This window comes from Ipomoea nil, unplaced genomic scaffold, assembly GCF_001879475.1.
Source record: "Ipomoea nil cultivar Tokyo-kokei standard unplaced genomic scaffold, Asagao_1.1 scaffold3142, whole genome shotgun sequence".
Lineage (NCBI taxonomy): Eukaryota > Viridiplantae > Streptophyta > Magnoliopsida > Solanales > Convolvulaceae > Ipomoea > Ipomoea nil.
Genome location: NW_017619570.1, coordinates 552,781 through 624,869, shown reverse-complemented (window position 1 = coordinate 624,869; position 72,089 = coordinate 552,781). Strand labels below are relative to the sequence as shown.

Here is a 72,089-nt window from a genome sequence, read left to right as displayed (position 1 = left end):
GTAGGCACCAACATCCTCGCGAAGCGCGCCAGCTCTAGGAACTTCTTGTGGTACTCCACCACAGATAGGGGTCCTTGCTGCAGATGAAGGAACTCATCAAACATGGCGGCTCGCACATGCGCTGGGTAGAACCTTTCGCGCATCCTGTTCTTGAGCGCGGTCCAATCAAACCCAGGTTCTTCAAGAAAGGCCGGACTCTCGTGAACCCACCACAGATCAGCTTCTTGGCAGAAGTAGAACGTTGCCAGTTCTACTCTCCTCTCTTCGGGACAACCCACCACGGTAAAGATCTTATCAAACACCCGTAGCCACTCTTCAAGGACTACAGGGTCTTCTTCACCAGCAAAGGAAGGCGGCCGATGTCCAAACACAAAACGACCCACATCGCGGTGCCCAACAGGCGGCGCAGCTTGATTGTTGTTCAACAGAGCTTCACTGAGAGACTGCATCGTCTGCGTCAACTGATGGAGATTCTGGGCGAGCTGCTCGTTGGTCGGGGTCTCTGGGAGCGGGCGCGAAGACGAGGAGGCATCGCACTTCTGCTACAACAACAAGGTTACCACAAAAAGCAAGCAAGCAAGACAGAAAACAACACACATCTCACCGCGTAACCTAGAGTCCTAAGCCTAACACTTAACTCCTTAAGGCCGCTTAGAGGTCTCAAAACACACTTAAACACTTAGAATGTCTAGACTCAACTCTTCCTAGGCTCTAAACCTAGGCTCTGATACCAACTGTAACACTCCCCAAAAACACGACTTAAAAACAAGTCTTAACACATGCAGATTAACAACAAAACACTAGCACAGCGGAAGATAAAAAGATAACTAGATAAAAGGAATCCAAAACGGGGTGTTATGCCACGTATACCACACTTGGTATACGCTAAGGCGACAATCTGCAGTGTATCTACTATCCCAAAAACAACAAACTAGAACAATCTAAAGACATTGGCACACAGGCCTCAACAACACTGTCTAAAGATACAGGTGTTAAGCTACCGGCTCTAGACATCGCGCTCGACTACGCATCACCTGAAAGATACAAAGATAAACATCGGGGCGACGCCCGGTCAGCGAAAGATGCTGGTAACCCACCAATACCGTTAAGTATCATAAATAGGTATATATATAATATGAAAACCATTTTCGAAACGGAATACATATATATAAGTCAAAAGCCAAGATCAAAAGACAACACAAGACTCACCACTCACAAGGATAAAACCGGGAACACATCCCAACCACAAAGGCTAACCACACACAAGAATAAAGACTCACACAACGGCAACACATGCCAAAACACCACAAGCCTCCGTGACTACACGCGTCACGAGAGAAGAGAACTCACCACAACACCGGCTTCACAAGCCCTCGTGACATCACACATCACGAGTTGATATGCCTTCCTTACGCCCTGTTCCAACCTTATGGCTACCCCCAACCTTGTACCTTCGGTGCCAATCATTACCTCCAGAAAGCGCTGTACAGCCAAGTCCAACCTTATTCCGCCGGAACCGTCGTCCCCCACCTACAGACCACCAACGAAAACCCACCAATTCACGGCAACACATGCCCGGATAACACAATGTTATCCCCCAATCACGTGGACTCAGCCACAACTCCATAAAATCACGTCACGGCCACCACGAGGACCACTGCAATACCTTGGTGACTAGTGTCCCATACCACTAATCGTGCAATCCAGGTAGAGCCACGCACGCACGACCACTCACACGAAACGAACAACGGATTGCAAGAGAAGGTATGAAACACACTCAATCAAGAGACGGGTCACCACCCAACAACAACAACGACGCTAGCATTAAGATAATAACTAGCAAGCTCAACAACGGGGAAACTCAAGATAGTTCCGAGGAACACACAAGACACCACACGGTTCAACGAAACACAATGTTGAACACTTAGCACGACTCACAACACCAAAGATCTTACATGGATACCTACCAAAAAGCTCTAGTCCTACGAAACATCAAGAAGACGCTCAAATAGTTCCATAAAAGAACAACGGGAGGCCAAAAGATCAAAGACCGAGACAAACAAAACACGGGGAACAAATCCCACCACAACACCACCATGTTCCCCGCGGGTGGACCCACGGGTAGTGCCCCACCCGTGGTCCCGCCCGCGGGTACACAACCCGCAGGGCACACATTCCCCGCGGGTAGGCCGGCGGGTGGTGCCCCGCCCGCGGGTACGTCCCTGCACCACAACAAATCCCTTCGGGGATTTTCTCCTCCAAACACAACTTCAAGTCCAAAACATGCCAAATCTCACCAAACACAACAAAATGACTTTAACCAAGGAAAATGCCAAGCAATGGCACAAAGGAATCCTAAACACCAGCTCTAGATATGCAATATCACAAGATAAATGCATAAACTCTCACATTTCTTATCAAAGAACAAGTAGAAGCCAAGAAATCATAAATAGGTAAGCAAAATAGGTTTTGTAGAGCATGGCTTACCTCTTGAAGACCAAAAGACTCTTCTTACACCACAACAAGCTCTCCACTAAGCTCACTAGCCAAACCCACTTCAAGATCAAACCAAAAGATCATAAAGATCCAACCTTTAAGAAAAAGACAACCAAGATGGAACCAAAAAGACTAGACAAGCTTAGATCTTACCCTTCTAGATGCCAAAATAGAGGAAAGATTGAATCTTGGAAGCAAAACTTGGAATCTTGACAAAGGCTTCTTTTGGCTTGAAGAACAAGCTACTCTTGTTTTCTAGAGAGAAGGTAGAGATATTTTCTAGGAAATGTAAGGGAATGAGATGAGGAAGTCTTCTAGGTTTAGGTTACAAAACTAACTCTTGGTGAAAAGACAAGGATACCCTTACTAACTCTTAGAAAGTGTAAGGAACAAGGGAACTCCTCTCAAAGCACAAGGTACAACACAACTTAAAGATTGACTAGTCAAATACTAGTCCTTGAGTATCAAAAATTAGGATTTTAGGAATCAATTCCTCAAAAGAAATAGAATTAATTACTCAATTAATTCATGGTTTGGAGTATGGATTTTTGGGGTGTCACAGGAGGGGCCATCAAAACCTAAGCGGGTGGCGAGCCATCTTTCCGGAAGGGGTATATAGGGGAGGGGGAAAGCCGATCTTGGGCTCAGGCCCCCAGCTATAAATGGAGGTTCACGAGTGCCCCCGCCTTGGATACCTTCGCCCCCTTTAGCTAGTGCACCCTTGTTAACACCATTAACTCCTCTGACCGCCCCGCCCCCAAACTACATACTCACCTATGTCGAGGAATGTCAAATAGTAAGAACGCCTGGACCTCGCATGGACCCGCCTAGAGCCGATTGGTGTAAATGCTGCAGGTATCATCATCGTCATGGTCATGACACTGACGACTACCACATATGGAGAAAAGAAATTGTAGAGCTGATACAGGCGAGCCAATTGGGGAACTTTATAGATTGGGACAGGATAGAGAATAGGAGTGCCAAGGGGAGAGACACGATGGGGCACACCCTCCCACCTCCAAGCGCGAAGGAGAAACCAAATGAAGATATAGGGAACAAGGGTAAACGCCCAGTGATCAACGTGATCTTCGGAGGATAGACCCCAAGAGATAATTATGAAGGGTATGTGGGGGCAGTAGATGACAAGCCGGCCCTAAAGAAACCCTAGCATAAGCCGATTTAGTTATCTAACAATGACCTCCCAGCGAGAAGAACCACTCCTAAGGACGCCACTGTAATCTTGATCGCTATCAACGGAGTCCTGGTTATGAGGGTATTGGTGGACACAAGGAGTAGTGCCAACATAATGTAGCATGATGTGTTTGTAAAGTTGGGTCATTCTGAAGACCAACTCAAACCCGTGAAAACCCCCTTACCTAGATTCACTGGGGATACAATTGAAACTGACGAGTCGATCATGCTGCCTATCGAGATCGGCACGTATCCAAACATTAGGGAGATCCACATGGAATTTATAGTTGTCAGATTGGTGTGCGCCCATAACATCATATTGGGGAGGCCCAAATTGACTAGCTTGGGAGGACTTATCTCGATGACACACCTGTGTCTGAAGTTCCACACTCTTAGAGGGGTGGGGGTGGTGAAAGGAGACCAACACTTAGCCTGCAAATGCTATGAGATAGCATGTGGAGAAATGTTTGGACCAATCTAAAACAATCCCACAAGTAGGCAAAGAAAGATAAGAATGGGCTACCCTACAAGGTAACACATATAGCACCGAAAGACATTACCTTCATGAGTGCTCTAAAACCTAGTTTAATAAAGTTCAATTTATTTCCTAAATTATTTGCTCATATCTATTATGTATGTTTATACATGTGGGTTTGCGTTGCTCTAGAGGCAACCCACATGCGTGTACTGGACTTGTAGGGCAGGGAAGGGTGGTCCATGCACACCCAGGTTCTTAGGCATGTGGATTTGCGTTTCTCTAGAGGCAACCCACATGTGCGTACTAGACCTACAAGGCAGGGAAGGCGGTCCATGTGCACACAGGTTCTTAAGAATTTGGGTTTGCGTTGCGCTAGAGGCAACCCACATGCCGGTACTAGACCTGCAGGGCAGGGTAAGCAATCAAAGCGCACCTGATTACTTAGGCATGTGGGTTTGCGTTGCTCTAGAGGTAACCCACATGTGTGTATAGGACCTGCAATGTAGGGCAGGCAATCCAAGCGCACCTGGTTACTTAGGCATATGGGCTTGCGTTGCTCTGGAGGCAACCCACATGCACGTACTAGACTTGCATGGTAGGTTAGGCGGTCCATGCGCATCTAGTGGTTTGGGCATGTGGGCTTGCGTTGCTCTGGAGGTAACCCACATGTGCGTACTGGACCTGAATAGCAGGGTAGGCGGTCTAGGTGCATCTGGTGGTTTGGGCATGGGGGTTTGCGTCGCAACTTACATGCCCAGCTCGTATCCTTCTCACACACCAAAAAAAAAAAAAAGATATGTAGGTACAGGGGCAACTGGACCAGAGGCTGAGAAGAGCACATCAAAAGAGTCACAATTACGAAGAAATATCCAATAATGCAACGTATGTGAAAGAAAAAAACACTAAGTTGAATAGCTTCAGTAGTACCAAAGACAAAGAAAGACAAATAAAAGCAGGCTAAGAAACACTACAAAGGAAATGAAACTCTAGGAGAGGGGAGCTGCAGAAGCTACTGCTGAGCCCGAAAAGCCAAATCCTGAAGGTAAAGTGCAATCGAGGGTGTATGATAAATCCACACTTTCGACAGCACCTGAGCCTGCTACCTGATATGAGGGAACCGCAATGAAATATGTCACCCCAACACGGGCACACTCAGTACTCACAAGAAAATCATCTACAAGTGAAGTGATGGAAGCAAGCATGGCAGAGGAATGAGGGCGGCGAGGTAGAAGATAGTCTGGCAACATCCACTCCAGGATACTAAATGAGGTAAACTGACGACCTAGCTTCCCATACAACATGTCTTACATCTCCCACAGCCCCATATAGATGGCAGCCACACACTCTCGCACAATTCGCGCATGCGCCATATGGATGTGGAGAAAGAGCCTGCTTTGACTCACATGGAACACATGCAATAAACGTGATAATGAAGGAACCACCCTGACCTCTCTGCACCGGAGCTTGGCCAAGCATCCGACCCCGAGGTAGCCGACCTCGGAGGAGGCTGACCCCGAGTAGGCCCACCTTAAGGCGGCCGACCCTTCAACGGTCGGCTCGGCCACTAGCCTGGTCAAGTCGGGTCCGATGCTCCGGGCCTGATCCGCTTCGTATCACTCCACCCTGAACCAGGTCATAATTATTCCATCAGTTTAAAAACAATTTAAAAGATCAATTATGGCTCAGCTAAGAATGCTTTAGCTTTCATGTCAAGATAAGGAATGGGGGTAAATTGCTACTTGAGTTCTACTACCCAATGCAACATACCAACCCACAGGTTTTTTTTTTTTTTTTCAGACTATTGGTGGAAGCATCATCATAACCAAATAACGTGTAGCCTAGTACTTAGGAATCGGGATAGAGGCAGAGAGATAAATTATAAATAGATAAGAGATAGAGAGTGAGATATAGTATTACCAATTTTCCATCTGAGCTTAGGACTTAGGAGCCTTAAATCAAATTAAACATGTTGCAGTGTGGCATGTAGGACTGTGTGCTTGTGTATCATGGGCTCATGCCTCATGGCAATTGGCAAAGTGCAGAATGATAGCAACTAATAAAAGCTACCCAGCCACTTGCCCTTTTGCCAATTGGCAGCTGTCCAACCATTTCCTGTTTCAAACATTAGGTCAAAATGTCAAATGCTCAATTGCACGCGCACACACACACACAAAGAAAAAATCAATAAATTAAGAGAAGTAACAGTTACAACAATTGGGAGAAGTGAAAAACCAGGTCCACTGCCGCTCATCAGTTCTGCAAATACAAACAAATAGACAATTTGAATGAAGTATTAAAAAATTCTTTAAGTAAAATGAGTTACCTTTTTCTAATCTCTCTACCTCATCTAGACTTTCTTTCACTGTGATTGGTTGATTTGGCAACCTCATCAAGTCTTGTGCACAAACACGAGCTTCCACAATCTTAGCAAAAACATAAAAACTAGGCACATAGTCATCAAATAATTTTTTCAAATCATTCATAACATTGTCAAAACAAGATTTTCCCTTTACATCACCATACAATTGTGTGAACTGGTATGCCATGTATTCAATTTTATCCATTGAGTCCAATAGATTTTCATAAAAGATTATGAAATTTATCTTATCAGGATCACCCCAATATTTATCAAATTTTGATTTCCGATTGGAACACATCAACTTAACACACTACAAGAATAAAGACATTTAGTGACAAATCTTTTGTGACACTTCGCAATTTAGTCACAAATAATACACTTTTTCTGACCAAAAAAAAAAAGAATTCGACACTATTGTGTGGGATAATTGTGATAACTTTTTTTTTGGTCACGGATAATATGGTAATTGTGACAAGTAAGTATTTGTTACGAATAAGTTGTCACTATTACAGTATTACTAGAATAATAGTGTCGTAACATGCGTTGTCACTATTTGTTGTCACTAAATATTTGTTCATTTTGGCGGCATTATAATTATGGCGGGAACAAATGTAATTGTGACAAAATACAATGTTGACACAAATCTCTGTACTTTTTGTGACAAATAGTTGTTGGTCACTCTTGTTGATAATATTCGTGACAACTTCTTTTGTCAATAAAAATACAATTGGTTACTACCATTAGAGAAACAATATATTGTGAGAAAAAAATATTGTTGTCACTAATATTGTCATTTTTTGTGATGAAATTGTTACAAATATTTGTGACGCTATATAATTCTGTAACAAAAATTACTAAATTGTGACAATAATTATGCTGATTTCATGTCTTGTCACTAATTTATGATAATTTTGACGAGTAATTAGTTGTTAGAATGACTTTGTCACTATAATTAAATAGATAGACATTGTGTGAAATGAATGTAATTGTGAAAATACATTGTATAATCACTTATTTTTAAACGTTCTTATGTGACAGCTAAGTTCACTATCACTTATTTTACTAATTTTTCATATCAATTTTTTAAAAAAAAATAAATAAACATGTATATGTTTAGTACCAACAATATATTTTAAAAAGATTTATTAAAATTAACCATTCAAACTCAAAATATGAAAAGTAAAGAATTCAAAAGTTATAAATAAAAATTAATATAATACTCAATCATCATCATCATCATCACCACCACTTTCCTCATCTTCAGTTATTGGAATCTCATCATCATCATCATTAATAAAAGCATCTCCATCACTATCAATTTCATCTTCTTCGATACCCATGGTATGAACATTTGATGAGCTTACATCAACAGTTGCAGCATCCAAATCAGGCCTATGCAATACCATAACATTATTATTATCCTCCAAATTAAAACCTTGAATGGTAAAGCCAAAATTTTCATTTTCCTAATATGGTTCATCTCCTACATCATCATCAGTGAGATCATAAAAATCACAAGACGTTGTCTTGACAACAACCCAAAAAATTATTTTCCTAAATCCTATTTTATAAATATCTAAAATAATTATTTTTACTCCTCCGAAATTTTTTCTAAATCGATGTATGAATTAAATATTTTAAATCGTGATTTTATGAATTCAACACCAAGAAGTATCCTATTTCGAAAATCCTAAGTTTCGGGTATATTTATGTACCAAGTTTTGACCCAAAAAGTCAATCTGAGTGAAACCTGTGAAACCTGAACCAAATGATTTAATTAGAAACTATCTTATAGAAAATCTACTTTGACCTCAAAGTTGTGTAAAATTATTTTTATGCCTTAGCTTGATTTTGAAAGAGAAGCCTGATATTTTGAACAAGCCATTTTACTCTTTTTCCCTCCTCAGCCAATGATTTCTCACCTAGGGTTTTGCACCCATATAAATAGAACAATATCATCTTGTTTCTCCTGATCCCCTCCATTTTGCCTCTTCACTCCAAGCCTTAGGAATCTGCTAGTAGAAAGAAGAAGTTACAGTAAGTGTTTCTACCATTCATCTCCTCCATTCATCTTTCCCAGACGTTCCATCTTCCATCTCTGCTTTTTCCTCTCTTATGTTAAGTGTATATTATGTTTGTGTCTGTGTATGTTGTTGTTGTTGTTGTTGTTTTGGTGGCCTTGGAGCCCTAGATGGTGAAGATGGAGACTAAGCTTGAGGTCATAGAAGAGAAGTTAATGGTCTGTAAGGCTAGAGCTCAAAGGTATAAACCATGGATTCCCAAATCTATTTTTTTAGCCTGATAATGTTAGATTTCTTGAGATTAAATGCTTAGAAATGTTTGTGAATGCTTGTTGATGAGTTTATTGTGTGTTGATGATGTTATATGATTTATTCATGGTTGTCTATAAGTGTTTGTTTGAGCTCTGAGTTGAGATTTTTGGAGAAGAAAACATTTGGTGCACAAGAAGTGCACACTGTCTGTGGACCAAGTTGGCCTTGCGGCCCTAACCAACGGATCCAGGGGAGATCTGTTGGCTAGAACCGTTGCTCAACGGACCTGAGTGACGGATCTAGGCAAGAACCGTCACTCTAGGCCGTTGCTTGGCGGAGCCAAGTGATGGGGCTTCTCAAGGCCCGTCACCAAGCCCTGCCAGGCCAAGTTCGAGAAGGCCGGGCCCTCTGAGGCTCAGCCATGTGTTGTTTCGGACCGGGATTCGTAGGCCCTTAAGGCTCGGACGCTTGGGCTTGTAACGACGCGCTAGTATGAGTTGTTTCGTTTAATTTCAAGTAGAAGCATGTTTAGCAGAAGCATGAAATTTGAAATTTGTGTTATGTTGGCTGTGAATATGAGTCAAGGGGAAATTCTTAACATCCGTTTATATAAATGTTTGAGTAGTTGTGATAGGTTGCCCTGTGTAAACCTTGCAATCGTTATACCCTGCACCATGATGCACAGTTCACTGTGCGTCCCGCGCTACCCAAAATGACGTCGTTTTGGGAGGCGCGGTAGGAAGTTGACATGATTATGTATATTTGTTTATACAATTATGTATATTTTTTATTATGTACATTTTTTATACCATTATGTACATTTTTTTTATACAATTATGTACATCCGAATCAGGAAATTTTTGTGTATTATGTTAAGAGTTGATGTGTATTATGTTAAAAGTTTATGTTTATTATGTATTATGTTAGATTATGTGTATTATATTTTTAAAAAGAGTGTGTATTTTGTTATATAATTATTTACATTCATGTATACAATTATGTGTATTCTAGTATAACATTATGTACATTTTTTAACATGAGATTTTTTTAAGGAAAATTAACTGCCAGGGTAGCGAAATTTCAAAAAAAAATAAATAAATAAAAATTTAAACGACGTCGTTTTGCATCTGGGCGCACAATGCAACGCGCGCCGTGGTGCAGGATATAAATTGTCGTAAACCTTCGTTAGATGAATTGTTGAGTTTATTGATTGCACTTGCTTGAGGCAGTGTATTTCCATCTTACAGTAAAAGAGCATTTTTAGCATGTTTTAAAGTTTTAAGTACAATAAAGGCTCTAATTAAGGCCTAAGTCATATTTCAAAACCTTATATCTATTTTGGAAAATCTCTATCTTTTTGCATTGAGAAGTTTGCATGATAAATTGATTTCCAAAACGTGAAAGAGAATTTATAAGAGTTGTATTTGTGCATTGAGAAGCTTGCATGACATCTAGTTTATTCGCATGAGAAAAGAAATTGCATGAGATTATATATATTTACTATTTATTTGGTGAGGAAAACCCCTTGTTTTGGAGGTCCCCTTTAGGACTATGTCCTTTCGGAAGAAAAGAGAAAAGATCGGTATAGAAACTGACAAAATAGTGAAAAGATCCGACAAGATTCCCGGCAAGATGAAACAGTCACAGAGGACCGACAGTTGTTTTAGAAGTAACTTGGTCGATATTCCCAACTTACTAGGTTGGATACTACCCGCTGGGCATGGAATCCCAGTTAGGGGGTGTGTACACTGAAAGTACGATACCTGATTCCATAGAGAAAGAATGAAAGAAAGAAAGATTAAGAACCACGAGTACCGATTCCGTGGGCGAGATGAGTATTAGACCGGCTAGATTGTCGAGCCCGGATAGGTCCATTTACGAATCGTGAAGGTCCTACCTCCCCCACGAGTTTGAGGTTCCGTTGATACGGATGTGGCGGTTGCAAGAGATGCACCATTTGCTAGGGCTTCGCTGCGGCGGAGTACCTGCCTCGCATACCCAGAATGAAAGAAATAAGAGAAAAGAGAATCATGAGACAGATTGAGAAAGAAGAAAGAAAACAAGAAAGAAAGAAGAGAAAAACGAGTCAAGTGACTCAACAAAGATCCTTCACAGAAAAAGTATTTCTTTTAATAAGAGCGAAAGTATAAGTATACATATCTATCTATATATCTATAGCATCATATCCTTACTTGTATCAGGACTTTGCATATGTTTCATTTAGAGCATTTAAGAAGTACAGTTTCATCATTATATAAGTGTTAGCATGAAAGCATGATTTTACTTGTTAAACTTCAGTTATTGCCTTATCTATCAGTATGATTGTGAATAGTACACAATAGACTATAGTTGGTTTATATCTGTGTATAGCATGTGAATGTGTTCAAGTATGAGTTATGAGTTAAAGCATGTTTATATGAGTTATAGGTTGTGAGCATATAGAAGTGTTTATGTATATCTGTTGAGATCTTTGACTAAGTGTATTGACTGCTTATATTCATACATGAGACTGTGTTTGAATGTCAACCATTTTCCAAATCTATATCTAGAGTACTTTACAGGGTTGAGTGGCTTTATACTTAGCATTAATTTGCTAACGGGTTTATTTTCCTACTTGTTTTATAACCCCTTCCAGGTGGGCCCAGTACTTGAGAGCGCACGATGATAGTTTAGTGCGTAGCTTAGTTATGGTAGTTGCTAGATTAGTGTCCCTACCCTTAGTAGTAATTTTGACACTTGTAGTTCAAACTACCTTTTGTTAGTGCGTAGACAGCAGGGTTTGTTCCCCATGTTATGATATTTTGTAGAGCTTTTGACTCTAGTTTTCGTAATTCTTTTTGTAGCATGTGCAGTTACCGTGAGTGGTGACTGTGGCAGTAACATCCCCTTAGCTTATCGTTTTGGATGGTTACTTTAGTTATCTAAGTTATCCCTGTTTTATCTTAATTAATTTTGATTTATATCGGGATTTAGATTTTAGAAAAAGGGGGTGTTACAATTACGTTCCTTAATATCGCGTACATAGTAAACATGCTCAGCTTGAGACGCTAAAACATATGATTCATTAGTTTGCAACTTTCGTGTAATATTGACAAGAGGAAACCCAAATTTGTCAACTTTGAATCTAGTTTAATGATAAACATCCCACCAATCAGCCTTAAATAAAATAACATTATTTCCTCCATGGTAATTTAACTGTATGATATCTGTTAATACACCAAAATAAGAACATATCAGACAACAAGTAAGACAATCAGAAATTTCAAAGAAGAAACTATTAGCAGTCACATACAGGGAACCAGAAATCCTCACTGTCATTTAATAAAATAAGGGACAAATTCACCTAAATCAGAGCTAAATGAACTATCATTTTCTTCATAGGCTTCACAAACTTTTTGATATGTAAGTGAATGTTTTAGCATCAATTAGGCTGAATTCCATCTGGTTGGCACATCTAGAGTTAAAATAAAAAAAATAATAAAAATAATAAAAAAAATAATAAAAAAAACACTTGGCTTCCACCCCTATCAAATCAGAACGGTCCTTGAATTTCTTAAGCCTAGCAGGAGAATTTCTCACATATCTAACTGTCTCCCTCACCTTCCTCACAGAAATGTCAACCTCCATTAACCCATCTTGCACAACTAAATTTAAAATATGTGCAATGCATCTCATGTGCACATAATTGCATTTCATAGGAGAGACCCCCAAGATATCAACTTCTTTTTTAAGAAACCCATAGTAGTGTCATTACTTGAAGCATTGTCAACAGTGACAATGAATACATTTTTTACCCCCACTCAAGCAAGCAACTTTCTAAGGTTTTAGCAATATATTCTCTCCTATGTGAGGTAACAAAGACAATGGAAATAATATTTTTGTGTAGCTTCCACTAATAATCAATAAAATGTGCAATTATACATATATAATTTATCCTTTGGACAGAAGTCCAAGTATCAGTTGTAGTACTATCTCTTTGACATCATGTCCTATACATTTTCAATATATTTAACCTCTAATAAGTGAATATTTGATAAATGTCCCTACTTATAGTCCATCTAGATGGGACTTTAAATCTAAGTAACAATAATAAAGATTCTAAACCCCTGCCCATCTACAAATCTGAAAGGGAGCTCATCAATGATTATCATTTCTGCTAGGGCCCTCCTAATTACTTCTTGATTGAACACCCAAGTACTTAAGACCCCTTCATTACAATTTGGATTGTTAGTTGCACTAGGACCTAGGATTAGCCACATGATGAAATGAAAGGAGTGACTATCTTACATCTTTGGAGTGGGGATTCTGTAGGCAGTTAAGCATATGGTGTCTTAAGGAAGATGTGCCATGTTTTTTTGACACACAAGTAAATATTTTGGCACACTAAATACACTTTTGCTTTAATAACCATACCATTATTGTCTTTGATCTTTTCAAAATGATCCCATGTTTTGGATCTGGTTTCAAACTCCTTTCTTTTCTTTGCGAGAACAGATTAAGGAGGAGACATATTTTGTGGCTGAGATTGATTTCTCTCCATAGCTTCAGCTTCCACCCAAGTAGGTTCCTCACTATATACTATAAGAGGTTAACCAGGCAAACTAATACTTTCTATCTTTACAGATGGGTATTAGAATTCAGTAAGAAAAATAAGATCAAATATGTGTCAGTGTAGTTAGACTCATAACACACAGTCACACACAATTAAGTATTTAAGAACATTCTAGAATTTTGGGTTTCTACACATGCCAAATCACCAAGTTAGACGTTTAACACATTGGGCTTCAACGCATCCTAGATTGACAGAAACATTGGTTGATTTGGTTCATAAGTCCGAATGTATATTCATATTTTTTTGTCCAAATCACCAAATTAAGAGTCCATAATTGATAATTCCATCAACAACATTTTTTAAAGGTCCATAATTCCATAAATAACATTAGTTTCCTTTTTCATAATTCATTATTAGAACTTTCACTTCAAAGTTCATTATTTTGGCTCATGTACGGAAATTTAGGGCTTCCACAGTAACATTTAACATAATATATTCAATTAAGGGCTTCCTTAAATTTTATTAAATTAGGGCAAACCCTAATTACGGAAAACCCTAATCTCATAACAGAATAAAATTCCTATCACAGATTCACAGAATATCGCAAACATAGATTAACACTAACCAGATATAAAATTAGGATAGAATCTCAATCACAAAAATAAAATCCGCATCATAGATTTTAGATCAGGGCAAAGTGGCAAACCCTAATCCCATAATAAATTCGACTTCACATAGTCATATATGATATCACATATGTCAGATTTTTCATAATATTTAAATTTTCACATACGCCTTAAGCATATCTCAATTAAAAGAAAATATAATAAACACAAACTAGGGTTACGACATACAACAAATGCTCAAATTCTCTAATGAGTCTAATCAATAATCTCAACAAAAATAAGCCTCACCGGAGTTTTGGGCTTCCACCAGCAACCACAAAGTCACAAACAGCAAGACAAATTCGAAATCTAGACTTTCAGTGTATAAGGGCCGAGATTATGAGAAGATAAGAGTATAAAACTCATGACTCAAGAGATACTGAGAGCTCAGAGAGAATGTGAGAACAGAGAAGGAGAGGTCGCGACTGAGCAAATTAAAGGGAAATCGAAATATGGTCTAGGGTTTGAGAACTGAACAACGCACGTGTGTGTGTGTGTGTGTGTGTGTGTGTGTGTGTGTGTGTGTGTGTGTGTGTGTATATATATATATATATATATATATATATCATGTCATATATATCATATCAATGCACAAACATCTGCTAAGAATATCAGATACTGTTCAAATTTTTTCTTCGGTTTTGGATACCCGCACTAGCCCCAACTTCGGATTTTGGACCGGTCAATTTATTCGGATAGGTCAGAATTTGCATTGCCCTACAAAAGAGTAGGATTTTATTTAATGAATACTCTTGAATAGTGGCTCCAAAATTTCCCCGTCACACTAAATAAATCGAAAAGTTTAATTTTCTTTAAACAAAATTTTGAATTGAAATTTTATGAATAAAGTTATATTATTGGAAGAGTTTTCTATATGGAGTTTACCTTAATGTATAATATGAATTCCAAAGGAACTATGTTATGTAAAAAGAAAAATGTTATTTGTTTATACTGAAATCACTATTATATAATGTTTTTGTGCATTGACATGATATATATATATATATATATATATATATATATATATGTGTGTGTGTGTGTGTGTGTGTGTGTGTGTGTGTGTATGTGTATATATATATATATATATATATATATATATATATATATATATATATATATATATATATATATATATATATATATATATATATATATATATATATATATATATATATATGTGGCCCTCTCTCTTAGCGTGGCCTAGGAGAGTTTCTCCCTAGTAATCTAGGGTCTTGGATTTCTTTTGTGGTATTTATTCATGGCATATCAGTCCAGATATCGATATGCTCACCGTATTATTGCGTTGGAATTTTCATTATTTACGTGGATCATATTCTGTATCATCATCGACATGGAGGCAAGATCTTCCCTGATGGTTAACCAAATCGAGGAGAGATGGGCAGACCTGTCATTGGCGGAGGAGGAGTGCGGTGGTCTGGCAGCGCCGGAGATTCAGGTTACGAATCAGGACGATCCGCAGTGGGAGTTGGTCGGACGGTTCCTCACCGACAAACCGATCAAATTCGACCATATGCAACAGGTCATGGCGTCCGGTTATGGGAATGCACGTGACTCTGATCGAGGAAAATCTCTTCTCGTTCCATTTTCCCCATCCTAAGGACATGAATCGGGTTCTCGACGATGGACCATGGTCCTTCGAAAACAATTTGCTGGTGTGCGCTCAGGTTCAACCGGGAGTGAGGCCGGAGGAGGTTGATCTTACCAAAGTTCCGGTTTGGATCCAAATCCATGGATTACCTACGATTTTCGCCTCGACGGAATTTATCACCCGCATCGGCGACTACGTTGGAACATTCGCAGCTACCGATCCACACAATTTTGGAGGAGGCTGGAGAAGTTACTATCGGATGCGTGTTCTGCTGAATGTAAACGTGCCACTGAAACGCCGAATGAAGATCATCCGGAAAGACGGATCAACGCTGTGGATCACCTTTAGGTACGAAAGGCTCAACATTTTTTGTTTCTGTTGTGGCATTCTGGGGCATATAGATAAGCATTGTAAGAAGGCGTATGAGGAGGGTGTGGAGCCAGATGAATACCCGTTCGGCGCTTGGATGAAAGCAGGGCCACGCCGGCAGGTCAAACCGATTGGTGCCAAATGGCTCTTACCATCAAGGGCAAAAACAATGGTGGCTGTCCCCGGGGAGGTGTCGCCATCAGTGGCACTGGCGGTCGTAGAGGAGAACGGTGGCCTACATGGCGATCTTAAGAGAAGACGGGAAGGCAGTGAGGAGGTGGATGATGTGACGGGCAAGGATGTTGTGATGGAGGAACACTCAAAAAATTTTGATATAGCGGGGCTGGCGAACCAGTCCTGCCCGACACAATGAGTGTGTTGAGTTGGAACTGTCGGGGTATGGGTGGCTCCCAGACAGTTCGAGAATTGACGGGCATTGTGGCTCGTCTGCGACCCAACTTTGTCTTCTTAATAGAGACAAAGTCTGTCACTAGTCAGGTGGAACGTTTGAGGGTGAGATTGGGTTTTGAGGGAATGTTATGCATGGATCGGGAGGGAAGAGGTGGGGGTTTGGCACTGTTATGGAGGGACTCTACTATGGCTAGTCTTCTTAGCCTATCTAAGAACCATATAGATATTGTTGTCACGCCATCAGAATTGCCGCAGTGGCGTCTTACGGGATTTTATGGAAATTTCGATCGTGGGCAGCATCAAGAAACATGGGATTTGCTACGACAGCTTAGGGGCCGTTCTGATCTTCCCTGGACTGTCCTTGGGGATTTTAATGATGTTGCTAGCCAGGCGGAAAAACGAGGTGGCAATCCACAACCTACTGCCCTGATCGATGGCTTCACTCAGGCTCTGGATGACTGTGAGCTTGTTGATTTAGGGATGATTGGCCCTCGATTTACCTGGGAGCGGGGACGAGGCACTGAGATGTGGGTGGAAGAACGGCTTGATCGTGCTGTAGCCACAACTGAGTGGATGGACTTGTATGAAGCAGCTGTGGTTCGCCATGTATGGACATCTTCATCTGACCATCATGCTATTTTTTTAGACATAGACCCGCAACCAGTTCGACAGGCCCGGAAAGCTTTCCGGTTTGAATCCGGATGGTTACTGGAAGAGGGCTGTAAAAATGTTGTAGAGGTGGCCTGGAGGCAATCTGCCGACCTTGATTTTCAGCAGCGCATAGCTGTTTGTGCGGAGCAGCTGGGACGATGGGGCGGAGAATATAGGCAGCGATTCGGGCGGAGAATAGGGATGTTGTGTCGTCGATTAGAACAATTACAAGAAGACCGTTCTCTGGAAGCTGTTCGGCAGTATCTTGCAGCTCAGGAGGAATTGAAATTACTTCTAAATCAGGAGGAATTATTTTGGAGGCAGCGGTCCAAACAATTATGGCTTAAACAGGGTGACTCGAATACAAAGTATTTCCACAAAATGGCATCGTTTCGGAAGCGATGTAACTCGTTGGCAAAACTGAAGGATCCGCAGGGTATATGACAGGAGGGAACGCTAATGCATGCGGAGGTGTTAAGGTACTATAATAATATTTTCCAAGCGTAGAACACATCTTCTAATATTTTCCATCGGGTTCAAAATAAAATTAGTGCCGAGATGAATGCTTGGTTACGACAACCGTTCTCAATGACGGATGTCAAGACTGCACTCTTCTCCATGGCCCGGAAAAAGCCCCAGGTCCGGATGGAATGACACCGGCTTTCTACCAACATTTTTGGCTGGTGTTGGGCCATGATCTTTCCAATTTTGTGTTACAGTGCGTTAATACAAAATCTTTTCCTTCGGGCCTTAACGATTCAAACATCGTTTTGATACCCAAGAAAAAAGTCCCGGAAAGAGTTGCTGATTTGCGCCCAATTGCATTATGCAATGTGGCCTATAAGGTTATTGCCAAAATGTTGGCCAATAGAATGAAGGGTATTTTGGAGTCAGTGGTGTCGCCGTCACAAAGTGCCTTTGTTCCCGACAGATTACTCACCGACAATATCATTGTTGCCGGGGAAGTTGGACATTTTCTGTGGCGGAAAACCAGTGGTGCAATGGGTTGGGCGGCCCTCAAGCTTGATATGGCCAAGGCATACGATCGGATGGAGTGGAACTATTTGGAAGGTATGTTGGGAGCCCTTGGTTTTGATCAAAGTTGGATTGATTTAATGATGTTATGCGTCTCGACGGTCCGGTACACTATTCAGGTAAATGGCGATGGTGTGGGAACTGTTTGTCCTTCTCGAGGGATCCGCCAAGGGGACCCGCTATCTCCTTACCTCTTCATTTTATGTGCAGAGGGTTTATCTCTTTTGCTACAACGGGCGGAGGGATGTGGCGCCATTCATGGGGTGCGTGTTGCACGGGGAGCCCCGGCAGTGACTCATCTTCTCTTTGCGGACGATAGTCTGCTGTTTTTCCGGGCTACTTTAGCGGAGGCCCAGACTGTGAAAAGCTGTTTGGACACATACAGCGCAGCATCGGGGCAATTAATCAACTTTGACAAGTCCAGTGCTATGTTCAGTGCTAATACGGAAACAGAAGTGAGAGGCGTGATCAATGCGTGTTTAGGAGTTCGGGAAACTCGGGATCTGGGTCGTTACTTGGGACTGCCATCGGTCCTGGGTCGGAATAAATCTGCCACTTTCAGCTTTATTGAGGATAAGGTACGGGAAAGACTGAGTTCTTGGCAGCATAAATTTCTCTCTAAAGCAGGTAAAGAAGTTTTAATTAAGAGTGTTGCTCAGGCTCTGCCAATATTTACGATGTCTATTTTCTTATTACCGGCTCGGGTGTGCGACAGGATTGAGAAACTGTTTAATCGGTACTGGTGGGGCGGTGGGGCCGCGAATACTGGTGGGGTGCACTGGTTGAGTTGGGCAAGACTGAGTGTACCAAAGAGTCAGGGTGGCCTTGGGTTCAAAAGTCTCCGGGCTTTTAATACTGCGCTTCTTGCCAAACAGGGGTGGCGCCTTTTGACCACACCAACTTCTTTGGTTGGCCAGATCTTGAAGGCGAAATATTATCCGAGGTGCGACTTTATGGAGGCAAAATTGGGTAACAACCCGAGCTATATATGGCGTAGTATTATAGCAGGACAGAATGTTTTGAGGGAGGGCCTTGCACGGCGGATTGGTGACGGGCGGACCACAAAGTTTTGGGATTGGCCATGGGTGGCTGATCAATCCATATGTCAATTGGATACTGAACGTGTGGAAGAATTAAAGGAGGCTACAGTCAACGGATTGATGCATGCAAATGGGCAGTGGGATGAACAAATTCTTCGGGACCTTTTTAGCGAAACGGATGTGAGACGAATTCTTGCAACCCCCATATCAATACATCTACCCGATACCTGGCGTTGGAGGGGGGACATCCGCGGAGAGTACAATGTTCGCCACGGGTACAGAAGCCTTACGTCGATCACCAACCAGACAGGTAATGCGAATTCGTTCCGTGCTTGGAAGCTACTTTGGGATCTTCGAGTCCCACCTAAGGTACGTAATCTGTTATGGCGATGTGTACGGGGGATTCTACCGGTCCGTGAAAATCTGAAATTAAAGCACATTTGGATAGGTGGTGGGTGCCCACTGTGTCGACAATTTGATGAGACAACTGAACATCTGTTGGGAGAATGCTGGATTGCGAAGCAGGTTTGGGAAAGGGACGACGTGCTGCATGGGGAATCCATTCCGGCATTTATTGAAGCAAAGCTTACCAGCGCGACGGAGGATGATGCTATACGGTTGGCTGCCATTGTTTGGTCATTATGGATGGCAAGGAATGATTGTGTGTGGCGCGGCAAGGAGTGGCCTATGGAGGCCTTACGTAATCACATAAATCTTTTGATTTCTTCATGGACTGTAACTTATGCGCCAGTGCTCCCTAGGGAACATGCAGCTGCGCCTTGTACACTCTGGGAACCCCCAATGAGAGGTTGGTTAAAGTGCAATGTTGATGCGGCAATATTGGCTGATGATGTATTTTATGGAGCAGCAATCCGTGATCATGATGGTGGCTTCGTGGCGGCAAAAAATGGTAGACTAGTTTGTGATCGGGATCCACTTATGGCCGAAGCCTGTGCGGTTAAAGAGGCGCTCTCGTGGCTACGCGGTATGGGCCACGAGAGGCTAATCATAGAGTCTGATTGTTTAGTTTTTTGTAATGCTTTTAATTCTTGCAATTTGGGTTTTTCGTACGTAGATTTAGTTGTGAAGCAATGTCTTTTGATTGCTAGAGACATCGGGAACGTTGTTGTTCGCCATGTCAAGAGATCAGCGAATCAAGTGGCTCATGTCCTTGCACGGGCAACTGATTCATCGACTGGCTCGGGGTCTTGGTCTGCTATACCCCCTGCGTGTATTTCAGGCTTTCTACATTAATGATATATTCACTTTGGTTTCAAAAAAAAAAAAAATATATATATATATATATACACATATATATATATATGTATGTATGTATGTATGTATGTATGTATGTATGTATGTTCATAACATTTTTTAGTGATCAGAAATACATAAATTTTCAGCAGTGTTAATTTTACTTGTTACTGAGCGTTTGGTTGGAGGAATTACAATTTCATTCTCATCTAATTCCCATATATATAATTATAAAGGTTCATTTGGTTGGAGATTTCCTCATTTTCATGGAATTATAATCCCATGCCCCCCTTGGTATTTCAATTTCATGAATTGTAGGAAGAAAAAAAATAACTTTGAGGCAAAATTACCCTCGTCTTTTTTTTTTTTTAACCTAAAATTGATGTTTGACATATCTCTTTTGATTATTATGTGTCTTTTCTTCTACTCTCAACACAGAACGTCAATTAGTAGTCCAACCTCAATCAAATTTTTTTTTTCTCAAAACTCCCTTATCTATTTTATTTCTTTTGTTATGCAATTCTAGGATTTATATTTACAACGTGTTACATAAAATTTCAAAAAAAAATATGAATTTGGTGATTTAGGATTTATAATAATAATAATAATAATAATAATAATAATAATAATAATAATAATAATAATAATAATAATAATAATAATAATAATAATAATAATAATAATAATAGTAATAATAATAGTAATAATATAATAATAATAATAGTAATAATAATAATAATAATAATAATAATAATAATAATAATAATAATAATAATATTATTATTATTATTATTATTATTATTATTATTATTATTATTATTATTATTATTATTATTAATATTATTGTTGTTGTTGTTGTTGTTGTTGTTAATTATTAATATTAATAAGTATGGACATTTTGAACATTATACTACTTATTCCCCTTCAATTCCCATGTATACCAAATATTGAAATTGAAATTTTCAGTAATTATATTCCTGCAAACCAAACACTTCAATTTAAAATACCACTTTATTTCCACATTATTCTTCCCCCATCGAATTACAATTCTTTTTACACCTAACTAGTATTTTCACCCGTGCGATACATGAAATATAATGGATTTATTTGTTATAATATATTAAGAATATTTGGATCGGTATACAAATATTTAAATCATAACATCAAATACGGAGTATTATATAGGGCAATTGAAGATATGGTTTGGATCGTTTATGTTTGTTGATGTTATCATTGCTTGAATTCGAGCAAGTAATTGCTCAAATTAATAGTTAATGTGTAGATGTACGCATGCGGTGTTGTACCTTTAGAGATTTCTATATATTATTGTGTAGGATTTTTATAAAATGGACAAATGTGCTCATTCTCTAGCAACTTAGTTATAGTAATTAATTGCTATCATAATTCATTTGTATAAAGGTTATACTTTTGTCTATATATATATATATATATATATATATATATATATATATATATATAGCAATTTTGTTATTTTGAAAAAAAAAAAAAAAAAAAAACTTAATATCATTGATTGTGTTTACACATTATTGAAAATCTCTTTGTAGACGACATTGGTAGTCGCAACACAGTCGTGTCCATCCTTGTCTAGAGCTAACACCTTCAGGCCATTAGAATGGGTGACTTGGGAGAAAGCCACGTACAATTGTCCATGATTAAAAGCCAATTTTTTGAGCAATAATCCAACGTGAGTTAGTGTTTGACCTTGGTTTTTGTTGATAGTCATGGCATATGCAAGCATCAACGGGAATGGTTTACGCTGGAACTTGAAGGGCAACCTCATATCAAAAGGAGTGATAGACATTCGGGGGATAAGAACTTTGATTCCTTCATGTGTCCCATTAACTATTCTTTCTTCGACAATGTGATATGCCAATCTTGTGACAAGGCTATTTTAATATGTTGTTTACCAACGTTTTTCAATAAAGATGGGAGGTTAATGTTACACTATCAAATTGTTTCAAGAATGATGAAAATTGTAACCTAGGTAGTAATGTCAATAAAATCATTAAATTAAAAAATAAAAATTAAAGCTATATGACTTAACTCTAGAGTAGCTCAGTTGATTAGTGTGTATGGCTATTAACCATAACGTTGAAGGTTCAAGCCCTTCTTCTACCGTTTCTAATTCCAAATTGAGTTGTTGGTTTTCTATTAAAATTTAAAAAAAAAAATACTAAGACTAAAAATGTACATTTTTTCCTTTTTAAAATGTGTATATAAAGAAACCAAAGTACAATTGATATATGGTTGGAGTAGCTTAGTTGGTTAGAGTGTGTGACTGTTAACTATAATGTCAAAGGTTCAAGCCCGTTTTATAATGATTCTAACTCCAAATTGAGTTGTCTAAGTGGGCTTTCAATTAAAATTTTTTAAAAAAATTAGTAAGTCTAAAAATATAATGTACATTTTTCCCCTTTTAAAATGTGTATATAAAGAAAACAAAGTACAATTGATATACAGCTAGAATAGCTTAGTTCGTTAGAACGTGTGGTTGTTAATCATAAGGTCAAAAGTTTAAGCTTTTCCCTTAGCGATTCTAACTCTAAATTGAGTTGTCTAAGTGGTTTTTTTTTTATTACAAAAAAAAATAAAATAGTAAGACTAAAAATGAGCATTTTTCCCTTTTTAAAATGTGTGTATAAAGAAACCAAAGTATGATTGATATATAGCTGGAGTAGCTCAGTTGATTAGAGTGTGTGGCTGTTAACCACAAGGTCGAAGGTTCAAGCCCTTCCTTTAGCAATTCTAACTCCAAATTAAGAATGTGAAAAATGTCGCTCTTAATTGCAAGGTCGATAATTCAAGCCTTGTCTTTAGTTGTAAGACAAAATGTGCATTTTTTCCTTCTTAAAATGTGTATAGTGTTACGACTAAAAATGTGCATTTTTTCCTTTTTAAAATGTGTGTATAATTTACTCAATAGTTGCAGCACCGCATGCGTACATCTAAACATGTGTATAGTTTAGATGTAATCGCAAGGTCGATAATTCAAGCACTGTCTTTAGTTGTAAGACAAAATGTGCATTTTTTCCTTCTTAAAATGTGTATAGTGTTAAGACTAAAAATGTGCATTTTTTCCTTTTTAAAATGTGTGTATAATTTACTCAATAGTTGCAGCACCGCATGCGTACATCTAAACATGTGTATAGTGGTAAGACTAAAAATGTGCATTTTCCCTTTTTAAAATGTGTGTATAATTTACTCAATAGTTGCAGCACCACATGCGTACATCTACACATTAACTATTAATTTGAGCAATTACTTGCTCAAATTCAAGCAATGATAACACCAACAAACATAAACGATCCAAACCATATCTTCAAAATGACAAAATTGCTATACCTTGCAATTTGTCCACAAGTATGAAGAATTAATATTTTCTCCAACAACTACTAGTCCTGTTGCTTTCGGAATAACAGGTAGGATCTATTTAAAATCGCCACCCAAAAATATTGTCTTTCCACTAAAAGTCTTTTCAGCACTACCCGGTTTGGTGAATCTCAATGGATCCCTTATGGTTTTGTTCAAAGCCTCAAAATAGTGCTTGTGCGTTATCAGTGCTTCATCCCATATTATTAATTTGCTCCTTATTATAAGCTTAGCAATGTCACTAGTTACCTTGCAATATATTGCATGTCGGATGGAATCTTCATTCAAGGAGAGTGGTATAGCAAATCTAGAATGCGTCGTTCTGCCTCCCGTCAAGAGCAAAGATGTTATTCCACTGGAAACAATATTAAGAACAATATCACAGTGGCTCCTTATCTTTGACGATAATGTTCTCCACACGAACGTCTTGCCTGTTCTTCCGTAACCATTCACATACAACAATCCACCTCCATTGGATTCAATATCATTCATCACAGAGTCGTAAACATTCTTTTGCTCGTCGGTCAATAATTGTGTTACCAATGTTTCATGTTTTGTCTTCAACGATTCCTTGTCATACACCAACTATTCATCTATCAATAAGTTTTCACTCAAACCTATTTTAGTTTCGTTTGGAATTGGCATTTCTAAAAAGTCCTTCAGGCTCTTCCCCACGAAGAAAGCAACTTCTCCAACTCCACCAAAGCAAACTGTTTTTTTATCTGAATCTGATAACATCAACTCTTAAAAGGAAAAAAAAAAAAAAAACAAATTAGTTTATTTATAAATAATGAAAACTAAATAACAAAGTCAAATAAATATATTGGAGTAAAGTAAATATCATTGATTCAATATTGAGTAGTGACAGAAAAAGGGGAATAGAAATTTTAATATTGTTGTATTTTTAATATTAAATAGATTGCACAATATAATATTTGTTGTTATAATTTATATAATTGTATGTCGATTCAAATATTCTTAAAAATCTAGTATTTTCACCCTTGCGTTGCATGAAATTGATTTGTTATAATATTTAAGAATATTTGAATTGATATATAATTATATAAATTATAATAACAAATATTATATTGCGCAATTGATTAAATGGGTTGGATCGATTATGCTTTTTGATGTTATCCTTGCTTGAATTCAAGCAAATAATTGCCCAATTACCCATGCAATGCACGGGTAAAATTTTTATTATATATTTAGATAATAAAATTAAAGATGAAATTATAAAGAATTCTAATATTTGAAAATGTACATTTATTTGACTATAAGATTAGTGTAAAAGTATCACTCAATTAATTGAATAATATATGACTCGTTTGTGTGCAATTATCTTAAAAAATCGATATGTAATATGATTTATGTAATTATATTATTACTAAAATAAATAGGAGAAAAAAGAATAAATAATTTAATTTTAATTATTATAAAAATAAATCCAACGATCCATGTTTAGCATAATTACCATAATAATAATTAGTCAATTATATTATCTGTGCAATTATACTTTTATACGTTAAGTATATTCCTTTTCACCATATCGTCTTTACTTTTTATTTTTCTCTTCCTCTATATATGAATGCATTAATTGTAATTATTATATATAAAAAAATCCAATGACCCATGTTTAATTGTAATTATACTACTATCTTTGTAATTATTAGCTTAATTAGCATAATAATTATTAATCAAGTATACTAATATTTGTGAAATTAATCTTTTATTTACCATAATAATTATTAGGTAATTACACTATTATTGTGCAATTATACTTTCATACCTTCATATTATATATATATATATATATATATATATATATATATATATATATATATAGAGAGAGAGAGAGAGAGAGAGAGAGAGAGAGAGAGAGATCATCATAAAATTAACTGTAATAATTAAAAAAAAAAATTAACTATCCATGTTTAATTGTAATTATACTATTATTAGAGTAATTATTAACTTAATTACCATAATAATTATTAGTCAATTATACTAATATATGTGTAATTAATTCCTTAGTTACCATAATAATTATTAGGTATATATTTTATGATAATTTATTTTGCTTGATATCACCAAGTTCTTTTGTCCATCAAACCGTTAATCTTAAAATGTATCATTCTGAACCACATTAAAGCTATGCTAAAGTTGAGAAAGTCACTACAAAATAGTAATAATAATAATTATTATAATTATTATCATGGGGAAATTGATAAAGTAAAAAAGGCTGTGAAATTGAAAATTGTGCATGTTATATAACTTATACATGATATATATGTATACATGTATGTTGAAGTGATGTTCACAACATATGCACACATTATTATATATGTTGCGAGATTGTTCACTCTCCACAATGAGTTGAATATATATATATATATATATATATATATATATATATATATATATATATATATGCGAGTTCAGGTGCGGCAGTGTTTTACGGTGCGGCGATTTCTTATGGTGCAGCAACACCAATAGTTCAACAAATATGCACCATCAACGTTAGAAAAATACACCACACAAAATAGAGTAAACAGAGCCCTGCATCACCAAACACACACCATTAGGTGTGAGTAAAAACACCATACACTGTTCAGAAATACACCATTGGGGTGGTGAGTTATATGGTGTATTTTTTTGAGTCTGTTGTGCATTTTGTGATGTTTTATTGCATTTCATTGTGGTGTGTTTTTATTACACAGTTGGTGCATATTGTTAACACTGTTGGTGTATTTTGGAATTCCGCCACACCGCCGCACGGGAAAACCGCCGCATTTGAACTTTATTATATATATATATATATATATATATATATATATATATATATATATATATATATATATATATATATTGGTTCAAATGAGAACAGGGCTTCCCGTACGGTCGGTGCGGTTTACACCATTAGGTATGCATAAATACACCATACAGTATTCGAAAATGCACCACAATGGAATGTCATAAAAAAGTTTTTTGCACTTTTAGTCCCACAACTATAGTGGCACTGGCAGAATTGATCCACGACTTTTGAGCCTTGCAATTTTAGTCCACGATTATTGATTTTTTTGCAAAAATGGTCCTTCCGGCCACTTTTCCGTCAAAATTTCACTGGGAAAAAAAAAATTCTCTATTTTTAGCCGGGTTAAAATTGACATTTTACTTATCTCAAAAAATTAAAAGAAAAAAATTGATATTTGACTACATACAATATTACTGGGATACATACTACTGCCCCAGGCGGCGGAGTACATGTACCACTCCAATGCTGTTGCCGGATAACCCAACTAGCCCAGGGAACGCCACGACCGCTCCGCCGCTTACTGACAGCCCTGCCTGCTCCAGGAACTCCGCCGCCTGGGGCAGTAGTATGTAGCCCAGTAATATTGTATGTAGTCAAATATTAATTTTTTTCTTTTAATTTTTTGAGATAAGTAAAATGTCAATTTTAACTCGACTAAAAATGGAGAATTTTTTTTTTCCGGTGAAATTTTGACGGAAAAGTGGCCGGAAGGACCATTTTTGCAAAAAAAAAAAATCAATAGTCGTGGACTAAAATTGCAAGGTTCAAAAGTCGTGAATCAATTCTGCCAGTGCCACTATAGTCGTGGGACTAAAAGTGCAAAAAACTCTGTCATAAAATGCACCACACACCAAAAAAAATGCACCACACATAATGGTGCATTTTCGAACCCTGTGTGGTACCTAATGGTGTAAACTGCACGGGAAGCTCTGTTATCACAGGAATCTGACCCTATATATATATATATATATATATATATATATATATATATATATATATATATATATATATATATATATATATATATATATATATATATATATATATATATATACACACACACACACACACACACGCACATGTATGTATGTATATATTTGTTGTGGGTAGTGCGCAATTAACCATGTGGTGAACATGCAACCATACAATCCATGCAGTAAGGATTTAATCCATTGAATCATCTGCTGTGAACATTCAGTTTTGCCTTTTCTCTTTCAATTTACGCAAATACAGTGAGAGTAGTGAAGCGATGGACAATCTCCGGCAACAATTGACGATATAAAGCTACCGCCAGTATGGTTCCTGAATGGAGCATTAACCTTTAGAAATGATTGATTTCCAGTGGACGATGAAAATACCACTCTAACGAACCGGGCAATTTTCCTTATTCGTTGCAGTTGTATTGTTATTTGCAAGTCTTTTTCTTACCCCGGCAGATAAAAAGCTTGTCTGATAAAGAAAAACGTGAGAATATAAATTTTACCTGATTGAAAAGTCAAGCTCCAAATTGCTTTTCATCAATCTTCTGTTTCAGTCTTGGTGATGGAGTGTTGGGTTTTGGGCTATATTTATAGGTGATTTAGGAGTGTTTGAGTACAACATGGAGTTGAGAGATTGAGTTTGATTTTAATTTGGTTTATTTATGAAATTAGGTTTCTTCTATGTGATTTCCGAAAGATACAAGCCGGGAAATAAAGCATGCATATTTTTAAGGATTTTTTATTTAAATCTTAATAATTTAGCTAGGCAGTTAAGTTTTAATAGGAGTTCGAAATTTAGTAAATTTAACAAGGAATTATAAAACTAATAATAGAGAATATAATTTTTAATGGGAAAAGGAATAATATAATATTGTTGAATAGAAATATGAATTTTAATATTGTCGTATTGTATTACAAATAGGAATTTTAATGTAGAATTGTAGTACAAATAGAAATTTTAATGTAGAATTGTAGTACGAATAGGAAAGTAGGAAACAATATATTCTATTAGAAATTGTAGTACACTATTTTATAATTTATAATATTAGAATAGGAATTTTAACGAGGAATTGTAGTAGGAATAGGAAAGTATGAAGCAATATATTTTAGTAGGAATTGTATTACACTATTTTACAATATTACACAAATCTTAATAATATAGGATTGTTTTGGGCGGGAATAGGAAAGTAGGAAGCAATATATTTATTAAGAATTGTATTACACTATTTTACAATATTACGCAAATCTTAATAGTATCGGACTGTTTTGGACGAAAAATTAAAATGAAGAATTTTATTTTTATATATAGAGTATAGATTCTCTCCCACCAACCAAACACACCATTTATACTTATCCCGTGCTTTGGTCAATTCTTCAAATATGAATCATCCCCACAATGTCTGTCGAGAAAAGTCACTACAAAGTTGTAAAGGATTATGAATAAAATGTATCAACAAGGACCTAAAAATACCTACATTCCTACGATATATAGGAGATAAGAAAGATTATTGTCTTTTCAATTACCGTTTTAAAGATTGTTTAATAAACTATGATAACATTCAAAAAGACAAAGCTAATTTACTTTAGGATTGCACTAACTCTTTTAATTAACCTTAATGAAGTAGGGATCGTGAACTAGGTTAGGTGTTTATATATAATTTTTCCCACATGTATTGGATTCATTGTATTAGTTCAGTATTGGGGTTATCATATCAAATACAATAAATATCAAAAATATTTAGTCAAAATATAATGCATAGAAATTCAATAAAAGAAAAATCTAAAATCTAACTTGAAAATGACATTCTACGTATATATTTTTTTTTTTTTTTGAAAATCACATTCTACGTATATATTTAAATACAAAATTATTCACCAAAATTTCTATATCAATTTTTTTTTAAAATTTTATTTTCACTTGTAATTAAAACTTATATGTGTTTGATTTTAACATAATTATTAAGGTTAAAAATAATAGATTATATATACAATATTTAAAAAAATTAGGGGTCATGTACCATTGCCTTGGCCTTGCACATGGCCAGGGCCAACTATGAGGGTCATTCGACACCATAAATTTTCTTAAATTTATATATTAAAAATTCAAACGTAATACTAAGTATGAATTTTTGAATTTAAAATTATAAAAAAATAACAACAAAAATAAGTCAAGGAAGAATATAATTTAATCAATAAATAAGTAAACAAGATCTATAAAATATAATGGATGAAGAATTATAAATTGTATATATATAGAGTTTTTTCAAATTCATGGATTCAATAAAAAAAAAAAAAAAAGTCATTTTCAAAGTATGTACAAAATGTTAATTTAAATAAATTTAAAAATATTAATGATTCATCTACATTCTTTTCAAAAAAAATAAAAATGTTGCTGGTGATAGATTATTATTCCACATATAATCTCAATAATTAATTAAATAAAATAAGATCATAGAAGTCTTTGTACATTTGACACTGCACCCATTCATAAATCTTAGTGGGATCTAATAATAATAAATAAATTGAGTTTGGGTGGCGGCTTTTTTCAGTTTGACCAAAGGCTTTTTCTTCGGGTGAAATAAATAAATTCAGTTTGGGTGGCGGCTTCTTTGAGTTTGACTAAAGGCTTTTTCTTCGGGTGATTTTAATTTGTTTATTTTCAAGGCTCGAGGTTTGGACTGACCCTAAATATAAACATTTGTGTAATTTAGTAGGCTTTAATATGCTAAGAATTACCCAAATTAAGAGCTTTTTCCATAAACAGGGACTATACACAAAATGCTGGAGCGTTATGCCCTGGACCATGGTAGACACGCTGTACATTCATAATTTCTATACTGTAAATTCATAATTTCTATACTGTAGATTCATAAAATTTATAATATAAATTCATAATTTCTATACTGCACATTTATAATTTCTGTACTGTAGATTTATAATTTGATAACTATATGTTCATAATTTGATAACTATACAGTTTAGAAATTATGAATCTATATTACAGAAATTATAAATTTACAGTACAGAAATTATGAATGTGTACTATAGAAATTATGAATCTACATTATAAATTTTATGAATCTACAATTTAAAAATTATGAATGTACAATACAGAAATTATGAATGTACAACGTGTCCACCATACATATAGTACACACGGCTCCATAGCATAATTTGCCCAAAATGCTAATGGGTAGTGTAGTATAGAGCTTTATAGAGCCACATACCAAACTAAAGCTGGTCAGACTTGGGACAGTAAGCAAACAATAAGACAAGAAAACTTTTACTTTGTTAAAATCTTTTTGTATTAAGTATTCATAGAATTATTGACAATAATTCTATTTGATTAATTTATAATGGAAATAATTAATTATAACAATAATTAATAAATATAAACGATATATATATATATATATATATATATATATATATATATATATATATATAGAAATCAGTTCTCGAGCGGGTGAGCGCTTCAGGTGCGGTTGTGCGGTTTAATTTGAGCCATCCATCTCTCTTTAATCAACGTTCAAGATTACCAAAATTTAAAAAAAAAAAAAAAAAAAAAAAAAAAAAAAAAAAAAAAAACGCGGTGGTAATTTTGTAATTTTTGTATCTAGGTCAAAATTAAGGTGAGTGGTTTTGTGATTAATGTGCGTGAGTTTTGTATATAAGGTGCGTGAGTGTTGTGCGTAATGTGCGTGAGTTTTGTGCTTAATGTGCGTGGGTTTGTGCTTAATGTGAATAGTTGTTAAAACATAAAGTGTGGGCTTTTGTGCTTAAGGTACGTGAGATTTGTTCTTAAGGTGAGTGAAGTTTGTGCTTAATGTGCGTGGGGTTTGTGCTTAAGGTGCGTGAGGTTAGTGATTAATGTTAGTAGTTGTTGAAACTTAAAGTCTGTGAGTTAATACTTAAAGTGCGTCAGTTTAATGCTTAATGTGCGTGAGGTTTGTGCTTAATGTGCGTGAGGTCTGTGCTTAATGTGCGTGGGTTTTGTACTTAATGTGCGTGTGTTTGTGCTTAATGTGAGACATTTTAAAATCTTAAGTGTGTGAGTTTTGTGCTCAATGTGCTTTGTTCTGTGCTTAATATGCGTGGTTTTTGTACTTAAGGTGAGTGATTTTTGTTCTTAAGGTGCTTTGTTTGTGGACTTAAGGTGCGTGGTGATTTATGTACTTAAGGTGCGGCATGTTAATGCTTAAGGTGCGTCCAACCGCACAACCGCACGGGAAGCATCAACCGCACCTGAACCCTTCCCTATATATATATATATATATATATATATATATATATATATATATATATATATATATATATATATATATATATATATATATATATATATATACACTAGTTTTTTTACGCGCTTTGCGCGAATGGGATAATGCCCAATGATTATTTTTAAATAAGTATTTCATAGTATATCAACGCAATATTATATCGAAGATGTTCATGCATATGCAAATAAATATTGAATTTGTTTATTTAAATCGGTAATTCAAAATATATAAATGCAAGATAATATTTATTGAATTTTCTAATTGATATTTGGTAGTGGTAGTATTTCCCTATATGTTTCATGCATTGTGAGATGTGTGTCGTAGGTTATCATGTGAAAGTATTGAACAAAATATTAATATTTATTATATTTGTATAAAATACTTGGTAAATATATATATATATATATATATATATATATATATATATATATATATATATATATATATATAATGTATTTTGTATTATAACTTTGATATTTAATTACAAGATAATGTAAAAAGAAGACAATGGACAATGCAGTAAATATAATGAATTAATAAATTTGAAGGTAATGAATCTTTGAATTGTAGAAAATAAAGATAATATAACTAATGAAATTATATCTATTTTTAATTTTTTTATAATGAATAATTTTTTTTTTTAAATAAAGGCATTATAGACATCTAATTCTAAATTTTTTTTTTTTGAAAATATCTAATTCTAAATTAATTAAATGCATATGTATTATTTTTTGTTGTAGCTACTACTTTATTTAGTTTAAGAGCAATAAAGTGGGCAAATTATGCTATGGAACTGTGTCCACCTTGCAAGGTGGACATGCATATCGGAGATGTTCATGCATATGTAAATAAATATTGAATTTGTTTATTTAAATCGGTAATTCAAAATATATAAATGCAAGATAATATTTATTGAATTTTCTAATCGATATTTGGTAGTGGTAGTTTTCCGCTACATGTTTCATGCATTGTGAAATGTGTGTCGTAGGTTATCATGTGAAAGTATTGAACAAAATATTAATATTTATTATATTTGTATAAAATACTTGGTAAATAAATATATATAATGTATTTTGTATTATAACTTTGATATTTAATTACAAGATAATGTAAAAAGAAGACAATGGACAATGCAGTGAATATAATAAATTGATAAATTTGAAGGTAATGAATCTTTGAATTGTAGAAAATAAAGATAATATAACTAATGAAATTATATCTACTTTTAAATTTTATAATGAATATTTTTTTTTTTTAAATAAAGGCATTATAGACATCTAATTCTAAATTAATTAAATGCATATGTATTATTTTTTTGTTGTAGCTACTACTTTATTTAGTTTAATAAGAGTAATAAAGTGGCGTATATACTTTTCATTAACAATAATGCAATCATTGATTTAAAAAAAAAAATACATACAAAAATATTAATGCAAAAGTATAATTGAAATATTAAGTTTTTTTCTGATCTAAATAATCAGAAGAATATTAAGTTTTTTTCTGATCAAATGATTTTTAAAGTTCTTGATTTATAATCTTTGATGCTTAACTTTGAATGTTATGTATTTAGGCAGACTAATTATTTGAACAAAGTTTATGTTAAATTTTATATTATATATATTTTAAATATATTTTAACATATTCGTAGTATATGTTTAACAATTATGCCAACTGTAATTGGGATGTGGTTCGAAACTAAGACTTTTTCTTATAGAAATTAATGTGTAAGTTAAAATAATAAATACTTAACGGAATATTCCGTTACTAAAGTTTATGCTAACGGAATTTAGGTTATTTAAGAGAAGAAAATAATATAATAGAGGGTAAATAAGGAAAATCAATAAAAAAATACTAAAATAAAAATAATATGAACCATTCATTTTAAGAAACAATAATATAATATGAACCATTCATTTTAAGAAACAATAGGACCGACATTTTTTTTTTGTTCCAGTTAAGGGTCTAACATTATTGGCTCTTATTAGAATTGTAGATATATATATATATATATATATATATATATATATATATATATATATATATATATATATATATATATATATATATATATATATATATATATATATATATATATATATAGAAAAACGCTCATATGTGGTCATGTCATTAGGTGTGGTCGTGTGGTCGTATCTGGGTCGTTGAATCAGTTTAATCTAACGGCAGTGGTAATTCTGAGAATTTTCGCGCGTTTTGGTAGGTGGGGGTGTTATGGTAATTACAGTGGCCATTTATAGCGGGCGGGTTCCAGAATACACCAACAGTGTTGACAACATACACCAATAGTGTAATAAAACACACCACAGTGAAACACACCAATGGTGTATTTCCGTGTTATGGTAATTACAATGACCATTTATAGCGGCCGACTTCCAGAATACACCAACAGTGTTGACAACATGCACCAATAGTGTAATAAAACACACAACAATGTGATTTCCCCTATTCCGGTGTTTTATGACGAGTTTACCCTTACAGTTCGCTGGGTAGGAGAATGTGCGCGAAAATACTGAAAAAATCTTGATTAATATGATTCATTGGATCTATCTAATCTAATGGCCTATAATTGACCATATGACCACACCTAACAACATGACCACATGTGATCACTCCTCTATATATATATATATATATATATATATATATATATATATATATATATATATATATATATATATATATATATATATATATAATTCAGTTCCCGTGAGGTTGTGCGGTTAAATCTGAGTCGTTGATCTTGCTTAAATCAATGTCCAGGATTTAAAAGATTTAAAAAAAAAATGTAGTGACAGTTTACAAATTTTTTCATCTATGTCAAATTTAAGGTGCGTGGTTTGTGTGCTTAAGGTGCATGGTTTTAGTTCTTAAGGTGTGTGGTTTGTGTGCTTAATATGAGTAGTTGTTGAAACTTAAGATGCGTAGTTTTTGTGCTTAAGGTGCGTGATTTTTGTGCTTAAGGTGCATGGTTTGTGTGCTTAATGTGAGTAGTTGTTGAAACTTAAGGTGAGTCAACCTGAACTTTAAGGTGCGTGATTTTCCTTCTTAGGGTGGATTGTTTTCCTTCTTAAAGTGTGTGATTTGTATGCTTAAGGTGCGTGAGTGGTGAAACTTAACGTGTGCCATTTTAAAACCTTAGGTGCGTGGTTTGTGTTCTTAAGGTGCGTGATTTGTGTAATTAGGGTGCGTCAGCCTAAAACTTTAAGTGCGCGTGGTTTGTGTGCTTAAGGTGCGTGATTTTTGTACTTAAAGTGCGCAATTTTAATGCTTAAGGTGCGTCAACCGCACGAACTATACCCGCACCTGGACCTCTCTCTCTCTCTCTCTCTCTCTCTCTATATATATATATATATATATATATATATATATATATATATATATATATATACCATAAAAAATTTTGCCACATTTTAGTCACACTTATTAGATGTTGGACATTTTCTCACTTGTTAAAACAATGGGCTTTTTAATCCTTTCAAGTGGCCTTCTCTCTCTCCAGTAGTGGCTTGCTTTTTGCAGAACCATTATTGTGTGGACCATGGTCCACGCAAGTTGTGTGGACCATGGTTCACGCAAGTTGTGTGAACCATATTTTGTCTACTACAAAAATAATGTACATTCAGTACAAAAATAATGTATATTGTATACAGGAGATATACATTATTTTTGTTCTAAGTGTACATTATGTTGTATAATGTATATTCAGTACAAAAATAATGTACATTTAGTATATTAAAAATTTACTTTTTGTTATGGTCCACATAACATTGTGTGGACCATGGTCCATACAATAATTTGCCTTTTTGCACTTAAACAATCTAGGCATCACAATCTTTCTCAATATCTTCAAACAACATATTACTGGATTTTCCTTGCATCAAGTATCATAGAATTAAAGCACTCCGAAATATTATTTACTAAGACATCATAGTGGGCATAATCATTGAAGTGAGATCTTGACCATTCACTTGGGTGTTTGTCTACCAACCATTCAAATGCCTTAATATCCTTGCCTTTCAAATGTCGCAAAGCTGCAGTAAAACCATTCACTGTTGAAGCTCTAGCTACAACACATAGTGCTTCCTTAATAGCTTTCCCATGGAACCCAGCAACCTTTAAGTTTGCATACAAATGTCTCACACAAAATCTATGGCTAACATTAGGTAAAACATTGTGAAAAGCTCGAATCGGTCCCTTTTGTTTATCTGAAATGAATGTTATATAGTGTTGTGACACCTCTGTAATTCCCAAATCATGTTTGAGTAATTGTAAGAACCATGTCCATGATTCTATGTTTTCCACCCTGCACAATTGCATAAGCAATTGGAAAAATACCATCATTAGGATCCATACAAGTCGTTGTGAATAGGTAACCTCCATAGTTTGCTTTAAGATGGCGACCATCCACACTAATAATTTGTCTACAATGCTTAAATCCATCCCCATCTCTACAAGCCTCCCAACAAATATGCCATCCGAATCTTTTTTCCCACTTTCATCTACCAAATCACTTAATTTAGCTTCACTATGGATGTTGTGTTTGGATTTGTTCTTTGAATTTCAAGGAAATAACTCCAAAACTTTTTAAAATAATTCTCAAGGTCCCCTTTGATTTCAGATCTAGCAAGTGATATAGCCCTATATGTTTGCCGGGCACTTACAGTAACATTTTCATTTGTGCAAACTTTTTCTCTAAACTCGCTTGTTTTCCAGTCAAAGTGACTTTTTTATTTCATTTTTCCACCTCTTAGCAAGCCTTCTAGAATTTATTATTTTGTTATCATTTGCCCAAGAACAACCATCATGTAAGTCTTTTAATTAAGTAATCCTCTAACAGTTCTCAGCTTGGATCCACCTAAGAGAAATTGACCAAGGACATCCACTCTCCCTACACTTAGCAAGACATCTTATTTTGTCATTCTTTTCAAACTTTAAATTTTTACCATGGTTGAAAGCATAATTGTAAATGGCTTCTTTAAAATCATGTTTAGTCCCAAATGTCATTCCAATGCAAAAGGTGGGGGAGTTCATATCAGTGTTTGGACAAAACTGTGGGAAAAGGTCAACTTCTACTTCTTCATCACTGCCACGAAAAGTCCCTCCATCCGAATAATTTACTTCTACATTGAAGCAAGGCCGATTTTTTTTATTTTGTGGCCCCATTCTTATAAATAAATGAGATCCTACAAAAAATATAAGCGCAATCTTTAAAACCAATATTGTAAAATATATGATTTTTATATTTCAAATAAGTATAAACGGTGTAGCACCAGCTGAATGCAAAAATCACAATTCTTACTGTAAAATATATGATTTTTATTTCAAATAAGTATGAACGGTGTAAATATTAAACCCTCTAAAAATTGAGGCCGTGTGCTGTTGCCCATCTTGCATGCCCCAGAATCCGGCACAATATTAATGCATTGAATTTATTATTGCGCCCTTCCCCCTCATGCACAATATCAATAAAATTAATACCAAAATACTCTACGTTTGGATCCGCATATTTATCAGAATCAATATTGTTGACATTAACAAGAACAAGAAAAATAATAATGGCATAAAAGATAAAGAAGACAAGATTTACGTGGTTCGGCAAAGTGCCTACATCCACAGGAGTGAAACAATACTCTTATTCATAGTGAGGTGACACAACCCCTTAGAGATACAACCAATATATTTATAAGCATCTAATCCCTGTACACTTGGTCCACCCGTTTCACTCCTACTCCTAGTATGAGACAAACTCATATTCCTAATCCATATGTGAGACAAACTCAACAATCTCCACCTTGGCGAATATGCTCTTTAGGAAAAAAGATAACTCAACAAATCTCCACCTTGACGAATATGCTCTTTAGGAAAAAAGACTTATCTCACCATCTCCACCTTCACATACATGCCCTTTAGGAGAAAAGACTATCTCCACATTGGCGAATATGCTCTTTAGGAGAAAAAGATAACTCAACAAATCTCCACCTTGGCAAATATGTCCTTTAGGAGAAAAGACTTATCTCACCATCTCCACCTTCACAAATATGTCCTTTAGGAGAAAAAGACTATCTCCACCTTGGCGAATATGCCCTTTAGGAGAAAAGACTTATCTCACCATCTCCACCTTCACATATATGCCCTTTGGGAGAAAAGACTATTCTCACCATCTCCACCTTCACATATATGCCCTTTAGGAGAAACAATTATCTCCACCTTAGCGAATAGAACATAACCCAATCCTTTGCGTGCATGCGGTTCCTGCTGATTTGACTAGCCTTTACCGCCGGCTTCTGGGATAAGCTTCCCCAACTTCTGCGGCTCCTTGGGATTGTAGCCAGCTTTAGCTAGAAGTTTAAAAGCATTGGGGTCAAAGCCATTAGTGCGCTTAACGGGCAACATTTCATCTATTCCATCCCGAACATCGTTATCTTTGGTTTCTTCTCCAAGCGGTTTGGCTGGGGGAGCTTTCAATGGTTCAATTCTTATAAGCGGGAAAACAAGTTCCTTATTGCAATGAGTTTGGTCTATGACTTGTTTGCCTTTCCACTTCGGATCGGGAGGTGTGTCAACATTGCTTTTGTCAGTCTCTTCAACAATAACATGTTTCTTCAAGTAAAATTTTGCGTCTGCAAAGTACAACTCCGCTTCGGTGAATGGACTTTCATCAGCGACCACCTCTTCTATCACACCGCCTTTTTCAAACATGAGGCATTGGTGCCATGATGATGGGACTACTCCGTTCTCATGTATCCAAGGCCGGCCCAACAACAAGTTGTAAGATGTCCTTACGTCTATCACACAACACAGGGTACTTGAATTCAACTTTCCAACCCTGAGATCGAGTCTGATGGTACCTAGTGCCCTTTGCCCACCTTGATTAAAACCTTGAATCATTAGGCGGCTTCGAGAGAGCTCATTGGTAGAGATGCCAAGTTCTTTCATCGGTCGGAGTAACAGAATGTTCACAGTCGATCCTTGATCAATCAAAATCCTGTTGATTTTTTGCTCGCGGGCATAGCCTTCTACAAACAATGGACGATTATGTGGTGTACCGCCGAGCAATAGATCTTCATCTTTGAAAATTATCTCTGTAGTGTAAGACGCGGCTTTGCGAGTGTAGATCTCGTTGCTTCCTTCAATCAAAGGGAATGAAGATTCTCCCACTTCAACATGTTCTTCATTGGTATTCAAGCAAGTTCCAAGAATGTATGTTCTACTCAGGCAAGGCTTGTTGGGAAGTCCTTTCTTCTTCGAGTCATGGACAGGGTCCCTTGCCGACTTCTTCTCAACCCATTGCTTTGTCATTTTCTTTAATGGTCTAATATGACTAGCAGGATCGACTTGTGATGGTTTTAAGTACTGCACGTCAGCATGCTTTACTCTAAATGGAAGTGTGCATTTATGTTGCTTACCCCCATTATTCTCATCGTCTTCTATAAGTAATGTAGCAAACCTTCCACATGAAATTTGGTTTGTGCTTGCGCTAGCATCCGCAAGTTCTATCTTCCAATTTCGAGCAAGCGCCATGACTCTATCTTTGAAAACGAAGCACTTTTCAATCGGGTGTCCGAGGAGACGATGATACTTGCAATAGTTGAGTTCATCCACCCTAGAAGCTTCTTCGGGGCGCTTCATCTCAGGCAACTCAATTAATTTGAGTTTCAGCAACTCGTCAAACATAGGTGAAACGTCAGAATCTAAGAATGGATATTGTTTCTCCTGCCACTCTTCAAAAAAAAAATTTCTAGCTCCCCTTGATGGGCCAGGGAATGATCTTTGTTTGGGCTTCTCAGCCACTTTGGTGAAAACCCGCATTGGTCGTGTCATCACGTTCATCGTCTCTTTTTTCTCTTGCTTTGGAAAGAACTTACTCCCTTTGTTGGCATCTTGGTTTGCAAGTGCCTTTGATGAGCTGGGCATACTTGACATGCTTAGTCCCTTATTAGCTTCAATACTCAATTCCATGTCATGAGCACGACTGGATAGTTCTTCAAATGTTCTATGCTTGATTCCTTGCAAGATGTAAGAGAGCTCGAAGTGCATGCCTTGGATACACATTTCAATTGCGGAGCTTTGGGATATCCTCTCTTTACAGTTGAGGCACAACTCCCTCCATCTCTCGATGAAAGCGCCTGCACGTTCACCCTTCCATTGGCGAGTGGTGGTGAGTTCCAAGAAGCTGACGATCCTTCTTGTGCTGTAGAAGCGGGTCAAGAACTCGCGCTCCATATCGTTCCAGCTGTCAACGCAACCATGCTCCAAGTCGGTGTACCAATTAGAGAGTGGATGAATTGCTTGACGAGGAGATCTCCGTATGTTCCAGCATCATTGCAGGTTTCAACAAAGTGGGCGATGTGTTGCCTTGGGTTGCCTTTTCCATCAAACTGTTGGAACTTGGGAGGTTGGTAGCCCAGCGGCATCTTCATTTCTTCAATTCTCTGAGTATACGGCTTAGTGTAAGTGTATGAAGATTGTCCTCCCTCGAGCTTCCCTTTAATTGCTCCCATGATGTAGTCGTTCAACTGCTCGACATGTATCATGCCCTCAGAAATTGGAATGCTTTTCTTAGTGGGTGGTGGTCGAGAGATTGTCTCTTCCATTCTTGGCCTACTTTGATGACACGGTGACTCGTCATCAATCTCATCTTCTTGGGTTTGAGGCTGCTTCTCGGAAGCTTGACTTGTTTCGTCGTTTCTTCCGCTTTCAACTTTTTCGCTGAGCACATTGATCCTCCTTTCTTGATCATGCATGAGCATGGTTATTCCCTCGAGAGATTCGGCGATGTTTGCTAGTTGTTCCTCCACCGAAGCTGCGTTCGTTGTCATAGCGGGCATGATTGTGTAGATGTGATTCCATTCCGGTGAGGTTCTCCGCAAAAGTGATAACTGTGATGAGCTTCCACTGCTTGGGGTTTTATTCGAGGGAGTAGGGTTCGCAGGACTCTTGTTGCTGGGAGCTCCTTCGCTTGTAGGATTCTTGTTGCTGGGAGCTCCTTCACTTGTAGGATTCTTGTTGCTGGGAGCTCCTTCGCTTGTAGGATTCTTGTTGCTGGGAGCTCCTTCGCTTGTAGGATTCTTGTTGCTGGGAGCTCCTTCGCTTGTAGGATTCTTGTTGCCAACAACCTCCAATGTAGCGGATGACCCCTTGTTACGTATAGCTCTTCGTGACATGGTGGAGCATCTGTCAATCTTTCGAACGATGTGACGAGCGATGTCTTGGGCCCCGTGCAGCTGCACTCCTAGGTTCCTCACTCGGCTCCGAGTCATTTCTCCTTCCACATTTTGGCTATCACCGGAACCAGCCACGGATGATGCCTTGGAGCGGGTAGCCTGAGCGTAGGTCATCTTGGAGGAGGGATTTCTTGATGCCATTTAGATTCCTTCCTTATAGAGCTCGCGAATCAACAGTGGAGAGATGAGAGGCAGAGTAGTCCCACTGGGCGTGCCAAAATCTGTAAACACAAAAAAGTAAGCTTTGTATATATTCACAAAATTCCGTGTACAGCGTGTGTATAATTCAATGTGCAGGTACAAAATCTCTGTGTAGTCCTCTGATTCTTCACTAACGTTATCTACTGAAGTTCCTCCGAGATTCAAATAGCGTAGCCTCCGGGATTCAAGTGGCGCGTGCCTCCGGGATTCAAACGGCGTAGCTTCTGGGATTCAAGTGGCGCGACTTTCAGCAATGAACGTCCAGAATTTAGAAACAAGTAACCCTGCAAAGTTTCAAAACACATGCAATGGATTCAAGTCGCCTTAAGATCCTCAAATGCCTTCAAAAGACTTCAAGATCTTCAAGACAATCAATTCTGCAAAGCTCCAAAGTACCTACAATGGATTCAAACGTCAAGAATTTAGAAACAATTAACCCTACAAAGTTTCAAAACACATGCAATGGATTCAAGTCGCCTTAAGATCCTCAAATGCCTTCAAAGACTTCAAGATTTTCGAGACAATCAATTATGCAAAGCTCCAAAGTACCTGCAATGGATTTAAACGTCAAGAATTTAGAAACAATTAACCCTGCAATGAATTCAAGTCGCCTTAAGATCCTCAAATGCCTTCAAAAGACTTCAAGATCTTCGAGACAATCAATTCTGCAAAGCTCCAAAGTACCTGCAATGGATTCAAATTGCCTGCAAAATATTCAAAAGATGTCTTCAAGTCTTCAAGCGTTCTTCAATGCCTTCAAGCTCTCAAGCCTTCAAGTTGTCAAGCGTTCTTCAATGCCTTCAAAGCCTTCAAGTCTTTAAGTTCTTCAAATGCTCTGAACTCCTCAAGTCTTCAATTGTTGTGTTTTAGAATGAAAATGAAGGCCCTATTTATACTAAAAGGCCTAACCAAAATCTCTCAACAAGCTCCTCTTTTTAATTAATTAATTAGTTAATTATTATTTAGAAAAATGAACCTTGCTCAAAATAAAGTCCAGGTTCATTATTGTATAATCTAATTCAAATTCAAATTAAATTATAATTATCTAATTCAAATATAATAAAATTATATTATATTTAAATTATAATTATAATTCAAATTCAAATATGAAATGAGCTTGGACCAATTAATTAATTCAATAGCCCAACATCAAATTTAATTGGACTCATTAAATTAATTTAATTATTACGACCCAATTAATTAAATTGGTCCAATAATCAATCTCGACTAATTGGACTCATTAAATTAATTTAATTATTACGACCCAATTAATTAAATTGGTCCAATAATCAATCTCGACGCCGATCCATTAATAATTCTATCTGTCCATTTATCGGGTTCAAATTTTCAGTATCTACATCAACATTCATGTAGGCAAAGAAATCAGTCTTTCCTCCCAAATGTGCAACTGGCTCACTATGTTTTAACCAGCTGCCACCATCTCTAATCATAAGAGAAAATACTCTGCATGCTCAGAATCATCTGTTTTAAGCAAATAATTAAAAAGATCGAAAAGGAAAGTTAACGTTAAACTAAATGTCTGAATAATGTTGATAAGGTATTTGATAAAAATTAGGCGTTTGTGAAACTGGCCATTTACATATACAGACGGAGAAGATGCATAGACAACAAGTCAACAATAGCACATTACTTATTACTACCATACATTAAGGAGTGCCATCCAAAATGTCACAGATCAGAAGCTATCTATCTAGCTTTCTTATTCAGATATATATTCACAACGCAACAAGCACAAACACACCACACACACCTAATATTATTATTACATTAGAAATTCATTCCTCGATCGATCACACACTTGTTACTATGCCATCTAGGTAGCAGCTAGCTAGGTAGCATACTAGTCGGTCTTTGGTCCCTCCTGGTCGTGGATTATTGTCTCTGGGTAGATGATTTTCTGGCAACCGGTATAGTCTAATATCTTCTTCCCCAGTGCGTCTTGGGGTGGACTTCCTGGAGAGGTCATGTATAGCAGCAGGTTTATATACTCCACCACCTCTGGGAAGAACACCTTCCACCACCGTGTCACCTTGAACCACGCCGGCTCGGTCAGGTACCTCTCCCCCCGACAAGCGCTGTTCAAGATCGCCTTCGCGCACGCATCCACCTTCCCTACTGGCATAATGTTCACTTGTACCTGCACATATTGCAATAAAATGAACTAAAAGAGCAGACCAACTATTTAACCTGAAACTTATGTGTTAGGCAGGGACTAATGAAGGGCCAAGTCCAGTTACTAGGTGGTTAGGGGATTGTTGGATAGAGACGTGAAGGACAAGTCCAACATCTTGTTTCTCGAAAATATGGCAGTATAAGGAAATAAAGTTGTGCCCTTGAGCTATAATTTTTTGCATAGTGGTAAAAGCTTGATCCGGCCTAACAAGCAAAAGTGAGTAAAAATTGTGCAATTAAGGTTGACAAGTGCACTTAAGGCTCAAGTCCTAGCGAAATTGTGTTGTTAAGGCTAACAGGTGCAGTTAAGGCCTCGTATGTGCGGGATGGGAAGAAATTGTTGGGTGGAAGCTTGAAGGACTAAGTTAGTATTCTGTTTCTCGAAAATATATGTGACGGTATAAAGAAATAAAGTTGTGCCTTCGCTACAAACTATAGCTTTAGGTATAGTGGTAAGCTGTGCAGTTAGAGTCGAGCAAAAGTGAGTAAAAATTGTGTAGTTAATTTAAAGTTGATAAGTGTAGTTAAGGCTAGAAAGTGCCATTAAAGCCTCAAGTCCCGGTAAGAGTGAATAAAACCTGTGTTGTTAAAGCTGATAGGTGTAGTTAAGACCTTGCAAGTGCGGGGTGGGAAGAAATTGTTAGACGGAGGACTAGGTATAGAAAGATGAAAAACTTACATCTCTCATATCAGCACTAACTTCTAGTCTGCCTGCCTTATTCAAGTGCTTCCCTTGAGTAAGTTCTGACTCTATGAATCCAGGGGTTACCAAAGTTATTTTGATGTCCGGCCCGAGTTCAATCCTTAACGTTTCGAAAAACTGAGACATTGCTGCTTTACTTGCCTGCAATATAATGAGAGAGAGGGCCGTGGCATTATATTGTAGCCAATTTATGAATTCCATCACCATATATGTGAATTGTGAAGTGAACAAATCATTAATGCTTACATTGTAAATGCTCATTCTAGGAGAAGACAACCATCCAGCTGATGAAGAAATCACGACGATTCTTCCATTGTTCCTTCTGAGATGAGGAGCAGCTAAGTGAGTCATATAAACCGAGCCCCAGAAGTTGATATCCTGAAACACAAAATCAATCATAGAGCTCTTCAATTCCTAATTGTTATCTGTAAACTAGTATTCGGTTGTAGATATCATAATATAATATGTAATGTTTCTTGAATAGAATGTTATATGAACTTAATTGGATTCTTACGCCTAAGAAGCATAAGATTGATGTCAGGGTGCTGGACTTGGCCTTTCATCGGCCGCCGCCCTTTCCTCAAGCACCCACCAATCTTATCTGTATAGTTTTTTTTATTAAGATCAAACGCTTACCTATATGTGAAAAGTTATAACTATTTATAGCGAAGGCGCTTAACTTTATTTTATTATACTGTCACATTTTCAAGAGGCAGGGATGTTGGACTTAACCCTTCGCGCCTCCGCCCAACAATTCCCCCAGCACCCACCAACCTTAACTTCACAACTTTTTGTTAGGATCAATGCTATAACTCATAGCAAAGACGCAACTTTATTTCCTCATACCACCACATTTTCGAGAGGTATAGGGATGTTGGACTTAACCCTTCATGCCTTTGCCCAACAATCCTCTAATCAACTGGTATGTGTTGGACTTGGCCCTTCATCGACCTCTGCCCAGTAATTGATCAATAATAAAATTTTCTTCCAATGATTGTCACTCACGTACCATAACAGACCGGAGAGAAGTGACATCCTCAACCTCTTCAAACAATGAAAATGTTGTCATCCCAGCATTATTAACCAGATGATCCACTACAGATAAACAACATGCCAAAGTCATAATTAACAAAAAAAAAATGTGTGAGAGTGCATCCATTAATTCTAACATGTTAACTACGGGTTAGAATAAGAATGTTAAAGCATGAGTACAACAATTACTAGAATCAGCAAAGACTCACCGCAGCCAAACCAGTTTATGGTTTGATCAACTATTCTTCTGCAGTCGTCTAAATTGGAGACATCTGCCTGAATGGCTATGGCGTCCGGAGATCCCAGCTCAACCGCCCTGTTCGCTACTTCTTGTAGACTTACCTTTCTCCTTGCAGCTAGAACTAAGCGCGCTCCTCGTTTAGCATACTCATATGCAAGATGCTAGTATAGGGGGGAAATTAGAATTCGAATACATTCATCATATCAACGGCATGAATTGGTATAGTAGTATATATCTAAATAAAAAGCTAGATAGTTAAATTTATTTGAAAAGTTTCTCAATTTGTCCATTCATTTTAGTGGTTCCAGCAATAAAAGAATTAGAAGTGTGATGGGGTGATGAGCCATTCTGGAAAGTATAACGTGCTTATAAAAGAAAAATGCTATAGCAGAACTCCAAACAGAAGATGGACATCAATCATTTTAGATTCCCTAAAAGTGAATTTTATCTATTTTTTTCTTTCTTATGTAAAATTAAAATCAAGTTCGTTTTCTTTTTTTGAATGCTACTGCCTCTACTGAGACTCGATCTTATGACCTCCCACATGGGAGAAATCACTACATGACATCTGAGCACAAGGTCTTGGCGAATCAAGTTCTTTTCTATGTAAGTGTTGTATATATATAAGTGTTGTAAAAATCGGCCTAGGGGCTAAGCGCTCCTATGCCGGCGATTTCAGCCCTAGGCGATTTTTAGTTGGTGACCGACTAGGCACCCTAGGCCCGTGTTGGGCGACTAACTCCACTTAGTTTGCGCTCAACTAGGCTGTCGGGGCCCAACTCGTCCGAGTTGTATTTTTTACCTGCTCGGTTTCTTCTCTTCTATATTCCTCCAGTCATGTACACAACTAACCATCTAATATATGTAGTTGACTAATTTATGAGATTATAGTAGTCTAACAACTCACAGCCATGAGTGGGAAAAGTGGAGACGATATACTCAAATTAAATTATAAAGTCCCGACTAGCGCGTAGTGCCTATAATCTTAATTATAAAGTACAACTTTCAACTAGTTTTTCAATTAAATTTCCACTGCCAAAATATTTTTTTTTTTTGTTTTAGCTCAGTCCATATTTGTAAGTTTTGCTTTATAAATTTGTATTAATAATTTATAATCTTATTTAAATAGTTATTGATTATTTTGCATATAAGACAATCCCTAGAATTATTTTAAAAATAACCTCTAATTAAAAAAAAAATTCATCGTTATTATTGTGTATGTAAAATTATTAAAAACTAGTGAATCTTATTTTAAGTTATTTGACATTATTATTTTTTTCTTTATGTAATTTAAATTTTAAATATAAAAGCACGTGTTAACTTCAGGAGAACCTATTTTTTTTAGTCATGAGAACCTATTTTTTTTAGTCATGTCTCGAACCTATAAAATGGAAAGACAGGGCCTGCTCCTCCTTTTTTTTTTTTTACCCTGCAACAATAATACATAATTTTTTGACATAAAATTTTTAAAATTGCTTCACTTTTTTACCTATTTTTTTCATATCTTTTCTTGCTTATAATCATATCTTTTCTTGCTTTTAATAGTTTTTATATTCGCTCTCATTCTAAATAATATGTTTTTTTTTTTTTTGTATTTACCCTGCAACAATAATACATAATTTTTTGACATAAAATTTTTAAAATTGCTTCACTTTTTTACCTATTTTTTTCATATCTTTTCTTGCTTTTAATAGTTTTTATATTCGCTCTCATTCTAAATAATATGATTTAGATATACTGAGAGTATGTGTTAATTTTTTAAAATAATAATAACAATAATATTATTATCACTAATTAATTACAATATGTATATCTATAAATTATATAAATTTTTCAATGATGTCTATTTTTTTTCTTTATTTATCCATTTATCTATTGTTAATTTTTATCAAACACTTTTAATTGCAATTAGCTTGCAGCTTAATCTGACTCTGTTAGAGAGTCATTTCATGCCACCAGACCACAAAGTCATTAACAATTTAATCGTGCTCTTAACTTTTAACTTCTTTTTTTAATAAAATAACTTTTTAATTTTCTCTTAATTTTCGACTTTCAACTAACTTTTCAATTAATTTTTTTTTAATAAAATAACTTTTAAATTTTCTCTTAATTTTCAAGTTTCAACTAAGTTTTCAATTAGTTTTCCAAATAGAAAACATGTCTCATACAATTTACCAGCTAAAGTCCATTTATTTGTTCTATTTTCTTTGTTATCTAACCTAAAATACTGCTTATTACTATTCAAATTCCAACACAACCACTGATAATTTATATTTTTTCTAATTTGTCACTTGATTCCTTTCATATTTTTAGTTGAGTTTCTGATTTCCTCATTTTATTAAATTTTTAATTGTTTTATTTAAAATAAAAATAATCTTCCATTCTTCCCAAATAAAATTAACTCCTATGTTGTGGAGTAGAGAAAGTAATAAATAAAATAAAATAAAATAAACAAGCAAAAAATAAAGTAAAACCACGCTACAAACTTTCTAAGACTCCCTTGCCTATCATTTTAGATTTAATCAGTGTTGCAAAAATTGAGTAAAACCACGCTACAAAATTTCTAAGACTCCCTTGCCTATCATTTTAGATTTAATCAGTGTTGCAAAAATTGCGTTTAGACACCGATTTATTGGCGCCGACCAACTGCGCATAGTGTATCACCATAATTTGTGGTTTAGTCTGCCGCCTAGGCGCTGATCCCTTAAGGTTCTAGACACCGATTAGCTATTGTTTTTTTTTTTTAAACATGTTATTTTACGCAAAACGACCTCATATTAATTTGAGCCATAAATTGTTCAAATTCTAGATATTTTTAAGGTTAATATTTAATATTTTAATATTAGATGTTAAAGTATTAAATAATTTATAATTATTCTGTATTTAAAAAAATAAAGAAATTTTAAATAATTTTTTTTTAAAAAAAAAAATTTATTAATTAGGGCTTAGGAACCAGAATGCTGCCTAGCAATTTTCCCAACCATGAATAAGCTACGTTTGAAAAATGTTAAATTTTGTAACAATCTATTCAATCCCCTTCTAAACTTTTTATTTACCAGAAACCAAAAATAAGTGTGTTAAAAATAAAAAGAAAAAAAAAATTATGCATGCTGATATACTCCATCATCACCTTTAATTATAATTAGCTACAATATCGTAGAATTAGTAAGAAATAGCTTAGCAAGAATGGCGTCCGCACCTCACCGATGCCGGAGGAAGCGCCGGTGATGATGATGACCTTGCCGGCGACATCCTCCGCGAAAACGGAGCCCAAGATTGAGAGGAAGAACTTATACACTTGAAACGGGGGCCACAAAAACAGCAGGCTGAAGAAGGTGAAGGGCGGAGCTACCAGGTTCAGAAACTTGTGAATTACCTCCAACATCATCGTATGTATCTCTTCTACACTTCTACTAACCTTAAAGCTTAGAAATAAGAGCGCTATTATATATATACACGTAGAGAGAGAGAGAGAGAGAGAGAGAATGTAAGACAGACATATGAGGAGGCCGCCTAGGATGTGTTGTGGCGACGTAGGGTGTTAATATGCATGACACGTATCTAAGACGAAGCGGTGGAGTATGGAATATTGATTTGGGGCACAACATATTTAGAAGTTTTTTGTTTGTTTTTTCAAATTTGTTTACTAAAATTATTTCTTCATTTTTCTAGAATTTGAAAATTTCATTTAATTAATTTTAAAAATTTGGAGACATTAAGAACAATAATATGTCACCAAGATTATGTTGTCTAATGATACCCGGATTGGATTTTATTTGGAAGGTTGTTGATAGTGTTAATTGCTACATGGTGCGGTAATTAAAGAACACTCGACCAATTAAAGCAAATAAAGGTTTTATTGATCAAGGTGAATGTCCTAAGTACAATCTAAATGGCTGTTCCGAGTACCGACTGACTGCGGTCGGGATGCTCTGATAACAAACTATCGATCGTCCAAAAGTCCCCCACATTGTTGCTATTGCGGGTATTTATAGCCGCGAGGTCGGAGACACAAGTCCGGCCGTCCAGCATGCCTCCCACGTAGCAACCACGTGTCGTCCTCCCGGGTGCCTTGCCTGTCAGCACGTAGCGCTGCCACGTGTCTCTTCTCAGCTTTCTCGCTTAAGAGTTACCGCTCGGTGGTCGACGATGCCAGTCGGGTGATGTTCGGTCAGAAACCAACCGGGTTCTTCTAAAAGTCCGACCTGTAACCTGCAAAAACAAGAACAAAAGGATGAAGGCATGTCGGTCGGGGTATTCCCTACCAAGAGCCCCCCAGCCCGTGCCTTTTTTATCGTCCGGGAAAAAACGGGACGGGATGAAGAAGCCCAACCGTCCGCAGCCAAACCGACCGGCCAGTTGTCATTCCCTCGCGCCACGTGTCGATGACTGCCGCCCTCTGCGACCGCAACGGTCACCTCGGAGTTTGGAGCGGTCGCGTCACGCAAGTGGATTGGTTTCCCGCCCAAATGCTCTCCTATAAATAGGCCTTTGAAGACTTCATTTGAACTTTTCCCAATCTTCCTGAATCGGTCGGTACACTCAGAGCGTCCCGAGCGAAGCATCTCAGCAAATCGGTCAAGCAACCAGCCTTCAAGCTTTAAAGTCTCTTCACTCGGTAAGTTTTCTGATCCTTAGCTTTTATTTCTTGCTTTACGTTTCCGCATAGCCAATTGTAGGCAAGGACTGACTTCGACCCAAACATCCCGAGCCCCAAACTAATCCCGACCGGCCTTTAGGTAGACAAAATGTCAGATTCAGACAGCCAGAACGTATCGATCGCGGACTATGATGATGAGGTCGAACAGATCAGCGAAGAGGTGGACATAATGTCCTACTCACCAGAGGTCGTTCAACGACCACAAAAGGCCTCCGACCGAGCCCCGAGCGACGAAGATCGTTGAGCTCGTCTGGGACGTCAGGGTCCAGCTCGAGCGGATCAGGGAGCTCGAGCAGAGATAGCGGGGAGACGTCAACGAGCGGGCAAGATCACCCGACCGAAAGCGTTCGGGACATGCCGACTAGGGTTATTGGAGATTACCCTCAAGCCGAGCCCCAAGAAAACAGTCGAGAAAACGTTGCAGAGCCGGTCGAGGAGGACCCGGCAGTACCGCCCGCGGACGGATTCGAGTTCTTGAACAGCGAGAACGTCGAACGTCAGATGAGTAAGCTGACAAAAGGAGAGGCGGCCAAGATCGCCGCAAGTCTCAGCGGTCGGGTCGAGTTCGATACCAGTCGTCGGCTCGGGAACATCATCGAGCGCCATGGGGGAAAGTGGATCGGGATGCGGTCACAAAGATCTCGGGCGAGATCTACGAATACAAGATCTTCCGGACGGCCGATAGTTACGAGGCAGCCCAATTACCCGCACCGATCTACGACCTGACCGAGAAATACAAGCCCGAGCCGATGGGCGTAACGATCGCAAGGGCGCCCGCTCGGGTCAAGCGGAAGGATAAAGGTCTAACACTAACCAATCATCCCCGACCCTAACACCCCGAATGCTCTTTATTCCCGGCCTAACCAACTTGTTTGTTTGCAGGAATGGCCGCGAGAGGACTCGACGATGAAGGCGCGAAGTCGCCCCCCCGGGCAAAAATATCGCTCGGGAAGAACAAGACCCCGACTGGGTTGTCGGGAGGGGAGCAGATACCGACTGCCCGACCCCTGGGCTCGACCATCACAATTACCACAGCAGAGGGGGGTGTGGTCGACGCATCTGACACCCTGATCACTCGGGTGGGTACCCGCAAGGGTAAGGAGAAGGCGGTCGAGAAGGGCGCCGGAGGAGGGGCCGAGGTCGGGGCAATTTCGACCGACGCCTCTGTCCTGACGCGGATCGGCAACCTCATGCCGCTCCCATCTGAGGTGTCGAAGATGACCCCGACCCAACTGGCCGAGAAGCTCAGTCGCGACTTGGTCGAGGTAAGGAGAAGTTGTCATCTTGTTTTAATTACTTAACTGTTGTTGCTCGGGCTAAGTCACTCGTTTTTGCAGGCTGCTCAAGTGGGTCTAGCCCTTCAACGCCAAGCGTTATTGGCCAATGAGGCCACGGCATTAAAGAAGGTTGTCGAGCGGCGGCTAAAGGAAGTTGGCGATCTGTCGGCCGAGCTCAAAAAGGCCAAGGCAGACCGGGCTTCGGCGGAAAAGGCGGCGCAGAAAGTGCTCAAGGAAGCCGCCGACCTGAAGGCCCGAATGGAGGACCCGACCGAGATGGCCAAGTTCTTCTTCCGAAACGTCGAGTCGGGCATTAAGTTCGTCCGGGAGATGCGGAAGAATCTGGTCGGGGACGAACTGATCTGGGAGTTCGGCTGATGGGCCTTCAAGGCCGGACAGCGGAAGATGAGGGAGAAAACTCAAAAGAACATGGAGGAGGCGCTCGAGGGCGAAGACCTCCGACTGGTCCTAACGACTCTCCCGACCGCTGTTCCCGACCCCGATGAGGCCCCGTTCGGCCGAGAGGACGGAGAGGTTGCTGAGCCGAGTGGGGCTGCTGCTGCCACGCCGAGCGAGGTTGATGCTGCGAAGAAGTAGATTAGTTTCTTCTTCGTTTTTTTGTTAAGTGAGCTCGATCGGGAGCCCGGTCCCGCTTTTGTACCCGGCACATTTTCAAATCAGTGAAATCTGTTTTACTTCCGTTTTACTTCCGTTTGCATGTACGTCGATCGTCTCATGCCCGACCCCACGGCCTTATGGCCTGATCGTGCACATTCCGACCGAATGGCCTACCGGCCCGCCGAGACATCGACATTTAGTGGCCTGCCCGCTCGGGAGTTTCCCGACCTCTAGGCCTTGTCGAAAATTCGAAAAATGTTTGGCCTTTTCGCTCGGGGTGTTCCCGATCACTAGGCCTAGAGCACTTCCTTCATCCTAGCCCCTCACACTATTGTGCGCTCGAGGCACGAGTCGGTGCAATAGTGGAAAGAAGTTGGACGGATCGGTGAATTCTGCTGTAGCTCTGGCTTCCCCGATCAGTGGCGTGACCCTGATGTCCGCCGAAGAGGAGCGTATTTAACCGGTCGATATATTCGCCCGGTCGAGTTACGATTGGCTATTAGAGCCAAAATATTGACGGCTATTAGAGCCTGATTGCACACCCCTATCGATAAGAACCGAGGGAGAGGTGTTCATGAAGCGTAGAGCCCCCCTTCTTTGTTGATGTTGAATCTCGATCGGGTAGGTCACGAACGAGATAAATTACCGTACTTCTAACCAAGGTAATATGAAAACCGACCGGGCCGCCGTGTGCAAACGGTCGAGCAATCACCGATCGTATATACATTGAATTTTCCCGCTCGCAGGCGGTCAAGAAAATATTCACAATAATCAATTTACAAGCAAATGACGACCGATGCCAACTCGTAGGTCGAGCCCCCACTTCGCCTAAAATTACAAAAAATAGGCTAATGCCTAAACATAACGAGGTGCTCGGAATTCCAAGTGCCCTCGATCACTCGACCGGTCGTCGTCTCCAATCGGTATGTTCCCGGCCGTATTACAGCGCTGATGACATACGGCCCTTCCCAATTTTGAGCTAGCCTCCTGCCTTCCAAAGGTTGACTGGCTTCCCGTCGGCGTAGGACGTAATCTCCGACCTGAAAGTACCGAGGGTTGACCCGGACATCCTTTGAACTCTTGACTCTCTTCTGATACTCGGTCATACGCCGAGCGGCTAGCTCTCTCTTTTCCTCGACCCCGACGAGATCCACGACCATTGAGTGTTCATTCTCCTCTGCATTGTAAGTTCGTTCTTGGGCGGTCGGGATCCATGCCTCAATCGGGAGTCGGGCTTCAGCTCCATAGACAAGGGCAAACGGCGTCTCCAAAGTCGCTTCTCTCGGGGTCGTTCGATAAGTCCACAAAACATAGGGCAACTCATCGGCCCAACTACGACCAGCCGAGTGTAGCTTCTTTTTTAGACCTTCCAGGATTGTCCGATTGACGTTCTCCACTTGTCCGTTTCCCCGCGGGTAAGCCACCGACGACCGGACATGGGTTGTCCCGATCGTGGCCAAAAAATTATGGAAATATTGGCTTACGAATTGGCGGCTGTTGTCGCTGATCAGATGCACGGGCACACCAAAGCGGGAAATCACATTGCGCCATAAGAACCGAGCACATTGTTGAGAGGTGATCGTGGCTAACGGCTCGGCCTCGATCCACTTGGAGAAGTCATCGATGGTGACAATGACAAACTTTCTTCGACCGGCAAGTTGAGGGAACGGTCCCAAAATATCCACCCCCCACCTTGCGAAAGGAATTGCAGTCGTGACCGGCTGGTAAAAGGTGGCCGGTCGTCCGGGCATCCGGGCAAATAATTGGCATGTCTCATAATCCTGAGCGAGCTTCTCAGAGTCCAGCTGGAGGGACGGCCAATAATATCCGATCAACATGATTCGACGAGTTAACGATCGGCCTCCTTGATGTGACGAGCAGATGCCCGAGTGCAATTCCTTCATAACAAGATCGGCCTCAAATGCGGTCAAGCAACGCATAAGAGAGCCTCCATATGAGCGCCTATAGAGACGACCGTCTAAGACTTGAAATCTCGGAGCTCTAAGCTTGGCCTTCCGAGCACGCTGGGGGTCGTCTGGGAGCCGACCGTGCTCAAGGAATTCCTTTAGATCGGTGATCCAGTTGTCCTCTGCCGGTTGGATAGGATCGACCGGCAATAGGTGGATGCTGTGTCTTGGGATCACCAAAATCCGAGCGATCTTTGACATGTGTTCCGGGGCATCTTGGGCCCAATTTGGACAAGATGTCCGCATCGGCATTATCCAATCGGGGTATATGCCGGACGGTGTACCCCCGGAACAGGGCAAGCTTCTCCATTGCAAGGTCCCGGTACGATTGTAATCATTCACCGTTCACTTCGTAGTCGCCGAGGACCTGCCCGACCACGAGCGCAGAATCCGTTTGAGCCCGGATATACTCAGCCCCCAAATCCCGAGCACACTGCAAGCCATTGACAAAGGCTTCGTACTCGGCTTCATTGTTGGTCGGATGGAACTGGTATATAAGGGCGAAATACACCTTGAATATCTTCGGGCTCGTAACTACCACTCCTCCTCCTGCCCCTTTCTTGCTGCTAGACCCATCAGTGGCCAACGACCACCACTCGGCCTTGGGGTCCGCGACCTCCGGGGGTCGGGTATCCCAAGCGGTGCACTCGACCAAGAAATCCGCAAGAGCTTGACCTTTGATGGCTGGTCTTGGTCGGTATTCAATCGTGTACTGGGCCAGCATTAACGCCCACTTGACTAGGCGACCGGATGATGAAGCAGTGCGGAGAACTGGCCCGATCGGCTGATCGATCAACACGCGAATTGCTCGACCCTAGAAATAGGGAGCCAACTTCTTCGCGGCGATATATAAGGCATAGACGACCTTCTCAAGCCGGGAGTACAGGAGCTCGGGACCATGTAGCGCGTGGCTTACATAGTCCACCGGTCGCTGGACCCCTTCTGGATCAGTTCGGCACAATACTGCGCTTACTGCTCGATCGGATACGGCGAGGTACACGTCTAGCTCCTCCCCGAGCTCGGGCTTCGAGAGCACAATTGGTGACATGAGATACTCTTTTAGCTCGTCGAAGGCTGCTCGGCACTCGTCGTCCCAGACGAAACCATTCACTTTGCGCAATATTTTGAAAAGGGGTAAGGGCGCGCTCGGCTAATTTGGAGAGGAACCGGCTGAGTGCGGCCAACCGACCGGTCAATTGCTGGACTTCCCGAACGGTAGAAGGTGGCTGCATGTCCAGAATTGCCTTAACTTTGGCCAGGTTGTGCTCGATCCCCCTCCTAGTCATCATATAGCCGAGGAACTTCCCGGTTTGAACCGCAAATGTACACTTGGTTGGGTTCAACCTCAGCTGGTACCTCCTCATGATCTGAAAGCATTCCCGGAGGTCCCAAGTGTGGTCGGATCGGTCCCGACTCTTAACTAGCATATCATCAATATATGCCTCCATCGTTCGGCCTAATAGATCGGCGAATAGCATGTTGACCATCCGCTGATAGGTGGCTCCTGCGTTGCGTAAGCCGAACGGCATCACTCGGTAGCAGTACAGCCCGTCCGGGGTGACCAAGGCTGTCTTGCTCTCATCTTCATGGTGCATCATGATCTGATGATATCCCTTGAATGCATCCATGAAGCTCATCAACTCGGCCCCGGCCGTCTCGTCGACCATCTGGTGGATGCTCGGTAGTGGATACGGGTCGAGCGGACAGGCCTTGTTGAGGTCGGTTAAATCAATGCACATCCTCCAAGCTGGGGGCTTAGGAACAAGGACAATATTGGCCACCCACTCAGGATAGATTACCGGTCGGATGTGCTCGATCGCCGCCATTTTCTTGACCTCCTCTCTGACGAACTCGCGGCGATCGGATGAAAGGTGTCGGGTCTTCTGCACGACCGGCTTAGCTACGGGATCGACGGCTAGTTTATGACAAATGACCGTTCGGTCGATCCCGGGCATGTCTTCGGGCCCCCACGCAAAGATATCGGCAAACTCTCGTAGAATTGCAAAAATTTCCGCTCGGAGCTCGGGGGTAAGGGCCCGGCCAATCTTGATCTTCCTGTCCGGTCGGTCTTCGGACAGGGGAACTTCTTCTATTTCCTCGGAAGGTTCGAGTTGCTCATTCCGGTCATTAGAAACCTCCTTAGCGATCGTGTTCACCCGGGAAGACGTACCAGAATCACGTCTGTTCACTGCTCGGGTGTAACACTTCCGGGCGGATTGGACATCGCCGCAGACCACACCGACCCTATTGGGGGTGGGGAATTTCATACACAGGTGGGGCATTGAAATAATCCCACCAATCTTCATAATCGCGGGTCGGCCCAAGATGATGTTGTAGACGCAATGTAGGTTGACCACAACAAATTCCATCTCGGTCTTGATCGACTTCGGCGGGGTGCCGATCTCAACTGGGAGCACAATTTTTCCTTCGGGGTAGATGAGAGCCCTGGTAAATCCCGACAAGGGTACACCGACCGGAGTCAGTTCGCGCTTGTCGAGCTTGAGCTTTTCAAACACGTCCAAATAAAGGACGTGGATACTGCTCCCAGTGTCCACCAAAACCCTCTGGACGTCCGTCCCGTTCACGTCAATAGTGACCATGAGAGCCTCCATGCCGTGGTCACTGCTGCTAGGTTGATCTTCAAGGGAGAAGGTTATGGGCTCCATTTTTTGTCTCTTCCCGGTGTCTCGGGAATCTACGATGGCAACCGGGCAGTTCTCCCTCGGTCAGGAAGCATCATCCAATCCACCAAAGATTACGTGGATGGTCGGCTTGCCTGCCGGTCGGCTGCTGGATGGGGGGTCGGGATCCCGTCGGTCATCTCGACGGTCATCTTTGCGGTCCTGACCCGACCGATCGGAGCGTCCATCACGATCAGAACGATCGGAACGATGATGAGAGCGCCTATTGTTCCTCCGATCGGTATTCTTCTTTGTTTCCTCTCTCTTCCCCACAAACTTGTCCAACTTTCCAAGGTTAAGCAGATCTTCCAATAGTTGGCGCAAGTGGGTACACTCCTCAGTGTCATGCCCGGCACAACGATGATAAGCACAGTGCTTATTCTTGTCAGGGCCATCTTGTCCGGGATGGGGGAGTTTGATGAGATTGCAGGACTGTGCGTACTGCATGGCCTCCACAGCGGATCTGTTCAGGGCCGTAAACTCACCAGGCCTGGTGCGGGATCGGGGATGGTCGTCACCCGATCAATGTTCCGCCCGGCCGGCCGGTTTACGGGACGAAGTCCCGACCTCCTGCGCGTGTTTCACGGCGTTTGCTTCGCCGGCGTTGGCATAATCTGTGACCCTTCGGAGGGCCTCTTCATACGTGGTTGGGGGGTGAAGGATGAAATCCTGGTAGAGATAGCCCGCTCGGAGAGAAATGTGCAGCATGTGGGTGGCGGTGGCATCATCCATTGGCTCGACCTCCCCGACCGCGGCCTTCCACTTTACAAGGAAGTCGGTCAAGCTCTTCCCTTCAAGCTGCTTGGCCTTCTCTAAATACATATAGGGCTTCATCACCACCTTGGAGGTGATGAACTTCCGCACGAACTTGATCGCCAGGGCGTTAAAATAAGCAATAGAGCCCGGCTGCAACGTTCGGAACCACTCCGCCGCTCGACCAGAAAGCGTGGAGTAAAAAGCCCTACACATCACGGCGTTTGACACGCCCATCATCATCATCATATTGCCTTAGTAGTCGTTGACGTGGACCTCAGGGTCCGTACGGCCATCGTAACTTTTAATTCCCTGGACCTGTAAATCAAGCGGGTATGGCTGGGCCATTATCTCCGCTGTAAAAGGTGTATTCAACAGGGATGATTGCTCGACCGGGGGCCTCACAGCGTGCTCGTTCCGGAATCGAGCGAATTCCGCCTGGAGGTTATAGAGTAGTCCTCGGGTCTCGTTGAGCTCGGCCGTCTGGGCCTGGGATGTTTCCCGAGCGCGTCGTCGACGGTGAGATCTCGACCCACTATGCCTGGATGAAGCCTCCTGGCTGGCCTCCTGCATCTGTACATCTCCCGAGGGCCGGCTCGGGTCTTGTGGTCCCAAACGTTGTCGCATCGCCGGTCAGAGACGGTCAAAAGCTACCGCCCAGTTGATTTCTTCGGGGTCCTCCGCTTGGGCCTGAACCTCTGGTTGTACCTGCGGAGCCTGCCGTGGTACCTCCATCACTTCAGCACCCACCGACCCCAACCGCGAACGAGCCGAGCGTCGAGCCCGGGTAGTGGGCTGATGCTCTGGCTCTACTTGAGCAGTTGGGTATATCGGAGGGGCGGCGGCTGGAGCCGTGTACGCAGGCGTGTAGGGGGGATATCCGGTTGGTGGTGTGTAGAACATATGTTGACCGGGCCAATATCCATATGGTGGAGGCGGGGCCAGGTAAGGATATTGCCCGGGATACTGGAACTGCTGACCGGGTGTTGGATATCCCGGTTGAATGTAATTGACCAGCTGTTGGGCGGCCGGATATGTAGTTGATAGATGTGGTGGTGAGAGGTTGAGGTTAAGGTCGACATTCTGACCTTGATGCTGAGTCGGCTGATGATCGGATGAGCTCGCCGCATCCGCTTGATCGTCGCCGAAGAGGTTGTATGCGAAGGGATACATGGTGAAAGAAAGGAAGGGTGCTCGTCAAACGATGGCTTGCTTGCACAGGTCCCCACAAACGGCGCCAAAATGATAGTGTTAATTGCCACGTGGTGCGGTAATTAAAGAACACTCGACCAATTAAAGCAAATAAAGGTTTTATTGATCAAGGTGAAGGTCCTAAGTACAATCTAAATGGCTGTTCCGAGTACCGACTGACTGCGGTCGGGATGCTCTGATAACAACCTATCGATCGTCCAAAAGTCCCGCACATTGTTGCTATTGCGGGTATTTATAGCCGCGAGGCCGGAGACACAAGTCCGGCATGCCTCCCACGTAGCAACCACGTGTCGTCCTCCCGGGTGCCCTGCCAGTCAGCACGTAGCGCTGCCACGTGTCTCTTCTCAGCTTTCTCGCCTAAGGGCTACCGCTCGGTGGTCGACGACGCCGGTCGGGTGATGTCCGGTCGGGAACCGACCGGGTTCTTCTAAAAGTCCGACCTGTAACCTGCAAAAACAAGAACAAAAGGACGAAGGCATGTCGGTCGGGGTATTCCCTACCGGTTGTAAGTTTGAGCCTCAGTGGAGGTGTTATTGGTTTTTTGTGTTTCAGTAGGTTGAGAAAGTATATGAACAGATACTATATTGTAATTGAGACAGCAGCATTCAAAAAGAACAATAATATGTCTAACATTTCTTTTTAAAGAAATGAAAAATTAAAAAGCAAAAATAGAAAACAGAAATAAGAAGTAAAAGTTGTGTCCGGAGGAGTCCAATCTCCAAAGCTAACACTGCTACCGTGCTACATAAAATAGATACTACAACGATTTTTTATACACATATACCATGGTTTACTAAGCATGGTTGATAAAATCACTAAGTGTTCTTCGGACGTTTGGGTGGCGCTCAGCACTCGGTTCGTATATTTATTTTATTTTATTTATTTTTATTTTTAAAATTTTGTTTAATAATTTTTTTAAAAAAAATTTTAAGACTTAAACTATTTAATACTTTTATAGTTAATACTAAAACAATATAGGTTATTTGGTTAAAGTGAGGTTGTTTTGATTGAAATAACTTATTTAAACAAAAATTAAAATGTGAACAATAGCTAATCGATCAACTAGCTAGGCGGTCTAAACTATCGGCGTCTAGGCGGCTAGATTACTGATTATGATAATATACTAGGTGGTAATCAACACCAATTAATTTGTGTTTGAGTGCGATTTTTGTAACACTAAGTGACGTATTGGAAGTAAAGAGTTCTGTTCAGCGGAGTCCAAACACCAAAGCTAAAACCTACAGACAAATATTTTTTAAAGGTTCATTTTTGTAGTTACTAAACCCAAATTTTTTTATACTTTTTTTTTTTTTCTTGTCGAAACACTTCTAGTAATTAATAACCAAGAGGTATTTCAGCGCGACAATCTATGGTAGAGGAGGAGGAGTTTTACTTTTCTTCTTGTTGAGACACTTGTTATATATCAGTAAAGTTTAACTATAGATTTTGATGATTTTGTTTAATTGTATAAGAAAGTTAGAATCCTAAAAAATCATCAGTAATTTTTATTTTCAGACAAAATTTGTAAAGACCAAAACTAAAACTAATTTATTAAATTAAGGGGTAAGTGCCATGCAATTGTAGTTTGTAGCTCAATGATTTCTTTGTGGTTCTCTGAATTATGGGAGGTCACAGATTCAAATTTCAATTGTATAGACATATATTATATTGTAACAAAATCAGTAATACTCAAAAAAAAATTTAATAATAAACGGTAAGTGCAACATAGATGACACACAGTAGCTATGCCCAAAATAGGAGAGATAGTTTGGTGAAAGACTTAGGGCATCCTCAATAGTGAAGATCTTGGTGTAGTTTTTGAGAAGTTTTTGGAGGTGTGATTAGAAAAGATAAATGAGTGAAAAGGGAAAAAAGAAAAAGAAAAATAAGATCACTTGGTGGTCGGAAATTCTATAATTTCCAGTAGTGCCTTAACCAATTTAGTCCTCCGTTTATTTTGCTATTAAGCATTTGATAATTCGAGAACAAATTAGTAATTATCTATAGTCAATGGACCATTTCAGTAATTAACTTTTGGAGAAAATGATGAATGTGATGACTAAAATGATTCTTTAACTATAGCAAAATTATCAATTTGGTCCCGAACTAACGGTTAGACATCCATTAATTCGAGACCAAATTGGTAATTTCTCTATAGTCAATGGACCATTTCAATAATTAACTTTTGAAAAAATGGTGAATATGATGACTAAAATGGTCCCTTAACTATAGCAAAATTATCAATTTGGTCCTGAATTATCAAAAATCATAGTCAATGATTAAATTAATAATTTCGCTATAATCAAGGAATTATTTCGCTAATTAACGCTATTTATGCAGATCAATTTAATCATATCTTAATTAAAGCTAAGAAGCTAAGCTATATATCTGCCTAACTAGCTTTCTTATTCGGATACTATATATCCACAAATGCACCAAAAACGATTTCGGGAGTAGTGAAATCTACAGACCAGAAGCACAAACTAACGCAACACGTACAAGGAATTAAGGAAACACTTCACAAACAACAAATTAATATAGAACGACCTCCGATCACATACAGATGTTAGGCAATCATTATTATATGGACTATGGTCTACACAATTGTGTGGACCATAAATAAAAAATACATTTTTAATATATTAAGATACATTATTATGTACGTAAGGTACATTTTTTGAAAGTACATTTTTAATATACTAAAGGTACATTATTTTATATAATGTATCTTCAGTATAAAAATAATGTACATTCAGTACAAAAATAATATACTTTTAATATATTAAAGATGTACTTAATATTCATGGTCCACACAATTGTGTGGACCATGGTCTACATAATAATTTGTCGATGTTAAGTAGGTTATTTATTCGGCTTTTGGGCTAGCCTTCTGGACGGTTTTCGGCTGAATAGTGTCTGGGTAGATGAGCTTATTGACGCTGGTGAATTGAAGTATCTTCTTCCCAGCGTACTGTGAGCCGGGCTTCCCGGCCTGCTGATGTCCAGCAGCCTCTTGCTCCCTCCACCACCTGCGGTCGGTAAAATCCGAACAACCCCTTTTAGTCCGCCTAACTGCGCTTAAAGTTGTGCTCTTTTTTGCTTAGCTAAACTTTTCCCGTTGAGTTTTTAACAGTTTAAAGTTTTTAACGAGGCAACCGGCGTAAGTCACGGACCGTGTAATCAATTTTTCCAACCCGAATCCTTCCTCATTAACTTATCGCCAGGGCACGGACTGGGGGACTTCTTGATGGGGAATATACCTTGGGTTCAGGCTCTCCGTACGCTCCATGCTCCTGTTTGGATCAAGGTCAAATGGTTCGAGTCCCGGTCCACGGGTCAAAGTCAAACCCTCCAACGCTTGGGCCTATAAATGGTGCCTTAGCGCTCCATTTTAAGGGTTCCTCCTCTCTCCTCCGTCTCTCTACACTTACAAGCCTCTCAACTCTCTCTACAAGCTCTCTAAATTATACAATGTATAAAAGGCATTCTTGAGTTACATTTATGGCTTCTTCCCTTTGTTATTATTCTACGATTCTTGTACTTGCTTTATACATACGGTATACACTTCGCGTAATTATCCACATCAATAATATCAAAAGAGTTTGAATATATCCAAACTACTCTTCATATCCTACAACTATAAATAGGAACTCTCATTTATAGAGAAGATATCATGGGAGCAGAACATCCTGAAAAGATCCTGGAGACATCCTGAAAAGCTTTGAAGCTTATTCAGAGATTGCAATAAATGATCCCAAAAATAAAAGCTTAAAATCCCTTTCATTGAAGATCATGTCATTTGAGTCCTTAGACTCTTCAGTGGTGTTGGGCGTTAGCTAGGTCGACTAAGTTCAACCCCTGCTCGATTCGAGATGTGGTGCTATGACTTACTATGGAGGAATGTGGTTAAATAGTTAATGTCTACATACTTATAACCAATTGGTTTTAATAAGGTTATGACAACCAAATAACTAAAGAACTCTGTGGTGAAACATGCTTAACTTATAGGATTATAAACACTGAAAATTTGAAAGAATTATTTTTTGAATGTTAATATACACGAATACATTTAAATAATATTGATATTATCTACTTTGTTTTATTAGATAATATTAAAAAAAATTAAATATATTCAAACTCTTCATATCCTACCATCATCTCGGAGACATTTAAAAAGCTTTGAAGCTTATTCAACCTCCATAACATGATATGAAAATAAAAGCTAGCCTAAAATCTCTTTCATTGAATATCAAGTCATTTGTGTCCGGAGATTGTTCAAAAGACTGTTGAAGAATTAGAAGGTTGTCCAAGGATACAACATATATATGTTTTTTTGAAAAAACATATATATTTAATTTTTGTTTTTTTGTGTTTACACTCATCCATTCCTAAAATCTCGACATTTTAATCAGCTGCTTATATGCATTTTGTCGAAAACACCCGTGATATTTATGCAGATCAATTTAATCATATCTTAATTAAAGCTAAGAAGCTATATATCTGCCTAGCTTTCTTATTCAGATACCATATATCCATTTCATATGCACCAAAAACAATTTCGGAGTAGTGAAATCTACAGACCAGAAAGCACAAACCAACGCAACACGTACTAAGGAATTAATTAAGGAAAAACTAACTTCACAAACAACAAATATAGAACGACCTCCGATGATAGACAGATGTTAGGTAGGTTTAGTCGGCTTTTGGGCCAGCCTTCTGGACGGTTTCCGGCTGAATAGTGTCTGGGTAGATGAGCTTATTGGCGCTGGTGAGTTCGAGTATCTTCTTCCCCAGCGTCTCGTGGGCCGGGCTTCCCGGCCAGCTGATGTCCAGCAGCCTCTGTGCTCCCTCCACCACCTCCGGGAAGAACACCTTCCACCACTGCGTCACCTTGAACCACGTCGGGTGTGTCACGTACCTCTCCCCGCGACACGCGCCATCCAAGATCGCCTTCGCACACCCTTCCACCTTCTCCACCGGCATTATGCTCATCTGCGCCTGAAAATGGGTATGTACACTTTGAAAATCAATTTCTCCTTCACTCATTATCTATTTCGTTTCGTGTGTTAATATATCAAAGTAACACGGAATCTGCATTAACCCGACTCAAATCAAAATGAACCCGTTCCATTGAAAATTATACCATAAAATGACAAAATTAAAATTTAAATGAGTCAATTTGGGACTATTTGGTAAATAACTGTCATTGAGCTAGTAAGTTTGACTAGTTGAAGTATTTGGTAAATGAGTTGTTGGCTAATTAAATGCAAAATAAAGTTATCAAAAAGTTTATTGAAAAAACTACTTTGAATTTAGCATTTTAGAACAATAAGTTGTTACAAAAAGTTAATTAATCAAACACTCGATTATACCAGGGACTACAATTCTTCTTGTAAGATAGACCACTAAGATAAAATACATTTTTAGTATATTAAAAATATATTTTTAATACCGTAAAAGTTCATTTTTGAATGTACATTATTTGAGTAGGGAAGATTCATTATTTTGTATACTATGAAATAATGTACATTTAATATACAAATAATGTTATATTCAATATTTTAAAAATGTACAATTATTTATGATCACACAGTATAATAAATGGTGGGTAGTTGAATGGAAAACTTACATCCCAGACATCAGTATTAACGTCTAGTTGGGCATCCTTATCCAAGTGCTTTCCTTGAGTGAGCTCAGACTCAATGAACCCAGGGGTTACAAGAGTTATTTTTATATCAGCCCCAAATTCAATCCTTAATGTCTCGAAAAACTGAAACACTGCTGCTTTACTTGCCTGCACCAATATTGAAAAACTACTAGATCAGAGCATTATATATACTACTCAATAATCAAATAACAAATATTCGGACAATTGAATATAACGAAGTGAAATATAATTATTGCTTACGTTGTAAACGCTCATTCTGGGAACAGGCAGCCATTCAGCAAATGAAGAAATAGCAATGATCCTCCCATCATTCTTTCTCAAATAAGGAGCAGCAAAGCGAGTCATATAAACAGAGCCCCAGAAATTGATGTCCTGAAATCATACACTTAATTTGTTACAATCAAACGCTTGCAAATAATTCCTTAGTCACCTGATATCCGCATGGACTTAGCCCTTCATTGATCTCCACCCAACCATTATATTCCTCCACTACACCTTACCAATACGCCAAAAGTTATACATCTAACAAAGGCGCACAGTGCAGAACTTATAGTCTCTTCAAGCCTTTGCCGAACAATCTCCCTAATCACCAAGTGCTGAACTTAACCCTTCACTCAAGAGTTCCAAAGTAGGCCGAATCCCGTAGGCTAGTCCTAAATTGTCCCGTAGTGGGACCTCATTGACTTGGTTAAGACCTAAAATCTATTAGGCCCAAAAATATAGGCCTCACGGGCTTGGCTACATGAGTTAGCCTGCACGGGCCGCGTTCCAACCTTTCAATGAAAGAATTATTATATATATATAATATTAAAAAACTAAAAATTTTTAATTTCTAAATATAAAAAATATAATACAATTTAAATTACATTTTTAAAAATTTAAATAATATTGTAATTACGGTTAAAAAAAAAAAGTTAGCTCATGGGCTAACCGCGAAACATGTGAGCTCTTATGAGTTATGAAACAAGCTAGGGTTAAAACTTCTAGCCAGCGAACTTCACGAGGTGGACTGTAAAAGTCCGCAAAAATTATAATCTCTATTAGGACGGGTGGAGTGGTGGACCAGTCTGTATTGACAATCATTATTTTATGGACCATGGTCCATACAAATTGTGTGGATCATATTTTGTATAATGTAAAATAATGTACACTCATTATAAAAATAATGTACCTTCAATACAAAAATAATGTACACTGTATTCAAGAGATGTACATTATTTTTGTACTGAGTGTATATTATATTATATAATGTACATTCAATACACAGATAATGTATATTTAGTATATTAAAAATGTACTTTTTGTTATGGTTTACACAGTACTGTGGATCATAATTTGCCCTGACCTCCCTATATAAGTTCACGGGCCTCTGTCACACAGTACGTTCATATTAATATCTTGTTTGATTAGTTAAAATTGAAGATTGTGACTCACCATAACAGATCGGAAATTAGTGACATCCTCAGCCTCTTCCAAAGAGGAAACACACATCGTCCCAGCATTATTAACCAGATGATCCACTGCACATAAAACATTGAAACTCCAAGTTGAAAATGTGGCAAGTATATATAGCAATGCAAGGAGAACAACAACAATATTTACAAGAATTTGATTGAGAGAGCACTGACAGCGGCCGAAGCGACTTATGGTCTGATCAACGATCCTTTTACAGTCGTCGACGTTGGAAACATCTGCCTGAATGGCTATAGCGTCTGGAGCCCCAAGCTCCACAGCCGCCTTCGCTACTTCTTCTAGACTCCTTTCTCTCCGTGCAGCTAGAGCTAAACACACTCCTCGTTTAGCGTACTCATACGCCAGATGCTAATGGAATTGAAAAGCAGAGTTCATATCCGACCATCAATGTCTTTAATTGAGATATATATACATACTATATATGTATGTGTAGTCCCACCAAAAAGAAATATATGTACGTGTATAGATACAGAAGTTAATACCTAATTTAGGGTCCGTTTGGAAACCCGAAAAATGACTTCTGAAAAATGTTTTACAAGTTTCCAGTGTTTGGACGCAACAGGAAAATTCAGTCAACGGAAAACATTTTCTGTTGACCAGGGAAAATGAAGTCATTTTGGCAGAAAATGACTTCCTCCACAATGTTTAAACATACAATTTTACTCATTTTTTTAGAATTTAAACTAACACGCCAAGTTTTCTAAAATGCAACCAAACACGGGAAAGGAAAATGTTTTATGGAAAATAACTCATTTTCCAGAAAACATTTTCCAGAAGTCATTTTCCTGCTTTCTAAAACGGACCCTTAGTCATCTTGATTTTTCTTAATTTAATTTTAAATGTCTTTTGTGCTTAATTGATTTTTAAACTTGGATAATTTTACCTAATTGAGTCGATAATTTTTCTTAATTTTGTTTTAATTTGAATGTTTTTTGTACTTAAACTTTGACAATTTTACCTGAGTCATCTATTAGGCAAAGAGACCTTTCGTATGTTGGTTGTTAGAATTAAATACTAAATTGAGAAAAATAGCTAGATTAAATTGTATATAAATAGAGAATAAATTATTAAGATATCGCGAAAAGCCTAAAAAAGAGATCAATGGGGTAAAATCAAGCTTGATTAAACACCCAAAAAAAAAACATTTAAGAGGAAAAATTACCAAAATATCTTCTTTTTTTTTTTTTTTTTTTTTTGGATAATGAGAGAAACCCACAACCCTTTCGAGTTTGAATAAATCTCACCTTATGACCCTAACCAGCAAAGGACCACAAGGAATTAACTCATAATTAATCGGCTCAAATAAAGAAGATTAAGATTAAACTTGTGATCTTGTGGTTATAAACGTGAATCTCTTACTATTTTGTCAATGTTTTAATTGAGTCATTAATATAGAGAAAATTACAAAGACATTAATCATTCAAACCACCAACATGAAAATCCTAACAGAGAGCTTAAGATAAAATCATCAAAGTTCAGAATCCAATTAAACACAAAACATCATTTAAGACTAAATTGAAAAAAAAAAAAAAAAAATTAAAACCAGTATAGTGTCTAAATAAATTCATAGATATAGTGTAGCAAGAGCGTGACGTGGTCCTTACCTCACCAATGCCGGAGGAAGCGCCGGTGATGATGACGACCTTGCCGGCGACATCCTCGGCGAAAATGGAGCTCAAGATTGAGAGGAAGAACTTGAAGACCTGAAACGGGGGCCAGAAAAGCAGCAGGCTGAAGAAGGTAATGGGCGGAGCCACCAGGTTGAGAAACTTGTGAATTATATCCAACATCATATCTCCTTTCTACGCTATCAATTTAATGCGCTTTCACTTTTACCTTAAAGTACACACCTAGAACGATATATGTGCATATGTTTATATAATATATAGAGAAAGAAAGAGAGTAAGAAGCTAAGCTATGTCAGAGACAAATTATTGTGTGGATCTTAATTCACACAGTTATATAAATAATTCTCTAAAATGATGTTATTTTGATATATAAAAAAAAAACTTTATTGTTTTGCGTACGAATTTAAATAATAAACATTATGGTGTAAGACAATATACTTTATAAGTTAGAATAATGTACTTTATATGTGTTAGAATAATAAAATTTTTAAGTTAATATAATGTATTTTATAAGTTAGAATAATATATTTTATATGTTAAAATAATGTTAAAACAGGATCTGCATAAAAAATTATTCTCAATTTGAGGGAAAGATGAAGTACTACAAATAAGAAATGACATCATACAGTTAAAGGCTAAATTAGTTCATCAATATGGAGAATATTGATTATTTATTTAAACATATAAAATAGAGAAATAACTTATTGTGAATTTCGCAACTTGGAAGTGAACGAATTTGAGATTTTAGAGCTTGGCGAAGAAATAGATCTTCGATTGTAAGTATAAAAAGAAAAGAATGACGGTTGCGCAATGGGCTTCAATATAAGAAGGGAATTATAATTTGAAATTCATATTTTATTACTTCTCTATTATTAAATTATTTTTAAGTTTTTCACTAGTTGCAGACGGATATTAACGCTAGGGGCTAAACTTGCCATTTCGTTCATAACTGGGACACTAAACTCAAATACGGTCATAATTTAGGGACTGAGTCGGAACTTGGTTATAATTCAAGGACTAAAGATGCAATTTTCTCTTATAATAATTAAATTTCTGGAGTAAGATAATGTATTTTAAGATTTAGAATAATTTACTTTATGTGTTAAAATAATATACTTTATGTGGTCTAATGGTACCTGGGTTGGACTTCTATTTGGAAGGTTGTGAGTTTGAACTTTAGTGGAGGTGATATTGGTTCTTTGTGTTTTAGTAGGTTAAGAAAATATATAAACAGAAGATACTACATTGTTACAATATAAATACTTTATTAAAATAATATATTTTATATATTTTTGAACAATGATCCACAGAGTTATGTAGACTATGGTCTACACTATAATCAATATACGTCAGGCGTGTGGGCAAGGGATGCATGCATGCAGAAGAAGAGGGCGGCAAAGCAGTGTTGGTGGCAGCATAGTATGTCAATTGCATGCCACGTATCTAGGATGAAACGGTGGGAGACTGGTATGATTGCACACGTATACTTATGCATTATTGTATCAACACATATATCTCTTTTTGTGTAATAATGTACATATTCGATTTTTTTTTTTTTTTAAATCTGTACTAACATCATCTATTTCGATTGATGCCAATAATAGTATTTTTTTTTTCCTTGTCTCCGAGTTTAGCCGTAATTAATTTATCGGCTGACTTAAAATTTATGACCAGAGATAGCAGTCTGGAGTATAAATTCACTAAAAACATGTATAAAAAAAGTCTAAAAATGATGAAAGATTTGTATTACATTCCTTGTGTGTGTTTTTTTTTTTTGAAAGCAAATTCCTTGTGTGTAAGATCTAATCAATTAGCTAATTGCGCTCCCCCAAAATTGGGAACAAAATAATAATTTTTTTTTTTAAATGAAAACATGCCGTGTAAGAAGAAATATATTCTTTATGGGACATCCTCAATAGTGTAAAGATTTTGAAGAGGTTTTACATGTGTGATTAGGAAAGAGAAAATGGGAAGGGAGAAAAAATGAAAAAAATTAATTAATATCTAAAAAAATAAAAAAATAAAAAATTACGCGCCCAAACAAGCCTATTTTTTGCAGAACAACCCAATCTCTTCTCTCTCTTCCCTCTCTTTCCTCCACTTCACCCATCTCTCCTCAAAATCTGTTCCATAATCCCCTAATGGGGATGCTCATAGCATTTTCTATCTCTTTATGGGTCTCAAGATTAAGTATAATATGAATTTACCTAGAACAAATTTCATTCGCAATTTCGTATTTAATTTTATTTAATTTTTATCCTTTAAATGTTACAAATTTTTAATTCCAATCTTTATGTTTAAATTAAATTAAATTTTTAATTTATAAATGATGTATTACTTTTAATTTTGAAATTATAATTTTTTTTAAATGACGAGATAAACTCGCAGTCACTACTTGAAGATATGCACTAGGATTTAACCTAGTCGGTAAAGGATCATAAGAAGATAAACTAGTCTCCAAGAAAGCCAATATAGGTCACTCCCTCCGGAAGTCGAACTTTTAACCTTGTAATTGTTACTGTCAAAGCGGGCCGGCCCACCCCACTGCGGGCCTAATTTTTGACGGGCTTTTGAGGGCCAACCCGCAGGCTAAGGTTCATACAACCCTAGCCCGTCCCGCGCGAGTTGGCAGGCCTTACGGGCCGGGCCGCGTTTTTTATTTTTATTTTTATTAGTTGAATTCAAAATTTAAAAAAATAAATAAAGTCTACGAATACTAACATTTTGAATTTACAATTCAACTTTAAAGTCTTAACAAAAATTAATATTAATTCAAAGTTCAAAAAAATAATATATATATATATATATATATAGGCTTTGGATCCCATGAGGTCTCTAGTAAAAATGAGTTCATGAGGCCTAATCATGGCCATTAACTAATTACAAATAGATGGTTGAGATTTAAAGAGATATATAACTAAATTAAGGATAGGTTTTAAACATAAGAACAAGAGAATAATTGTATTAAGGTGGTTAATTTTGGTAAGAATAAGATTGGAATATTTAGCCTAATATTAGGGGGAATGTGAATGGTAATTAGTAGTATGTATTATTGTATGAAAGAAGAACGTGAAGTATAGAGCGCAGAGAACCCTGAGGGAGACATCCATGGTAGCTTGTGAATGGCGAGTAACAACACGGGTATGTGGTTCTGGACTTTTCTGTTATTTGTTTTTCTACGTTGGTGAGTGCATTTGATCGATATGGACTGTGCAACTCCAAATAATGCGGCATGTGCTGGATGTCGAATATATTGGTTTGGAATTTATTTTGGAAGACTGAAGTCGTAGTTGGTGGTAGGGTTGTCCGGCAGGGGGGTTCGTTTGTTTAAAATGAAGGAAAATCGAAATTGATATATTAGCTGGAGGACGTGAGTTCTACCTGTGTGCATTTTTTTGACTCAGCATGTGCGTTGCGTATTATTGCATGTGTGGGTGGTTGCGTGGTGTGTGCATATTATTGGTTTGGTGTGTGCGAAATTGTGTAATGGATGAAAACTGTGGTTTTTTTTAAAGAGAGTGTGGGAAAAAAATTGTGGTGGGTATGGGTGGATGGAGAGTTGGGGCTGTTCGTTGATTGATTTCTGTTTTTGGGTAATGGGATAAAACAACAAGTGATATAGCAGCTTGGGGTAGGATAGGTTAGCGTTGTGCGTGTCTTTTTGGATACGGCGTGTGCATGTTTTAGTTTGGGTGTATACGAATTGGTGGGAAAGGCGTATGCAAGTTTTTGATTTGGTATGTGCGAATTGGTATGTGGGGTTTTTGGGTCAGGCGTGTGCATGTGTTAGAATGGGTGTGTGCGACTTGGTGTCAGCGTATTTTGCGAAATGCGTATGCATATTTTTGCTTGGGTGTGGTCGAATTGGTATGTGGGGTTTTTGGGTAAGGCGGGTGCGTGTTTTTGTGTAGGTGTGTTCGAAATGGTGTGTGCGTTTTTTTGGGAAAGACGTGTGCAAGTTTCTGGTTTGGTGTGCTCGAATTGGTGCGAGCGTCTTTTGGGATAGGCGTATGCAAGTTTCTGATTTGGTGTGTGCGAATTGGTTTGTTGGGTTTCTTTTGGTTAGGTTTGTGCATGTACTAGAATGGGTGTGTGCGACTTGGAGCCAGCGTCTTTTGGGAAATGCGTATGCATGTTTTTGCTTGGTTGTGGGGGAATTGGTTTTTTGGGGTTTTTGGGTAAGGCGGGTGCGTGTTTTTCTTTAGGTATGTGCGAATTGTGTGTGCGGGTTTTTGTTTCGGTGTGTGCATAAGGCTGAAATAGATTAATACAGTGGGTTTTAGTTGTCGAAGACATTGGTAAAAAAAAAAATTGATTGGCGGTATGGTTAGAATTTGGGCATGTATGTGCATATGTCCAAACCAACTGCTCGTTGTCAATAATTAAAGTGACTGCAAAGGGTATACAACGTATGCGCATCAACTGGTACTACATGACAAAATAGTAGGATAAGACTACACACCTTAACGGACTAAGAAGTTAAACCCCTACACCTTTTAGCCACAAAAAAAAACTAGCATACGCGCAGTTAGAATGAGCTAAAAAAAAAAAAAGGGAAGTACACACGCCAGTAGAACACATCCTACAAACGCCTAACTTTCTTGCGCTTGTAAACTATCATACTTACTGCAGCTGGGGTGCCCGACAAATCATCCACGGGTGAGACTGCCAAACACCCCCCGTCCAATCCTTTAG

General features: G+C 38.3%; 3 protein-coding genes and 1 non-coding gene across 4 annotated transcripts; 2 read left to right on the top strand and 2 right to left on the bottom strand.

Moving 5' to 3' along the window:
• Positions 1–15,636: 15,636 nt before the first annotated feature.
• On the top strand, positions 15,637–16,365 carry LOC109166976. The gene has a single exon (XM_019315876.1). It carries the CDS (start codon positions 15,637–15,639, stop codon positions 16,363–16,365), a length of 729 nt encoding a protein of 242 aa, XP_019171421.1.
• A 6,707-nt stretch (positions 16,366–23,072) lies between these two features.
• Positions 23,073–23,146, top strand: TRNAN-GUU. The gene has a single exon. It is a non-coding gene; the product is annotated as a tRNA-Asn (tRNA).
• A 19,758-nt stretch (positions 23,147–42,904) lies between these two features.
• On the bottom strand, positions 42,905–48,880 carry LOC109166966 (11-beta-hydroxysteroid dehydrogenase 1B-like). Its single transcript, XM_019315866.1, has 6 exons — positions 48,657–48,880; positions 45,426–45,618; positions 45,194–45,279; positions 44,431–44,562; positions 44,161–44,325; positions 42,905–43,446 (listed from the first exon to the last, which is right to left on the bottom strand). Exons 1-6 carry the CDS (start codon positions 48,843–48,845, stop codon positions 43,150–43,152), a joined length of 1,062 nt encoding a protein of 353 aa, XP_019171411.1. The 5' UTR covers positions 48,846–48,880; the 3' UTR covers positions 42,905–43,149.
• Positions 48,881–63,103: 14,223 nt separating this feature from the next.
• LOC109166967 (11-beta-hydroxysteroid dehydrogenase 1B-like) lies at positions 63,104–67,672 on the bottom strand. Its single transcript, XM_019315867.1, has 6 exons — positions 67,371–67,672; positions 65,922–66,114; positions 65,728–65,813; positions 64,534–64,665; positions 64,255–64,419; positions 63,104–63,623 (listed from the first exon to the last, which is right to left on the bottom strand). Exons 1-6 carry the CDS (start codon positions 67,557–67,559, stop codon positions 63,318–63,320), a joined length of 1,071 nt encoding a protein of 356 aa, XP_019171412.1. The 5' UTR covers positions 67,560–67,672; the 3' UTR covers positions 63,104–63,317.
• Positions 67,673–72,089: the final 4,417 nt, after the last annotated feature.

Excerpts from the sequence above, each read along its gene's own strand:
- LOC109166976 (XM_019315876.1), top strand. The coding sequence starts at position 15,637 with ATGAATCGGGTTCTCGACGATGGACCATGGTCCTTCGAAAACAATTTG.
- LOC109166966 (XM_019315866.1), bottom strand. The coding sequence starts at position 48,845 with ATGATGTTGGAGGTAATTCACAAGTTTCTGAACCTGGTAGCTCCGCCC. Across the intron at positions 44,563-45,193 it reads CTTCTCTCCGGTCTGTTATG|GATATCAACTTCTGGGGCTC; the intron begins GTACGTGAGTGA and ends TTTGTGTTTCAG. Across the intron at positions 44,326-44,430 it reads CTAGAATGAGCATTTACAAT|GCAAGTAAAGCAGCAATGTC; the intron begins GTAAGCATTAAT and ends ATTATATTGCAG.
- LOC109166967 (XM_019315867.1), bottom strand. The coding sequence starts at position 67,559 with ATGATGTTGGATATAATTCACAAGTTTCTCAACCTGGTGGCTCCGCCC. Across the intron at positions 66,115-67,370 it reads CTTCCTCCGGCATTGGTGAG|CATCTGGCGTATGAGTACGC; the intron begins GTAAGGACCACG and ends CAATTCCATTAG. Across the intron at positions 65,814-65,921 it reads CATAAGTCGCTTCGGCCGCT|TGGATCATCTGGTTAATAAT; the intron begins GTCAGTGCTCTC and ends TTTTATGTGCAG.